The following is a 72,089-nucleotide window of genomic DNA, read 5'->3' on the forward strand; positions in this document are numbered from 1 at the left end:
TGCCATATGAAATCAATGATTGGAATGCAGCGGACCTGCTTTTGAGGTTGGTCCTTAAAGTCATATAAAAAACAATCTTCCTCTCTAGTCGTCATAGGGAGGTGAAATCTTGTAGCTGCTCTCTCCATGAGCAAATGGAAACCACCAATGTCAACTGGGGGAGAATCCAAAGGAGCGGGATCAGCGGGAGAAGGTGTTTGGATCTGATAGTTGTCCCAGTCAGAAAGGAGGGAAGCATCGTCCAGCTCACCCTCCTCCTTGTCAGCGTCATCATCCTGGTCCTCGACAACATCCTCAAGCGTGAAAAGAGGAACCCCAAGAGATTGTTCACGAGTCACTGGCGTCGGTGTGACTACTGGTTCCGTATGAAACACAGATTGTTGAGGTGTCTGTGGTGTTGGAGTGGTATGCCCAGACCGTGGAAAACGGCGATTGTAATCATCAAGCATATACTGCAAATTGGAAATCAGGTTTAAAGGCAATTGTGCCATGGAAGGTTGCGGAACCGGATGCGTGTCATAAGAGGAGAGATCCTCTTGTCGCAAATCCTCCTCATCATCATCATCAGTGTCCTGACATTTAATCAAGAGCTCGGAAGGACTGCGAGCAGGCCGAAAACTGTCATCCTCATATTCATCATTGTCAGATGAAAACAGCAGCTCAGGAGGTTGCACAGGTGGTTTGAGTGGCATGAGGGTCTCCAGAGACGATTGTCGACGTTGGAGTAGAGAGGTTGATGTGTCCAATGGTATTAAAGCCAGATTTGGAGCTGTAGCCATCGTTGCCGGTGCTGAAATTCGCCGTTGGGCTACCGCCGACGACGAAGCCACCGTCGACGACGAAGCCACCGTCGACGACGAAGCCGCCGTCGACGACGAAGCCGCCGTCGACGACGAAGCAGCCCTCGACGACGAAGCAGCCCTCGACGACGAAGCAGCCCTCGACGACGAAGCAGCCCTCGACGACGAAGCAGCCCTCGACGACGAAGCAGCTCTCGACGACGAAGCAGCTCTCGACGACGAAGCACCCTTCGACGACGGAGCACTCGTCGACGATGTCTGCTTTTTCTTATGCTTGATACTCGTCGACGACGAAGTTAAAGGCAACATCGACGAGATGGGTCTCACCTTCACAGATACCAGCGTCGACGGTGAAGACGCCGACGACATGATCATTGCCGTCTTCAGAGACATAGATGCCGAGGTAGTCGATGTAGGTGCGACGACAGCAGCTCTCGTCGACGGAGGAAGGCTTGATGAACTCGTCGACGAGAGAGGCAGTTTTTGAGGTAAAAACTGCGCAGCTGGAGTCTTAGACGCCTGAGAATCAGATCTCGGGGGCGTCAGGGAAACAGAGAGACTCCTGTGGGGGGAAATCATCCCTCTTGAAGTTGAAGGTTCTCCATGCTGTTTCTTCACCATTTTTGGACGAGGAGAAACTTTTTGAGAGTCAGAAGACCTCTTGAAAGAGGGAGCAGTTTGGATAGAAGACACACTCTCCACATCAGAAACAGGATTTTCTGAAGTCTTCAGCTTCTGTAGCCACAGAAGGAGACGCCCCTCTCTGTCCTTCAAAGTTTTCTGTGAGAAGGTTCTACAGATTTTACAGTCCTTAACCAAATGTTCAGGATACAAACAATAAATACATTTTTTGTGAGGATCTTCAGAATGAAGTCTCAGTTTACCACAGCTCCCACAAGGTCTGAAGAGGGATTTCTTGGTTGAAGACATCCTAGACTCAATCTCTGTGAAATATGAGATGAAAAAAAACTGAGCAAGCTCAGGGAGACTCCCTTCACACGACGTGCGGTAGAAAATCTGAGAGCCTGAGTCTCTGGGGAGAGGGTTCTAGAGGGTGCGGACGCCTGATTGGCTGGATTTGACCTAGAACATAAAGACAGTGATATGGTATAAAGGTGACAAGTTGTCTATCCATGAAAACTCTATGGTTTTTTCTTTCCTGTAGGCCTAATAGGCTTATGTTATTACTACAATTGCTTTGTTATGTACCGTGGGACTCCCACTTCGACGACGGGGAATATTCAAGCATGTGAATCTATGAAAGACACCCCAATACTGGAGAACAGAAAACACCCAGAGTAGGAACAGTTGTCCTCGAAAGTCAAAGAGCAGCAACATTCTAGAGCCCACAGTAATGTTCCTAGAGCTGAACGTCTTTCTCTCGAACAAAGTAGAACTTGCTTCTTGCTGCTCTTCTGACATGCATGGAACATGTGATTGAGGGAGAAGGAAAGACATATTTCTGTCTGCTAATCATGTGATAATATCTAACAACTACACACAGGCATCCATGCTGGGTAACCATGTACCTTCATTAATTAACCCTAATTAAGAAGTGTGGGCAGCTGTGGAACAGAAGACTCGCACACAGCAGTATCACGCTTGGGTTACAACTGTAACACCCAGGAAGGTAATGGTGGTATGCTTACATTTGTCTCAGCCACTCGCAGTCGCTTGGACTACATTCCAGCCATTGTTTTTCACTCACAGTGCCATTTTAGACTGAAATTCACCTTCTGCAAATAAGTCTTGGCCCTGCCCTAATTGGAAAAGTGCAGCCCACACAGCCAGGCCTGTCCCTTCTAGATGGGAACACAAACAACCTCATGTTGGTTTTGGTCTAATTAAATCTCTCCAGTGAGGTAGAGCCTCAGTCCGGAGGTACAGTGTCCACAAGACCCATGTCGGGGTATACCCGTCGCACTTAGGACATCACACCACTGGAAAAAAGTGATGAGCGGATCACTTGAATTGATGTCAGCCACTTACAATTACCAGTATACAATGTGGCAGTGTGTCCTGGAAATCATTTTGGAAATACTGGTAAGCCAGACCAATGAGTTAAGCACTCGCTGCTGACTTCCGCCATGATTTATAGGTCATCACTGCTTAAATTTGAGCTGGTGGTTTCCGGTATTCGACACCAGCACCTCATTGTCACCACCGGAACTTATGACAGCTGCCACATACTAGCGTGTTTGTGCTTTCAAAAGATGAACAGAACAGTTGTTTATCAATTCAATATACATTAAAAACAACTAATACCAGCCGCCCAAGCCTGTCTTATAGTTTTGGGGCCTCAAACAGTCTGAAATGTCGCACTTGTAGGAGTGTGATGGTTAGCAGTTGTGTAGGTACGGTCATTGGCAACGCTGGCAGTGGCAATGTGTGGTGCAAGCTGTGGTGGCCTCCTGATGAGGGCCCTGGCACTTATTTTTTTACAAACTTAGCGCCGTTAGTCCAACTAAACCTTGCATCTTTTTGAGGGTGCCAGATTCAGTAAGATTAAACTGGGTAAAACCCGCTTGTTATTCACAGCACTTGCAAATGGCAAAGGTGCCATATGCAATACTATATTATTAAGTTATTATTGTTATCATCACATCCATGTAACCCGTGCCTCATTTATCCCACAGTGGCAATAATCTCGATCTGTGCCCTAGTACTTATCAACACGTCCAGAACTATGAGTTTTGTCTTATTTGCTCCACAAATCACATCTTTTTACAAGTGTCAGTAACAAGGTAATGATATTATGTTCTCCGTGGCAACAATTGTGTGGTGTTAGTTTAAAGTTATGTTTATTGTACTGCAGTCCTGTTTCATATTATTACCATTTAAGAGCAGTGTGGGGCATTATTCATGAACGGTGTAAAAATCCAGTAGCTCATGCTTGTTGTTTGTGTCCTCTTTCAAGACCTTGCTGTGCACACTGCCCACAGAGGCTAAAAACTGTTCCAGTGTATATTTACAATAGCACCTTGTGGTCATAAAAGCAGGGTAGTCACTGCTGGCCACCCAACATTCCTCCACTGTGTTTATTGTGCGTCGAGCATCATACCTGTTACCTTTTCTCAAACTTGAGTGCACGCTAGCTTTGGGTGTATGACCAGAGACAGCTCACTTCTGGTGCTCGTATACATTGGTAGGCCACATCTCACATGGTCCTATAAGGCGTTCTGTGTGTGATTTCTGGTGTCTTAAGAGACTGTCACTTCGGTTGTAAGTTTTCCCACATTCGGCACAGATATATGGTTTTTCTTTACTGTGTGTGGCCTGATGTCGAGTCAGTTTCCACATATTGCGGAAGCGTTTATAACATTTAACACAAACATAGGGTCTGTCCACGCTGAGAGTTCTCTCCAAGGCAATCTGACTTTCCAACTGATCGAAGGTTTTGTTGTAGACCGCGCACTGATTAGACAATGAACTAACATTCCCTATTCCTGATCCCGAGTCCATCTTTTCAAGGTCTTCCACATGGCTGATGTTTTGCTCACAATTTGAACTTGTGAATTTCCTTCCATCTTGAGGGTACATAACAAGTGCTGTGTCGTGTGCCTCTCTCTCACATTCATTATATCTTTCCAGTGTCACTTCTTTAACCATTCCTGGATATAAATTAGTATATGTGTCTTTCACAAACACGCTGCCACAGGGAGCACTTTTCTCTTCTGCCAGTTCCTGATTACTTCCATGAAACATCTTTGCTACCATGCCTGTTTCTTTCTGAGAGCACTGGAACCCCTTTCTTTTTACTTTTCCCATTAATAATGCTTTTTTTGTACATTTGTCGGACTCCTTAAAGTTCATTTTCCTTTTAAAAACCCGATCATCTGCGGGAGTAATGAGAGACCAAAAATTAGCTTTCCTTGTGGAATAAAACTGCAGACGTAAAACATATTATACTTTATGCTCATAAGTTGCAATATTAACAGAAGTTTCAAAATGGTGCCCTCCAGTTATTGTGGCAAGCAACGCACAGAAGCCCTAGTGAGGTGTGTGGCATGACTTTTATTAGGTGCTTATGTGATACATCCTAAGGTACAGGCTTTCGTATAAGTTAACAAGGCTATTTTTTGTTTATGCTTAGAATGTAGCGGGGCACGGCAGTAGTGTAAGACTTGAAATTCAAGCCTGTTTAATTCTAATACGAGACATTCAGCTTTAGACAAATCGTATAAACTGAGTGTGCTGCTTTAGACAAATCGTATAAACTGAGTGTGCTTCAGTTGTCACATGTTGTCTATGCATTACCCACGTTAATGAGCGAGAGAATAGATTTTTCAACCCCGCAGCAGTTTTCTTTCATTGTAACTGCAGATTTGCTCTGGTTCTGTAGCAGAGGACCTACAAGATTCAATAGTTGTAGCTTCTGTATAGTTCCTGAAATTGGAGCTAAAGTATTGTTTACCGATCAGCATAAAAAAAAAATACAAGAGCCGACTATGAGCATACCACTCCTCGTCTCTTAAGGCTATCATGAATGACAAAGGTAGAAAAAACACCAGTATTTGGAGCAAGACAGATGGACCGGTTGTTAAAAGGATCCTGAAAAAAATCTCTAACTTCAGGCCTGATGACAAAGTTAAGTGGGGTATTACATGAGAAAGGACATGTTCAATTCAACCATTCAGAACCCTGCCAAACCCTAGTTCTTTTAGGATTCCTTACCCAAAAGGATTGCACCCTCTTATTAACTGTGCCACAGTCGCTGCACCCCTTACCCACACCCTCTTTCGCTACCTTCATCGGTTCAGTATTTCAGTACAGATTATGCCCATGACAATATTTCTACCTCATGTATTATAGACGAAAGCAAGGTATGTGACTTGACAAAACTTGCAAGTAATCCCAATTAAGCAAATGAAGATATTTGAAGCTCGGTTGTAACTGGCCAGTAAAAAATGAAAATCATAGAGGGTGGAGGATGGAAACCCTTTTTGAAGGCCAGCAATTAAGCTACCCGGCTGTACACTAAACCCCATTGGGGTATGTAAACTCATCCTCTGAAAGATTATGACTGTAGCTATATACATATGTACCTGAGGTGTTTGACAATTGCAGATTGCTGTTGTCAAGTGCAGAAAAGGATTAATTTAATAGTGGGGCAAGAAATACAGATGATCGAAAAACTGATAATTTTCAACGACTTATCAGATATTATCAAAGAGCAACTGAACAGATGTGGATTTATAAAGCTGTAGCGGCCAGGAACATTTTTAGGAAATTAAAAAGTGTAATGTCTACAGATGTGAAACACCAGGTCATAGAAATGTCTAAACCAGCCAAAAAGTAAAGAAACCTTTGAAGGGATCTCAAAACATTCTTGGAAGTTTGGAAGTTGTATTCTTGAATTATCTTCATTGAGGATTTAAAGTTTAGAATGTATGTTCTACTACCTTGTGCACCGCTATCGAAGTAAGTAGATATAGAAATATGTAAACAGGTTTAATATAAGCTGGTATTGAAAAATGTAATCCAAAAACATTACACCTGGCTGATTCTGTATTGCAACTGTATAAAATCCAGAAAAAACATCTTTGGAAAAACAGTGTTGTTTCTGTGCCCACTTCTGTGTACATGAAGTAACCATCAGGTGACATTCTGAAATATATCTCACCTCCGAATGAACTGGCATATTAGCAACAAAAGGTTAATAGACAAATTATGTGACAAATGGTAAAGTGTAACACACCAACAACGAGAAAAATAATGGGCTCAGTGATTCTTATCATGTTTTATAAATATGTGAATCCTCAGCAACCCCCTCCCCCCCCCCACACTTAACATATTGATTTTTCAGAAGCACATTCTTCAGTACAGCTGTAATACACAGGAAGACATCGGTCTTCAGAATTTCTAAAAAGGCAAACTACCTCTACTTACTTGTTGGAGCATAAATGCTGCCTCTTGTGCCGGAGTCCTTGTGTTCCATTGAATGAGCTGTTCCATCTTCTTTGATGATACATGGCACGATTTGGGTGATAGCCTCATGCTCTATACGAAAAATAAACTTTAGGTATACGTATGTCTTGAAAGAGGTGCTATCCTGAGGCACACCACCAAAAATGTGGTAACAAGTACTATTACCAGAAACCCTCACTTTGTGTAAGACTAAGAACATCTTAACTGTCAACACCACCATCCCAAGTCCGATCACTACCTCAACCATATGCGCCACAATCACCACCACTATCACACCAACCACCACCACTATAAGCAGTAGCTCAAGCACCATAACCTCCACTGCCAACCGCACTACCTGAAATAACACGACCACAACTGGCATAAGCTCCACCTCAAGTCACCGTAGCAGTCACCATAACCTCAAACTCTACAAGCACCACCTTGATCATACCAAAACCACCATAAGTCTACCTCAATTACTATAACAACCAATGCCAAAAGGACTACCTCAATCACACAACCACCACCAGCATAAGCACTACCTCGGTCACCATAAATTCCACCTCCACAAGCAATACCTCAATCACACCAACCCCCACCGGCACAGTAAGCAGTACCTCAGGGCCAATTACCTCAACAGAAACAAGCACTAGCTCAATCACGATAACCTGCACCGCCAAAAGCAGTACCTCATTCACACAACCAACACTGACATAAGCACAACCTCAGTCACCATGACCTTCCCAAGCACCGTAGTTATCACCACAACCATCACCAAATCCACCTGCGTAACTACTGGCTCGGATCTTCACAGTTAGGCGTAGTGCAGTGTCCACCTTTTTCATAATATGTGCAAAAGCTCTATCGGAACATTGAACAGCCATTTACACAATATCAACAAATTGTGGGCGTAATGGGACATGTATTTTATATAAGAAAATTGCACAGGTTCTCTTGATCTATACCTCGCGTTATCCTTGGCTACGGCTACCAGCATGATTGTGGTAAAGCTAAAGCTGCTCTGTAAGCAGGCCCACTGCCCAATCCGTATTTGTATTTTTTTAATGATATCAGTATGCTCCTGCATGCCCTTTTTGTTGTCCTCTTCTCTTGCTCTTCATTTAAAGACGGATGTAACATGCTTTACTAAAGCTCTTTTGTATGTGATGACATGGCTTTGCCATATAGCAGGTTCTGGCCACTATGCATATTGTACATTATAACAAACAGCGACTTCTCCTCCAACAAGACTAATCTGCTCCACAGCGCGCACATCCCTCTTTTTCATATGCGCTATTGGAATGCAAAATTGTTACCCATCTAGTTAGCTGTCGCCAAGGGTCTGTTGTCCTAGTTAGATTTGATTGTATATACATGTCAATGCTTTTAAAAAAGTCCATATTACACAAGCATTGGACAAGGACTGGGAGAGGATGTGGACTAATGGCTAGAGCGGTCAACCTAGAAGCTGGGGAACCGGGTTTGAGTCTCCGCAGAGACGCACAACTTCCTGTGATTCTGGGAAAATCACTTAATCTCCCGTGCCTAACAAAATTAATGTCATTAACAACAACAGGGGCGGCCTTGTACACCTGAACCAGGGGCAATCAATATTTAGTCCAAACAACGGTTCAAGGTATTGTAAGAATTTCAATTTCACATACAAACAATAGCAATACTCAATTATTTAAGAAAAAAACAATTATGCACACATAAGAAAGTAAAATTGGAGAAATAAGAGAAAAGCCCATATAAGAAATATTTGGAAAAATATACAAAATGTATTCAATATGTGGATAAAAGCAAGTTTATAACATTGAGCTCAGAAATATATACTGGTACACATAACATTTGTTATAAAATACAAAACCAGACAAGTGGCAAACAGAAGGGATTACATAGCGAGGGGAGTTTCAGAACACTGAAACAACGACAAACAAGACGATGCGTCCTTCATTAATTGCGGCCACAGTTGCGTCGACGGCGTTTCGACCTTTGTATGATTACATGGTCATCATGAGGACATAAATTTAACTGAGCATCCAAGAAAATTTCCCGTTACACGATGAATAATTGTAACATACACCGATTAGGTTGTACTTCACCAATGCCTAGTGGAAACTAAAAAAATCTAAGTGCAATGATGAAAAGTTGCAAATTTACACAACTTGTGTCGATACACTTGTTACCCCAGTGGCTGCATGAATAAATCTGGCAAAGCTGACCACGGGCAAGGAGAACAAATCTTCCATATGCTTCACTCAAATGTGATGGCGAAAGCGTCCCTTACGCAGACTTTTATGCTGCGTGAGGGACGCATTCGCCATCACGAGGCCGCGAGACAGGTGCACAGAGCACTATATAGAAGACAACATGACCCAAGAATTGGGCAAGGCCGCGAGACAGGTGCACAGAGCACTACATAGAAGTCTATATTACGCAAGCATTAGACAAGGCAGCGAGATAGGTGCACAGAGCACTACATAGAAATCTATATTATGCAAGCATTAGACAAGGCTGCGAGACAGGTGCACAGAGCACTACATAGAAGTCTGTATCGCCCAAGAATTGGACAAGGCTGCGAGACATGTGTACAGAGCACTACATAGAAGTCTGTCATATGACCCAAGTGCACAGAGCACTACCACAAAGTCTATATGACCCAAGCATTGGGCAAGAACGCCAGACAGGCGCACAGACCCCAACCCGAAGTCTATATGAACCAAGCATTGGGCAAGGCCGCGAAACAGGTGTATAGACCACTACCCGAAATCCATATGACCCAAGCATTAGGCAAGGCCGCGAGACAGGCGCAAAGACCACTACCCGAAGTCTATATGACCCAAGCATTAGGCAAGGCTGCAAGACCGGCGCACAGAGCACTACCTGGAAGTCTACAAGACCCAAGCACTGGGCAAGGCCGCGAGACAGGCGCACTGAGCACTACCTGCAAGTCTATATGCCCCAAGCATAGGGAAAGAACATGGGACAGGCCCACAGAGCACTACCCGGAAGTCTATATGACCTAAGCATTGTGCAAGGGCGCGAGACAGGCACACAGAGCACTACCGCAAGTCTGTATGACCCAAGCATTGGGGAAGGCCGCAAAACAGGCACACAGAGCACTACCGGAAGTCTATATGACCCAAGCATTGGGCAAGGCCGCGAGACAAGTGCACAGAGCACTACATAGAAGTCTATATTACGCAAGCTTTGGACAAGGCAGTGAGATGGGTGCACATAGCACTACACAGAAGTAGATACTACGCAAGCATTAGACAAGGCAGCGAGTTAGGTGCACAGAGCACTACATAGAAGTCTATATTACCCAAGCATTGGACAAGGCTGCGAGACAGGTGCACAGAGCACTACATAGAAGTCTATGTTACGCAAGCATTTGACAAGGCAGCAAGACAGGTGCACAGAGCAGTACATAGAAGTCTGTTATATGACCCAAGCGCACAGAAAGTCTATATGACCCAAGCATTGGGCAAGGGTGCAAGACAGGCGCACAGACCACTACCCGGATGTCTATGTGACCCAAGCATTCGGCAAGGCCGCGAGACAGGCCCAAAGACCACTACCCCGAAGTCTATATGAACCAAGCATTGGGCAAGGCCGCGACACGGGCGCATAGACCATTACCCAAAGTCTATATGACCCAAGCATTAGGCAAGGCCGCGAGACAGGCGCAAAGACCACTACCCGGAAGTCTATATGACCCAAGCATTAGGCAAGGCTGCAAGACCGGTGCACAGAGCACTACCTGGAGGTCTACAAGACCCAAGCACTGGGTAAGGCCACGAGACAGGCGCACTGAGCACTACCTAGAAGTCTATATGGCCCAAGCATTGGGCAAGGCCGCGAGACAGGCGCCCAGAGCACTACTGAGAAGTCTATGTGACCCAAGCATTGGGCAAGGGCGCGAGACAGGTGCACAGACCACTACCTGGAAGTCTATTTGACCCAAGCATTGGGCAAGGGTGCAAGACAGATGCACAGACCACTACCCAGAAGCCTATGTGACTCAAGCAATGGGCAAGGGCGCCAGACAGACACACAGACCACTACCTGCAAGGTTACATGACCCAAGCATTGGGCAAGGCCGTGAGACACGCCCACAGAGCACTGCTGGGAAGTCTGTTATATGACCCAAGCATTAGGCAAGGGCGCGAGACAAGCGCACAGAGTGCTACCTAGAAGTCTATATGACGCAAGCATTGGGTAAGGGCGCGAGACAGGCGTACAAGCCACTACCTGGAAGTCTATATGACCCAAGCGTTGGGTTAGGGCGCGAGACAGGCGCACAGAGCACTACCGGAAGTCTATATGACCCAAGCATTGGGCAAGGGTGCGAGACAGGCACACAGAGCACTCCCTGGAAGAGTATCTGACCCAAGCATTGGGTAAGGGTGCAAGACAGGCGCACGGACCACTACCGGGAAGTCTATATGACCCAAGCGTTGGGCAAGGGCGCGAGACAGGCGGACAGACCACTATCGGAAGTCTATGTGACCCAAGTATTGGGCAAGGGTGTAAGGCAGACACCCAGACAACTACCCAAAGGTCTATATGACCCAAGCATTGGGCAAGGGCACGAGACAGGAGCACAGACCACTACCCGGAAGTCAATATGACCCAAGCATTGGGCAAGGGTGCGAGACAGGCGCACAGAGCAGTACCCGGAAGTCTATATGGCCCAAGCATTGGGAAAGAACATGGGACAGGCCCACAGAGCACAACCAGGAAGTCTATATGACCCAAGCATTAGGCAAGGGCACGGGACAGGCCACAGAGCACTACCCAGAAGTCTATATGACCCAAGCATTGGGCAAGGGCACGAGACAGGAGCACAGACCACTACCCGGAAGTCAATATGACCCAACCATTGGGCAAGGGTGCGAGACAGGCGCACAGAGCACTACCCGGAAGTCTATATGACCCAAGCATTGGGCGTGGGCGTGAGACAGGCGCACAGACCACTACCCGGATGTCTATGTGACCCAAGCATTGGGCAAGGCCGCGAGACAGGCACACAGACCACTACCCCGCAGTCTATATGAACCAAGCATTGGGCAAGGCTGCGAGACGGGCGTACAGACCACTACCCAGTCTATATGACCTAAGCATTAGGCAAGGCCGCGAGACAGGTGCACAGAGCACTACATAGAAGAGTCAATGTGCCAAACTAGCTATAAAATGGCACCACACAGTGGGGTAATGAGGGAACCAAGCATTGGGCAAGGGCGCGAGACAGGTGCACAGAGCACTACCTGGAAGTCTATATGACCCAAGCATTGGGCAAGAACACGAGACAGGCGCACAGAGCACAACCCGGAAGTCTATATGACCCAAGCATTGGGCAAGGGCACAAGACAGGCACACAGACCACTACCAGGATGTCTATGTGACCCAAGCATTCGGCAAGGCCGCGAGACAGGCCCAAAGACCACTACCCCGAAGTCTATATGTACCAACCATTGGGCAAGGACGCGAAACAGGCGCATAGACCACTACCCAAAGTCTATATGAACCAAGCATTAGGCAAGGCCGCGAGACAGGCGCCAAGACCACTACCCGGAAGTCTATATGACTCAATCATTAGGCAAGGCTGCGAGACCGGCGCACAGAGCACTACCTGGATGTCTACAAGACCCAAGCACTGGGCAAGGCCGCGAGACTGGCGCACTGAGCACTACCTGGAAGTCTATATGGCCCAAGCATTTGGAAAGAACATGGGACAGGCCCACAGAGCACCACGCGGAAGTCTATATGACCCAAGCATTGAGCAAGGGCGCGAGACAGGCACAAAGAGGACTACCGGAAGTCTATATGACCCAAGCATTGGGCAAGGGCGCGAGACAGGCGCACAGAGCACTACCTGGAAGTCTACATGACCCAAGCTTCGGGCAAGGGCGAAACAGGAACACACAGCACTACCTGGAAGTCTATATGACCCAAGCATTGTGCAAGGGCGCGAGACAGGCACACAGAGCACTACCGGAAGTTTGTATGACCCCAAGCATTGGGAAAGGGCGCAAAACAGGCACACAGAGCACTACCAGAAGTCTATATGACCCAAGCATTGGGCAAGGGCACGTGACAGGAGCACAGAGCACTACCTGGAAGTCTAAATGACCCAAGCATTGGGCAAGGGTGCGAGACAGGCGCACAGACCACTACCCGGATATATATATGACCCAAGCATGGGGCAAGGGCGAGAGACAGGCGCACAGAACACTACCTGGAAGTCTAAATGAGCAAAGCTTCGGGCAAGGGCGAGAAAGGAACACACAGCCCTACCCGGTAGTCTATATGACGCAAGCATTGGGCAAGGGAGCAAGACAGGCGCACAGACCACTACCCAGAAGTCTATATGACCCAAGCATTGGCCAAGGGCACGAGACAGGCACACAGACCACTACCCAGATGTATATATGACCCAAGCATTGGGCAAGGGCGCGAGGCAGGTGCACAGACAAGTACCCGGATGTCTATGTGACCCAAGCATTGTGCGAGGCCGCCAGACAGGTGCACAGACCACTACCCAGAAGTCTATGTGACCCAAGCATTGAGCAAGGCCGCGAGACAGGCGCCTGGACCACTACCCAGAAGTCTATGTGACCCAAGCATTGGGCAAGGCCGTGAGACAGGCGTACATACCACTACCAGAAGTCTATATGACCCAAGCATTAGGCAAGGCCGCGAGACAGGCGCAAAGACCACTACCCGGAAGTCTATATGACCCAAGCATTAGGCAAGGCCGCGAGACAGGAGTACAGACCACTACCCGAACTTCATATGACCCAAGCATTAGGCAATGCCGCGAAACAGGCGCAAAGACCAGTACTCAGAAGTCTATGTGACCCAAGCACTGGGCAAGGGCACGAGACAGGTGCACAGAGCACTACCTGGAAGTCTAAATGACCCAAGTATCGGGCAAGGGCGAGTCAGGAACACAGAGCATTACCCGGAAGTCTATATGACCCAAGCATTGGGCAAGGGCGTGAGACAGGCGCACAGACCACTACTCGGGAGTCTATATGACCCAAGCATTGGGCAAGGGTGCGATACAGGCGCACAGACCACTATCCGGAAGTCTATATGACCCAAGCATTGGGCAAGGGCGCGAGACAGGCGCACAGAGCACTACCCAGAAGTCTATATGACCCAAGCATTGGGCAAGGGCACGAGACAGGCGCACAGAGGACTACCCGGAAGTCTATATGACCCAAGCATTGGGCAAGGGCGAGACAGGAACACACAGCACTACCTGGAAGTCTATATGACCCAAGCATTGTGCAAGGGCGCGAGACAGGCACACAGAGCACTACCGGAAGTTTGTATGACCCCAAGCATTGGGAAAGGGCGCAAAACAGGCACACAGAGCACTACCAGAAGTCTATATGACCCAAGCATTGGGCAAGGGCACGTGACAGGAGCACAGAGCACTACCTGGAAGTCTAAATGACCCAAGCATTGGGCAAGGGTGCGAGACAGGCGCACAGACCACTACCCGGATATATATATGACCCAAGCATGGGGCAAGGGCGAGAGACAGGCGCACAGAACACTACCTGGAAGTCTAAATGAGCAAAGCTTCGGGCAAGGGCGAGAAAGGAACACACAGCCCTACCCGGTAGTCTATATGACGCAAGCATTGGGCAAGGGAGCAAGACAGGCGCACAGACCACTACCCAGAAGTCTATATGACCCAAGCATTGGCCAAGGGCACGAGACAGGCACACAGACCACTACCCAGATGTATATATGACCCAAGCATTGGGCAAGGGCGCGAGGCAGGTGCACAGACAAGTACCCGGATGTCTATGTGACCCAAGCATTGTGCGAGGCCGCCAGACAGGTGCACAGACCACTACCCAGAAGTCTATGTGACCCAAGCATTGAGCAAGGCCGCGAGACAGGCGCCTGGACCACTACCCAGAAGTCTATGTGACCCAAGCATTGGGCAAGGCCGTGAGACAGGCGTACATACCACTACCAGAAGTCTATATGACCCAAGCATTAGGCAAGGCCGCGAGACAGGCGCAAAGACCACTACCCGGAAGTCTATATGACCCAAGCATTAGGCAAGGCCGCGAGACAGGAGTACAGACCACTACCCGAACTTCATATGACCCAAGCATTAGGCAATGCCGCGAAACAGGCGCAAAGACCAGTACCCAGAAGTCTATGTGACCCAAGCACTGGGCAAGGGCACGAGACAGGTGCACAGAGCACTACCTGGAAGTCTAAATGACCCAAGTATCGGGCAAGGGCGAGTCAGGAACACAGAGCATTACCCGGAAGTCTATATGACCCAAGCATTGGGCAAGGGCGTGAGACAGGCGCACAGACCACTACTCGGGAGTCTATATGACCCAAGCATTGGGCAAGGGTGCGATACAGGCGCACAGACCACTATCCGGAAGTCTATATGACCCAAGCATTGGGCAAGGGCGCGAGACAGGCGCACAGAGCACTACCCAGAAGTCTATATGACCCAAGCATTGGGCAAGGGCACGAGACAGGCGCACAGAGGACTACCCGGAAGTCTATATGACCCAAGCATTGGGCAAGGGCGCGAGACAGGCACACTGACCACTACCCCGAAGTCTATATGACCCAAGCATTGGGCAAGGGTGCGAGACAGGCGCATAGAGCACTAGCCAGAAGTCTAAATGACCTAAGCATTGGGCAAGGGCGCGAGACAGGCACACAGAGCACTACCCAGAAGTCTATATGACCCAAGCATTGGGCAAGGGCACGAGACAGGCGCACAGAGGACTACCCGGAAGTCTATATGACCGAAGCATTGGGCAAGGCCGCGAGACAGGCGCACAGACCACTACCCCGAAGTCTATAAGAACCAACCATTGGGCAAGGCTGCGAGACAGGCGCACAGACCACTACCCAGAAGTCTATATGACCCAAGCATTGGGAAAGGCTGCAAGACAGGCGCACAGAGCACTACATAGAAGAGTCAAGGTGCCAAACTAGCTATAAAATGGCACCACCCAGTGGGGTAATGAGGGACCCAAGCATCAGGCAAGGGCGCGAGACAGGCGCACTGAGCAATACCTGGAAGTCTATGAGGCCCAAGCATTGGGAAAGAACATGGGACAGGCACACAGAGCACTACCCGGAAGTCTATATGACCCAAGAATTGGGCATGGGCACGAGACCGGCACACAGAGCACTACCGCAAGTCTGTATGACCCAAGCATTGGACAAGGGCGTGAGACAGGCGTACAGACCACTACCCGAAGTCTATATGACCCAAGCATTAGGCAAGGCCGCGAGACAGGCGCAAAGACCACTACCCGGAAGTCTATATGACCCAAGCATTAGGCAAGGCCGCGAGACAGGAGTATAGACCACTACCCGAAGTTCATATGACCCAAGCATTAGGCAATGCCGCGAAACAGGCGCAAAGCCCAGTACCCAGAAGTCTATGTGACCCAAGCACTGGGCAAGGGCACGAGACAGGTGCACAGAGCACTACCTGGAAGTCTAAATAACCCAAGTATTGGGCAAGGGTGAGACAGGAACACAGAGCATTACCGGAAGTCTATATGACCCAAGCATTGGGCAAGGGTGTAAAACAGACACACAGAGCACTACCGGAAGTCTACATGAACCAAACATTGGGCAAGGGCGTGAGACAGGGGCACAGAGCACTACCGAGAAGTCTATATGGCCCAAGCGTTGGGAAAGAACACAGGACATTCCCACAGAGCACTATCCAGAAGTCTATATGACCCAAGCATTGGGCAAGGGCGCGATACAGGCGCACAGACCACTATCCGGAAGTCTATATGACCCAAGCATTGGGCAAGGGCGCGAGATAGGCGCACAGAGCACTACCCAGAAGTCTATATGACCCAAGCACTGGGCAAGGGCACGAGACAGGCGCACAGAGGACTACCCGGAAGTCTATATGACCCAAGCATTGGGCAAGGGCGCGAGACAGGCGCACAGACCACTACCTCGAAGTCTATATGGCCCAAGCATTGGGCAAGGGTGCGAGACAGGCGCATAGAGCACTACCAGAAGTCTAAATGACCCAAGCATTGGGCAAGGGCGCGAGACAGACACACAGACCACTACCCGGATATATATATATATATATGACCCAAGCATAGGGCAAATGTGCAAGACAGGATCACAGAACACTACCTGGAAGTCTAAATGACCCAAGCTTCGGGCAAGGGCGAGACAGGAACACACAGCACTACCTGGAAGTCTGTATGACCCAAGCATTGGGCAAGGGCGCGAAACAGGCACACAGACCACTACCCAGAAGTCTATGTGACCCAAGCATTGGGCAAGGCCGCGAGACAGGCGCCTGGACCACTACCCTGAAGTCTATGTGACCCAAGCATTGGGCAAGGCCGTGAGACAGGCGTACAGACCACTACCCGAAGTCTATATGACCCAAGCATTTGGCAAGGCCGCGAGACAGGCGCAAAGACCACTAGCCGGAAGTCTATATGACCCAAGCATTGGGCAAGGGCGTGAGACAGGAGCACAGACCACTACCCGAAGTTCATATGACCCAAGCATTAGGCAATGCCGTGAAACAGACGCAAAGACCAGTATCCAGAAGTCTATGTGACCCAAGCATTGGGCAAGGGCGCGAGACAGGTGCACAGAGCACTACCTGGAAGTCTAAACGACCCAAGTATTGGGCAAGGGCGAGACAGGAACACAGAGCATTACCCAGAAGTCTATATGACCCAAGCATTGGGCAAGGGCGTGAGACAGGCGCACAGACCACTACCCGGGAGTCTATATGACCCAAGCATTGGGCAAGGGCGCGTGACAGACGCACAGACCACTATCCAGAAGTCTATATGACCCAAGCATTGGTCAAGGGAGCGAGACAGGTGCACAGACCACTACCTGGATTTATATATGACCGAAGCATTGGGCAAGGGCGTGAGACAGGTGCACAGACCACTACCCGGATGTCTATGTGACCCAAGCATTGGGCAAGGGCGCAAGACAGGTGCACAGACCACTACCCGGATGTCTATGTGACCCAAGCATTGGGCAAGGCCGCGAGACAGGCGCAGAGACCACTACCCAGAAGTCTATGTGACCCAAGCATTGGGCAAGGGCGCAAGACAGGTGCCTGGACCACTACCCCTAAGTCTATGTGACCCAAGCATTGGGCAAGGCCGTGAGACAGGCCCACCGACCACTACCCCGAAGTCTTTATGAACCAAGCATTGGACAAGGCCGCGAGACTGGCGCACAGACCACTACATGAAGTCTATATAACCCAAGCATTGGGCAAGGCCGCGAGTCAGGCCCAAAGACCACTACCCCGAAGTCTATATGAACCAAGCATTGGGCAAGGCCGCGAGACAGGCGTACAGACCAGCAGCTAACGGAGAGGAAGTCCTCTCCTGAGTGTCCTCACGCCGGAGGAAAGAGGAAGGAGAGACTGGTAACATCTACAAGATCTCCAAACCCACCAGAAGCAAAGATCCTGCAATCGGAATGTTTGCGGTTCTCACTGAATTCATCATCGCTTCCTCTAATCTTTAGTGAGCCGAGAAACGAGCTGAAACGCTCCCCAGTGTCCATGAACCAAGATGGCACTTGGAGGATACAGAGAATGAGCCCGGAGACTGTTGGAAAACCACTCTCACACTAGAAAGGGTGGTGGTGGTCTTCCGGACACACTGTGGTAGCTTGGCTCGAGTGGTCAGGAAACAGGCGCAGTGCTAAGCATACAATATACCCATACAAGAACCATGCGTGCATCCGTTCCAAAAACGACTCTACACCGTAAAAATTATGAAAATATTCTTTCTTTATCTTTTTCTCTTAGTTGCTGATTGGAAAAATAAATAAGACAATCACAATATACAAGTTTCAATTAGTGCAGGTCAAATAAATATTGGCTGTTTGATGAAATAAATAGGGGTGATCATAAATAACAGGGCATAAATACAAGTGCAATATATACAGACAATTAAATACTTTGAGGCAATAAATACTGTACCAATAAATATTGTACACCATCAAGTCCTGTGGACCTATAAATATAGTGCAGCAATAAATAGGTAAAAATTCAATAAATACAGTACCCCCAATAAATAATTAAAAGTATACAGCAACACTCATGTAATCAGATAACACTTCAATTCTTAAGGGCAGATTTGGCCCAGGCACAGCTTGTAGGGTTGTGGAAGGCTTGAGGGGGGCTACTCCCTGGCTGGGACAAGGCTGAGGCCTAAGCTGAGGTAGATCAAAGGGGGGAATACCAGTGCCCTGGCTTTCTCTCTCCACACAACCTCTCTAGGTTAGTCCCAGTTCACCCCTTGCACAGTCAGGTTGGTTTCAGCACCTCCCTAGCCCCTTAGAGCAGTCTCTCAGGTCTCCACAGGGCCTTAGGCGCCCTCTACTCCACTTACTGCCCTTTTTCTGATGTTCCGACGCCGCTGGAGTCGTGTCGACGCCGTGAGGCGGTTCCGGTTCGGTCTCGGCGGCCTCGGCACAATGTCAGTTCTTTGACGACGCCGGTAGGCGGTTCCGGTCCGATGTCGGTGGCCTCGGTTCGATCTCGACCTCCGATTCGACGGCGTCGGGCAGTCTCTTCACGATGTCGACTTCGGGCGGCTCCGGTCCGATGGCGCCCTCGGCTCCGATGACGTCGGCCGGCCTGGCCTCGATGTCGACTTCCGGCGACTCCGGGGTGCGATCCTCACCCCCGACCTCCGGTGCTCCTCTACCTCGGTCTCCGACGACTCCGGAGGGCGGACTTCACTCCTCCGATGACGCCGCTCGCTCGACCTCGGTTCACTTCCTCCTCGACCTCTGGTATTCCTCACGACCTCTGTCGGCGCCCTCTCACGACCTCAGGCGGCTCCGGGTACGACGTCTGCTACTTCAGTCAGCGCCGCTTCTCCACCTCGGGCTCCAGGTCTTCAGGCTACTCGACGCCGGACTCCAGGGAAACCAGTTCTCAGGTCAGAATCTTGCTGTTTTCTTGGTTCTAAGGCCTGTTCCTGCTGTCCAGGTCCTTAGGATAAGTTTCTTCTGTCTTCTTCCCACACAGGGCTATAGGCTGGGATCCATCAGTAGGGACAAGTATCAAGGGTGGGTTTATGGACCCCACTCCAGGCACAAGTTTCCACCCCTGCTGCTTCACTCCTTCCTCCTTCACTGTTGTGCTCCTCTCCCTTCACCAGTCAGGTGCCAACTGCCAGCTCCAACTGCCAACTCTCTCTCTTAACCTCCCAACATTCTAAACGGTTTCCAACTGTCACGGAGTTCTGGAACCTCCTGGAATGTTCTGGAAGGTGCTGGTAGGTTCCAGTGGATGCTGGTGATGTCACAGGTGGCCACCATCTTGTGCTCCAGGCCCTCAGACAGAAGTTTCAGGGGTAGCTAAAATGGCTCCCTGAATCTGCAGCAACACTAAAAAGTCTGGTGGTTCCCAAAAAGGAAAAAATTCAAACAGGGTTTGAGGCAAAAGTGGGACAAAATAAATAATGATGAGGAGGGACCACCCAAAGGGCTGACAGGTCTAACAGAGACCGTAGGATTAGATTCGCATTACCACTTGACCCAACTGTGATCTGCGTTGCAGGATGCTCCGGTCCACTGCTGCACTTGTTGGAAGCACCGAGGTGAGCCCCCACGCACCATTAAACCACGGTTGAGGTATGGTATGGCGCCCCTTGCCAAAGCACTCCCACGCCCATTGTTGGGGAAGGATCCAGTAGGTAGGCCTTGGAGTCTCAGAGACCCCTCTGAGAGAGTCAACTGCATAAAGGGAGCCTCGCGCAGCGGAGATGTGGGAATGATACCACTTCCCCTGGGATCACAGCTTACCGGACCTTGGACGCGGCCTTTACTCGTCTACCGGTTTGTGCCCCCTTCACCCTCCCCCTCCTCTTTCATGCTGTCTCACCCTCCCCCACCGCTTTCCCTCTTTCATTCTTTGTCTACTTCCTCTGCTACTATCCCCTCTCCCCTGATTCTCTCCCCTTGCCTACTACGCCGCCTAGCACCCTGTCCCTTGTGCCCTTTTACTAAGCACTCCTTCTCCCCTTGTTGGGGAAAGATCCAATATTTATACTCTGGAGTCCCCATGATCCCTCTGAGAGAGTCCACAGCGCCAAGGGAGCCACTCACAGTTGAGGTATGGTATGGCCCCCTTGCCAAAGCACTCCCTCTCCCCTTTTTGGGGAAGGATCCAGTAGATAGGCCTTGGAGTCTCAAAGACCCATCTGAGAGAGTTCACTGCATAAAGGGAGCCTCTCGCAACGGAGATGGGGAATGATACCACTTCCCCTGGGATCACAGCCTACTGGACTTTGGACGCAGCTATTACTCGTCTACCGGTTTGTGCCCCCGTCACCCTCCCCCTCCTCTTTCATGCTATGTCTCACCCTCCCCCTCCTCTTTCCCTCCTTCATTCTCTGTCTACTTTCCCTGCTCCTACCCCGTCTCCCCAGAATCTCTCCTCTTGCCTGCTTTTTCACTTACGTATATGTCCTTATTGTTTGTCTCGACTTAACATGTAACTATGTAGCTATGCTCTAAAACTGTGTAACCTTTGTAATGATGTAACCTGCAACTATGGTCTGATACTCATGTAAAGCGCTCTGATGCCACCAGGGCTACTACCCGAAGTCTATATGACCCAAGCATCAGGCAAGGCCGTGAGACACGCGCAAAGACCACTACCCGGAAGTCTATATGACCCAAGCATTAGGCAAGGAATTGCACCTATTGTAGTGAACATGAGAGATTTTTAAAATTTGGATCTTAAACACTGAGGATTATATACACTTTAAGGTAAATGAAGGTGGATAATGCGGCAAAATACCTTTAGTCAATTCCATATATACAACGCACACCGGAGGTAATTGTCAGTTTCTTTATTGTAGTTTTTGTGAAACACTCACTTCAAGTATGGGATTAATTGAAGAATTCTTCTCATGTAACTTTGGGAATTGAAGAAGGATTGCCGTATGAGTGCGAAGGTATTGCTGAATTATTTTCTATCATGATAAGTTGGTGTTTTTGTTCATGGAAATAAGGTCATATCATTGATATGATATGTGTATTATAACTTATATATTCTGTTAGTGAATCAAGTAGTGATCGTGGTACGTCAGTGACCTGAACAAGATTGGACTATTACTATTATTGGTGAGGCTTTAGCGTGGTCTTGTCTTCATTTGGGATTTATGGATTTAAACCGTAGTTTGTCTGTACGTTAACTTCATCAGGCATTGTGCAGGTGTGGTGAGATGCTTTTAAACGTTTGAGTCTATCAAGAACCCCTTTTGGAAATTAATCTTCTTTTGCTCTTGGTTTAAACATCGGGCTTTTCCTGAAATCTCTTGAGAATTCACTTGGTGGTTTTAATTTCTTTTTCTCCCTCTTTAAAAAATCTTTTTTCTCATTTGGGCCTTTTTTGGTTTATCTTTCTTTCTGCTGTTATCAACAGTAGAATTTGACCTATTATTGTTTGACAATAATGAGATGATAATTAATCCTTGTTTGGTAACCTTGTTTAAATATGTATTTCACATGGTATTATTAGATATTCTTTGATGTATTTATGTTGCCTTTTACAGCCCTGAGGAAGCCCTATGCGGGCGAAACGCGTTGGCTGTATTTCTGCTGCTGTGCATGATCATCTTGCGACATTAAAAGAACATATTATATATCAATGAAAAATTTGGACTGAATCACTTACTGTGTAGTCTATGCATTCTTTAGTGTTGCCTCTCTGTGTGTTCTTTAAATGTGTTAGATGTGTATGGTCCCAAGGCAGTAGACCACAGAGGTGGGCAACCTGAATCTACAAATTTACTTACATTCTGTGTATAGTAGGGTAGTGCAGCTGTTTTTTCCCTAACTGCCTATTTTGCTGTGTATGCAATGTATACACCTGGGATGCCCCCTCTCCCTCGAGCAAATTTGTCCCCTGATCAGTGTGCTTATTGTAAAGAGACTGGGCATTGGCGTTCTGAGTGCCCTCTTTTGCGAGGTCAGCAGTACCAACGGGGAAGGGGAAGTATGAGAGGACGCCCAGGGAATTCAGGAAGCAGGGGGGGTACAGGAGCTCGCCCCAGATTTGAAGCAGTTGAGCAAGGACCAAATTACTCTAATACTTTTGATAGACGAAATCAATATCAAATGTCTGATTATTCTGCTGATGCCCTTGCAGATTCCGATTATGCATAGGGATGCCTAGGATGGGGTAAGGAACCGGTTGAGGTGCCAGTAGATCAGATGGGTCCCTATGTTGACGCAAGCGTCTTGGGATCTACTGATCGGTTTCTGGTTGATACAGGGGCTACCCGTAGTGCTCTGTCTAAAAAATTGGTTCCTAGGGCTCCCCTGTCCGGCACAATGATAACATAGATAGGATTTGATGGGACACCCACACACCTAGCCCACTTTCACAGCCACTTGAATTCAGACTTGATCAATTCACTGCAGCATGTCCATTTTTGCTTTCCCCTACCACACCGGACAACATTGTGGGTATCGATATGCTTAAATATTTTCGTGCCACAATACGTTGTTCTCCGGCATGACAATTATCCAATGGTTGAGAGATCTTGTCTTATCAATGAGGATGTCTCTCTGGCATCCTTACCCAGTACTTTGTGGGCTAAATCAGATACTGATGTGGGTCAAATGGTTATTCCACCTGTATATATTCAAGTAAAGGAGGGTGTCTCTTTGCCTCGACTGCCCCAATACAAAATATCCTGAAGGTGAAGAAGCATTAGCACACATTATTCAAGATTTGATTAAAGTGGGGGTAGTGGAAGAAGTACTCTGTAATACTTGCAATAGCCCTATCCTTCCTATTTTGAAAAAAAGACACTGACACTAAAATCTACAGATTCATTATTGATTTGCGAGAAGTTAATAGACTTGTAGTGCCTCAATATCCAGTAGTTTCTGATATTACTACACTTCTCACTATGGTCCCTCCTACTGCCACTACATTTTCGGTGATCGATTTAAAGAATGCTTTCTTCTCGATACCATTCACCCTGACAGCCGTTATTCTTCGGGTTCACCCTGAAAAATAGATCATTTTGGTTCTGTAGAGCTCAACAGGGCTATAAAGAGAGTCCTAGCATTTACAGTCAGGCATTAAAAAGGCAGCTTGATTCTTTTCCTGTACCTAAAGAGGTGGCCCTTATCCAATATGTCGACGATATCTTGTTGGCTGCAGATACCCCTGATCAGTGTGAAGGAACACTGTTATTGTTATCATTTCTTGCCTCTCACAATCACAAAGTCTCGCGAAAGAAATTGCAATTTTGTAGACAGCAGTTTACCTATTTAGGTCACCTCCTGTCTAAGTAGGGACGTGCACTTACACCATACTGCATTCAGACTATTTTAGATACTCCTGTGCCCCGTACTCAGAAGGATGTCCATGCACTGATTGGCATCACTTCTTTCTGTAGGCAGTGGATCTCCAGTTTTTCGCACATTATTAAACCTTTATTGGCCCTTTTAACTAAAGACAAACTGATGCCCCTCCCATGGACTACTGAATGTCAGAATGCCTTCCAACAGTTACGCCAAGCTCTTTGCTCTGCACCAGTATTAGGAACTACAGACTACACTAAGACTTTCACACTCTATGTACACGAGAGGGAAGGTTGTGCCCTCTCAGTTTTAACACAGACACACGGTGATAAGCAACGTCCTTGTGCATATTTCTCAGCTGTCCTTGACCCAGTCGCCAGAGCGCTGCCTGGATGTTTCCGAGCAGTGGCAGCAACGGCTGTATCAATACGTCAGAGTGAAGGAATAGTTTTGTCACATAAACTGCCTGTGTTAGTACCCCATTCTGTGATGCTTTGCTAAATCAAACGAAAACACAGCATTTGACTGGTGCTCGCTTGACAGGATATGAATTGACACTTTTGGCCCCTCATATTATGCTGAAAAGATGTCTGACTCTAAACCCTGCTACACTATTGCCATTTACAGCTACTCAGTCTCAGTCACAAGAGTTGGATGATTGTATATTCCTTACTGAAGAGCAAACAAAGTGCCGCGTTGACCTACAAGATACACCTCTCCCTAGTGTTGATGGGGAGCTATGGGCTGACGGCTTGTGTCTAAAATTGCCTGATGGCACTACATCTGCTGCCTATGCGATTACAACACTTCAGACAGTAGTTGAAACAGCTCGCATCCCACAGAAGTCAGCCCAAGCGGCCAAATTGATTGCACTAACGAAAGCATGTGAGCTTAGTACAGATTTGCTTGTCAACATTTTTACCGACAGCCAGTACGCTTTCGGGGTGGCACACAATTTTGGTCGTTTGTGGAAAGAAAGGGGCTTTCTGACCTCACATGGGACACAGATAGTGCATGGAGAATTAGTACATAATCTCCTTACTGCTCTAACCTATCCTAAGAAAGTGGCAATTGTTAAGTGTAGTGCACACAAGAAAGTGACTGATAAAATAGGAGCAGGTAGTGCCTTTGCAGATCACACAGCCAGTGAAACTGCAATGCAGCGAAGTACAGCATCTATGTATGTAGTGAAGTCACATGCTGAACGCTGGGATGATCCCAGGCAAGAGGTGCTGGACATGCAACAATCTGCCTCCACTGATGAACTAGACCAATGGTCTAAGGAGGGAGCACTGGATGATGAGGGCTGTTGGAGGAATAAGGATATGACCAAATGGAAGTTACCCACAGCCTAATTATACCCCATGATTCACATGGTACATGAGCCAGCATATGTTGGTGCATCCTCAATGGCAAAACAACTTATGCAAGTTTGGGATCATCCTGATATTGCCGGCACTGCTAAAAAGATAGTCCAGTCTTGTTTGGTCTGTCTTCAATATAACCCTGGAACATACATAACATGTGTATTTGTAAAGTGCACGTTCACCCAGCGGTCTCTTGGCGCTGAATAACAGATGTTCATTGTTACCCAACTCAATGGTACTCATTTTATCGACCTCAGATGGATGAAAGGCTGAGTGGACCCACCGGGAATTGAACCTGTGACCAGGAGGTCGAACACAGGCCCCTTCAATGGACGCATTAGTACACTGAGCCACCAGACCCAGCTGGAAAGGGAACGCAAACTCCAACAGGAGGGTTTGCCACACCAACTGCACCTTTTGAGGTCCTGCAAATGGACTACATTAAGTTTGAGCGCTGTAATAACTTAGAATATGACTTGGCAGTGGTTTGTGCCTTCAGTAAATGGGTGGAGGCGTATGCTACGAAGGATAATACAGCTCTCACGAAAGCGAACGTTCTCCTAAAAGAGTTCTTCCCTCGATTCGGCATTTGTCGGGTCTTATGGAGTGACAACGGACCTCATTTCATTGGGCAAGTTGTCGAATATGTCATGAAAGGGTTAGGGATTAAGCAGAAATATCATGCCGCTTTTCACCCACAATCAACAGGCTTGGTGGAGCATTACAACTCCACCCTGAAATTGAAATGATCTAAAATACAGGTTTCCACGTCTTTGAAATGGCCCCTAGCACTACTTTCTATCAGATCAATACCACATACACGATCTGGCCTTACGCCATATGAGGTTGTGTTTGGCAGGCCCATTAATATTTGGGGAATCCCTAAGCCTCGCCCTATACATGATGTACCCCATGTGTTGATGAGTGACTATTTGTCCCAGTTAACTGACAGCTTGTCTTCTATTTATCAGCAGGTGCGGGAAGCCCTTCCAGACAGGTTGCAGGGTGATGGCCATGATCTGCGGCCTGGAGATTTTGTCTTGACAAAGTCCTTCCAGCGGACCAGTACCTTGGCACCTCGTTGGCGCGGACCGGAACAAGTCCTCCTGGCTACCAGAACTGCAGTGCGAGTGACCAACCAGAAGAGTTGGGTGCATGCCACCCATTGTCAAAAGTTCCTGCATGCCCTTGTGAGCCCAGCTGCATTGACAGATCACAGCAACATCCTGGTAGCCAAGAAAGGACAGGCTGTGTCACCTGAAAGACCTGAGGAAGTCTTCCCGGACCACACAATCCCTGGTGCATCTAGATATCTGCTTCGATCCAGGAAGAAAGACATTTCATTGAGACTGTTTGAGCCACTGTCCTGGGTGCTTTAAGACTGACTACAAAGGGGGGTAGCCTATTAGTGACTACTCGTCTCAACGTTAGTGAAGAAACCAACACCTGCCCAGGACCTTAGGGCACCATCTGTCTTGTTGTTTACCGATGAAATGAACATGCCGGAGGAGAATAAATCGAACGCTGCAAAAGTCTGTAGTAAAAATATGATGTTCGCTATTGGACTAACTTTGACTGATGTCATCATTGCTGTAATAATGTGGGTTGTGGAGGAAGTAACTCCGGCTCGAAACTAACAGACTGCTACTACTCCTGTCCCCACTGAAAATTATTATTTCACTCTTCCCTATCATGAGAAGAAGCACCGAATGTCGTATCTCAATAACACTTTCATACAAATGTTGCATCATACTCATAATGCTACGAACACTACCAACTGCTGGGTATATGGAATGATGCCAGCTCATCAGAAGAAGGGAGGAACGCCTTTCATTCCCTTGCCATTCTCGCATAATGGCTCCCGTAGAGCCTGGTTCGCACTGTTGTGGGCCTCTGAAATTGCTAATATTACTCTAGCTGTTGTAGGAGGACTTAATGCAAAACTTAATAAAATGTGTTATCCCGATGAGGAAGGGGACCCACAAGCCAAAGGAACTGTATGGGAAATGGAGGAGTATCGCAGAGGAAATTCCTCCACACGTTATGTTTTCCCCAACACTCGAACGGCCAAGGGTAATGGGCCTTTTGTTATCACCGTTACTAGAGATCGAGCAAATCTTTATGGGAGCAGTTTTGGTAGTATCCCAGTGGGAAAAAGTGACTGTACCACAGTGTTGAACATTACTGGAACGAACAATAGCAGTTTTCTATCCTCACACAACACTTATTTCATTTCTGGGAGTAAAGGCTACTATCATCTACCGATCGGATGGTCTAAAACATGTTATGTGTCCTTCTTGCTTCCTCCTGTGTTCCTAGCACCTGCATCTTAACATAAAGATCAAAAACTGTTTAATGACATTTCCTCGAATTGATTCAAAAGAACTATAAATAATGATGAAGTGGATCAAACTGACACTACATTACAGCAATATGTTGACTTTAATTTGGGACTCTTTTTCTTTGTTGGTGCGGCTTTAAATAGTAGGAAGGTTAGACGCTTAGCCCGTGTTGTAGAGGCTGTGACTAATCAGACAGCAATGGCGCTTGGAAATATTACAGAAGAACTCCAAATTATGAGAATTGTCACTTTACAAAACAGAATGGTGGTAGACGTTATTCTAGCTGATCGTGGTGGAGCATGTTGCATTATCGGTAGTAGTTGTTGTGTATTTATCCCTGACCATGCCCCTTCTGTTTATGATGCCATTTCCAAAAAGCATAAAATAGCTACTGAGATACATCAAGGTTCAGGAACATGGACTTGGGCTGGATGGTTCTGGAGCGTATTTTCTGTATGGGGTTGGAAAATATTATCGGCCTTGTTCATAATTATTGCAATTCTCTTCTCTTGTTGTTAATGTATCCAATGCGGGCCAATGCTTTGTTCCCTCTGTATTTCCACTTGTCTACCATCTAAAACGAATGTCCAAAATGTAAATGCCCATTTAGCATTAGATCGAGAAGTCAGCGATATGATATTGATATACATGATATTTATTGTACCCCTTTTGAAGCATAAGAACATGTCTTAGCTTATGCTAAAAAGGTTACATAATACAAAACAGCAAAAAGAAGATCAGGGCACTAGAAGACCTGCACCAATCAAGCTAGTATAATAATGTGAATAAACAAAAATGTGGTGCAAAGAGCCAGGGACGTGACCTTCATGCGCCCCTAGTATTTGGTGTGACCCAAAAAATGCAAAAAACAGAAATAGCTCAGCACACAACTCAAGTTCATGTATTATGGACAGAAGTATATGTCAAAATCAATAAACAAACAGGTATGTGATATATCCCAAAAGATTCACGATAAACTTCAGTATCTTGATGGTGAATTTTTCTTTATTTTGTTGTTCAAGTTTTTCCGATTTAAAAGTACAGCATACAATTCATAGCCGACGCGGCGCGTTTCGTCCCAACGGGACTTCTTCAAGGCTCACAAATAATGCTTATAAAATCCAACGCAAGTTGAATTTTTCTCTTTTTCTTACATGCTGAGCGCGGACCCTGTGGCGTTTGACCATTCCATACGATCAAGGCTATTGCACCTTGAATCTTCTACCTCTACATCACACAAATATATAGGCTTTTGTCAATATGGAGACCTTAGACCTTTGAATATCCAATTACAGAAAGAAAAAGAGAAAAATTCAACTCGCGTTGGATTTTATAAGCATTATTTGTGAGCCTTGAAGAAGTCCCGTTGGGACGAAATGCGCCGCGTCGGCTATGAATTGTATGCTGTACTTTTAAATCGGAAAAACTTGAACAACAAAATAAAGAAAAATTCATCATCAAGATACTGAAGTTTATCGTGAATCTTTTGGGATATATCACATACCTGTTTGTTTATTGATTTTGACATATACTTCTGTCCATAATACATGAACTTGAGTTGTGTGTTGAGCTATTTCTGTTTTATGCTAAAAAGGTTGTCTGTGGAAATGTGTAATATTTTACTTAGCATAAGCGACAGCCATTTTGGCTGTGGTGTCCATTTCGTTTTCTTCGTAATTCTCCTGGTTTGTAGCTGCCAGTGCACCTGGTCTCAGATGTTAACTGTCGACCATTTACTGCTGCCATAAGCATTCCTGCTCCCCCTCCCACTTTGCTGACCATGTAGTTATTCATCTGCCCTCGTTTGCTGATGACTATTTCTAAAACTTGTTCTTCCTATTTCTGTTCACATGTTTACATTGCAGAAAACTGGTATAAAAGGGACATGGTTTGTGAATTCAGTGTACTACCTCCTGCAGCACTTGAGAGCTCATGCTGCAGAGAAATCTGTTGCGAGGACAAATGGTTTCCAATATTGAACGTGCAATCCAGGAGAGTGGGGCTATTTTAACCTCCCTGAACCTATTATTAATATTATTATTATGGTTATAAATAACTTTCTGTTGGTCTAGAAATGATTGTTAGTATGGGCTTAAAACAGGCTGCTTCTGTGCCCACTGAGACTGCAGTTATTCCACATTTGCCTTTTTGGCCTTTTTTGGGGGGCTTTTCAAGACAGATCTAAGGGAGACTTCTAACTCCCTGCAGTAGTAGTGAGATAGGAACCTCCAGTAATACTCTGGACGCAGGGCTCACAACGTTGTAAAATGTAACTTTTTTCCCTCTTTCAATAGAATTTAGTCTTTTGGGATAGAATTACTACCTAGCCGAGTATAAAAGGAGATATAGTATATTTGGGAACCTTTGCAAGTTGAATATTTACTACTTATAAACAACAATACAGTATTTCCAAACCCTCATTTATATAGAGCAGGATGCACACATTAATAAAGCCGTCATTTCCATAATCTATTTAGGAAAACACAGGGGGCAAAAAAGTAAGGCAAACACAGCAGAGCAAGAGCTGCTGCTGGAACTGGTATAATGAGGAGCCTGTGAATTTCAGGCTTAGCAACGATCAAGCTTTGGCAGCTTATGGAAGACCAGAACTAGGTTTATTGTGGCATGCGTGTATGGAAAGTGATTCTCTGACTTCTCATTAAGGCCTTTCGCTCACCTGTGTTCATATAGAGGTCTTCTCTCCGCTCTGCTTCGTGCAGGTCTCTGGAGTACGTCTCTTCCTCTTTTATGATAACTTGAATGTCTGCTGTGTTGACGAGGGAGAGGTTTTTAGTTAGACAAACAGGACCATTTCTTAAAAAGCAAAATAAGACATGTTCTTCTGCGCAATCATTTTAAAAGGCGTTATGAACCTGGTAAGTGAGCAAGCAGACAGCATGCAGAGTTGTTGGTTTATGAAGTATGTACAAAAAGTCAGAAGTAGAATACCACAGACAAATGGACCCCAGGAGCAAGATGTTAGTTGATGCTTAGCCCAGGTCTTCATACTCCTGCTGCCACCCTGGGAACCACAGAGTGCATCTGATTCCATGAACCTCACACGAAACCCAAGAGCATCACATTCCATGATTTCACAGGGATACCCAGAAAGTCTTGCATTCTATGACCTGATAGGAACCCCAGAGAGCATCAGAATCCATGACCTCACAAGGAACCCCGCCAGTGGCGTAACGAAAAGTGACGACCCCCCTGCAGAGTACAAGGAGGGGCCCCCCTCCAAACTCAATAAGGAGCTCTCGGGCCAAGGCACATGGAGCTCGCCCCCCGCACTGAAGGGGCCTTTGTTATGCCACTGAACCCCGCAGGGCATCACATTCCTTAATTTTACACGGAAGCCCAGAGGGTCATATGCCACCACCTCTTACAGAACCCCCAGAGGATCACATTCCATGACCTCACACAGAACCCCTTGAGGGTCACATTCCATGATGTCACAGGAGACTCAAGAGAACATCACATTACATGAAGTCATGGGGGCCCAGAAAACATCACATTACATGACATCAAGGGGACCAAGAGAACGTAACATTACATCAAGGGGACCCAGAGAACATCACATTATATGACATCACAGGGACCAAGAGAACATAACATTACATGACTTCACAGGGACCCATAGAACATCACATTACATGATTCCACGGGGGCCCAGAGAACATCACATTACGTGACTTCACGGGGGACCCAGAGAACATCACATCACATGACTTCCCGTGGAATCCAAAGAACATCACATTACGTGACTTCATGGGAGACCCACAGAACATCACATTACGTGACTTCTCGGGGACCCAGTGAACATCACATTACGTGACTTCACGGGGGACCCAGAGAACATCACATTACGTGACTTCCCGTGGAACCCAAAGAACATCACATTACATGACTTCACGGAGACCCAGAGAACATCACATTACATGACTTCATGGGGACTCAGAGAACATCACATTACATGACATCAAAGGGGACCCAGAGAACATCACATTACATGACTTCACGGGCATCCAGAGAACATCACATTACGTGACTTTACAAGGAACCACAGAAAGCATCACATCCTGTGACCTTCCAAGGGACCCCAGTCAGCAAGCCCAGAAGAATACCACACTAATGTGTATAACTGGGTGTTTTGCATCTGGAACACAGAGGATTCTTCCTCACTCTGCAATGAGAACAGACGCTGCAAAGGCATAAAATAACCCTCTCCTTCAAAGGAAATTCCCCTTCGCTAAAAACAGGAAAGAAGAAAGCACATCAATTTTCAAGTGTTGCTGAAGCCACCATTCAGAGTTGTTACCTTAAAGTAAAGCTGAGTGGTCGGCTTACTGTCCTGAGTGACTCACAAATATTCCAATTGGGAACCTTCTCTCTGCGAGGAAGATGCATCTACAGGTGGGCAGAAGGAAGATTCTTATGTGTGTACCAGGATTTCTGCAAATTGTCCCAAGGTTAAGCAGATGAAGCTGGAAAGGAGTCTGGCTGGGTACTGTGTCGACACACCTTCTATTTTTCTAAACCCCATGTAGTGCACCACATATTTGGATTATTTAGAATTTACAAAACTTTTGTTCCTCTGTTGTTTGAACTGTTGCACTTATGGAGTTTTGAGTAATGTCCACTCTGTTTTGCCAACACAGAACACATGTATCAGGCATAGGATTAGATAAGATATTAATGCGCTTGTGAAGGAACAGTGGAATTTGAGCCCCTGATTTGATTGTGGTCTGCTGATTTTGGCCACCTGCGATGGGTGCGCAGGCTTTCCACCATCTCATTTAGCAAGAATACTTTCCATTGTTCGTTTGTGTGATTTGTGAGTCTGCTACTGATGGTCATTTGCTTCAGGTGGGTGTTCGGATTAGTGTGAGAGTCAGGATTGGAGTTTAAAGGGTGACTACATTCAGTCTTTTCTCTTCCCACCAGATTGGTAACAATACGTAATAATATTGTGCTGGAGAGGTGCACGTCCACCAGAGGTGTGTCGCTGTGGCCCTGTTTAGATGGTGCAACTGTAAAAAGGATTCTGAAGATATTTAATGATTATTCCCTCTCTGCTGCTGAAGAACATATCCATATACGCTCCTGAAGATGGATTTTCAGGGTCCAAGGCAAAATTACACTTTGTTATTTGGGCATTCCCCCTTCTCCTCACAGAAACAACATAATGCTAGACCAAATCTTGCATTCTAGCACCCTATTGGATTACTTGTGGTGATGACAAAAGCAGGCGCCTGCAGTGGTCTTAATAAACCACCAGACAGTTTTTTGTTCCATCGGCGGGTAAGACAAGGGGTTTCCAGAATATGAATATGTGTATCCTTCTCATCTTATCAATGACTAATATGAACCGGGTAAGCTAAATTACTGTCGCTTTTGCTGCATCTTGCTCTGCCATGAAATGCTTACAGGCTCCTACTCAGTCCTTACTGGGATGTTGATGCAACAATGATTGTTAAAGTGTTTTTTCTGAAAGGTCTACAGCTTGTTTAGCAATTCAGGGGCTCAAAGAATTCTGAAAACTGTCTGAAGGTCAACAGATTGAGTAAGTAACTAACAGTGGTAGAGCCATGAGTTCTTAACACAAATGGCGACAGATGCAGTGCACGAGAATAAGACAACCCCGCTGGATGCATGGCAGTGAGCCCTGTCGGCTAATGCATGTGAATTAGCTGAATAGGAAGTACACAGATGCCAGATTGGGCGCCCTGTTGATGGCCGTGATGTTTCCTACAGGACCCTGGGCTCCAATGGTCAAGTACTGACACCAGGGACATGGGAATTCGGAGTTGATTTCTGGCCATTAGACAGCCCCTGATCAGTTGCCTTCCTGGCCATCCCTCAAATTGATAAATATTTGTAACTGGTCATAGTGTTACAATGGGATGTAAATGGCCACAGACAAAGTGATGATTTACATCCAATATTTTGTACACTTGGACTAGTGGCCCCTTGTATTTTTTTTAGCTCTTCTAATATTGAAAGCAGATATCGCTATGCTCTGCTCGTCATCCACTCCCCACTCCGCCCAACACCAATTTCCTATTCCCACTGCCTGCAATTGATCCCGGACTTTATGTTTTTAGACTACATGAGCAGCCATCATCATCAAAAGGGGTAGGTTAGTTTATTTATGAGCTTGGAATGAAAGACCAACACTGAGTAAACACAGAACAACTTTTACTCTTACTTCCTACAGCCGTCACGCTGCGGTAAGACAATCTAAGTCGAGCAGATGGTGGAATCGGGCATGGTGCTCAGCAGTGATTGTTGCTTACTTTGATACTACCTAATAGGGGATATTTTCAGGCAGCGTCGGCTCATCCACAGGTATCAGATCAGTCCTGGTCTGAAAGACTGATGATCATGCAGGGCAGCATTGGGCAGTCATGCCACTTTCTAGTCAGTCTGAGACTGATCAGCTGTGTTTGTGACTCTCTTAGAGGACCTGTGCATGTTTATACTTATACAGCATCGTTTTTACTTGACTGCAGTTCTTCTCAATTGATCACTAAACGTCTCCCTTCCAGCATTCTCTTCTGAAGCTGTTCTCCACAAACTGAATCCGCCCTGTAGTTTATTTATCATTTTTTTAAATGTTCTTTTAGTGGACACATAGTATCCACAATACAATTGGATGTTTATCATTAGATTAGTCGCGGTGTCTGTAGAAGTCTTGCATGGTACAAACAAGAAATATTCGGTTCAGCAGCAGTATCTCAGAAACAAAGGAAAACCTTGACAATAACACAACTTTCCAGGAGGACAGGGAACAGTATTGGGTACCAGACAGCCAACATCTCCAGCCTCTGTAAGGGAGCAGCCGCGAAGCCTCCGCTATTGTTGATACTATCTGATGCAACTATGTCTACTTTCATTGCTACCTTTATCTTTGCCAATGACAAATAGATTATCTTTCACTTTAATGGAGACTGAGTGAAATTATCATCTACATTTAGGAGTGTCTTAGTGCTCTCGGTGATTGGATGCAGGTTAGGGACTTAAATGGAGAGCTTGACGATAGTGATGGTCTCCGGAACACCGATTTCTGCTCACTGTCTTTGGCTACTCTTTCACGCGATGAGCAATCCCAAGTCACCTGTCAGTTGGCATGCATATAAAGAGGTGCAACTAGTGTTGATCAAAGTGGTCAGCAGGACAAGCTCACATCTCAATGATTGACTCGTCCTTATACATTGATGCATCTGCTTCTAGGAAGGTGGGTTTGTCACAGTGGCATTTATATCGGTCCTTTTCCAATATGACAAACATCTATATCTTTCATCACATGCTATGCAATCTTTGAACAGTTGACTTCTTGATGTCCGAGGCCTCAAGAGATGTAGGCAAACAGGACCAACAGCTTCTCGCTTCTGAAGCAACTATAGGTTCAACAGCTCCAAGTGGTCACTCGTGGTGAAATAACACTCTACAAGAATTCAACATAGAAATTATAGCTCCGACTTGAGCACTAGTGTTCCTTTTAGCAACCATGTTGCTTCTGGATCGTGAGATCCTTTATTACAGCGCTACGTTACTGGATTTCTGTTCCCGCATGGGTAATACTTTCCTTGTGTAATCTTAGTAGCTATGTCATGTCAGTGGTTGTTGTTTCTTTGTTGGGTACATGGTGCTTCCCTAAACAACTCTGGTTCTTTACTCCAGCCATTCCCAGAGTCAGCTAAGCATTAAGTATTTATTTTCGATCCTAACTGCGCTTGGGCTGTTTTTGTTGGTTTCTCAAACCCGGTGTGCACAGCTTGTGGTTTGTATGATTTGGGTACTGCCTGGTGATAACGTTTACAATATCCTCCGGCTCTTCCAGCTGTTTGATTTTTGCGATTTCACAACAGCCTCGGGTTCTGGGATGAGAAGATTTCATTACAATGGACCTACTTTCGACACTTGCTCCCTATTAGCCTCCTTCTCCTTACATCCTGCCCAGTTAGACTTTTCTCTTTCAAGCTGTCCCACTTCAGAAAAAAACTCTTTATCTATTGTATAATTCATGCTCTGTGCATACTTTTTTGTTTGTATAATTTTCCTATACACCTTTCTAGGCCCTAGAATTTGAAATTATGAAGAACCCATGGCCCGCTGGGTATTGTCTTTGTGCAAGAATAGCACCTTGTGTTGTTGTGGTATAAACTGTACAGAGGCCACCTGAGCAGTGTTTTGCTCTTGAACACATGGTGAAGTGCTTTCCACTTGAGTCTTTCTTTAATTCTCGTTCCCAGGGCATTTCAGTTTAATGGTCTCTCCAACACATATTTTGTTCTTCAGCCCATGGCCTGTTTTCACCAATAAACCAGTCGTGTTTACCATATTCTGCACAGCCTGGTAGCTCTAACGTGCATTGCCAGTTCCAGCTCATATATTCGTTCAGACAGAGTCCCAAAACAAGAAGAAAGGGAACCGGACATTACAGTTTGGAAAGCGACACTGTTAATGACGAAGGCTTCCGCACTGAAACTGATGTTTGCGGAAGGTAGATTCATATTATATTAAGCTATGAATGTTTCTGCACAGAGTTGTGGGTCTACTCTACGAGGAAGCAAGCAAGCATCTTTGTTTACAGTGTTCCAGGACTTTCAAGGAGGGGGAGTAGGATCTGCTACTGGTTGTCTTAGAATATGGAGAAACAACACAGCAGAAGCAACTGTAAAGCTGGAAACCATTTGGGGTAAACGTGCATGAACAAGTGTGAGAAATGTCAAGACTACATGACCGTGATGTCTTATTTGTAGTCATATTTAATGTAGCTACCTATGTGTTGAAGAAATATGTACATACTTTCAAAGTAATTTGGGAAACTATGGGTTTTCATCCTGCCAGCAAAAACTCTCATGCCCGTCTCAGAAGGCTGTTATCATCCCATATCAGAGAGTGGGCAGAGGAAAACATTCCTGTGAGAAATACATGCCCCCCTCCCCCAGTCTATTACATTATCAGGTCAGTGGTATGTTTTTGGAGACACTTATATTTCTCCAACCACTACCAGGCTTGTTTATACACTGGAGTTTTGCAGGATAGATCCTGTCAGTGAACAGTAGACAGAAGTATGCACTTCTGGCCTGAAAACACATTTCATTAGGTCTTTGGAAGGTAGAATACCTTTCTGTTGAAGGCAGGTTTAATTTACGGGCCTGTACATCTCTATTCTCATCAATCGCTTTTATCACTTCTGTTGTTTGAAGTCAGATGTGCACTGCCAATTGTCCTCTGTTTGCAGAATGCAGAACCTTCCAGGTTTGACTGAAAAACAAAGCTTTCTCCCACATGGTAGCTAAAGTATTGAATCAGCTGTTGGCAGAAATGTGCAGTTAAGACACACCTAAGTTTTAGGAAACACCTAAAAGCATTTTAGTTTTCAGGAGAGTAAGACTCTTGTCCACCACTAAAGGGATGAATTTCCTCACAGCAACAAGAAGCCACCAGCTAGACAAAAGCTATTAAATAATGTAACACAATAGCACTTCAGGGTTGCTCATTGAGCTGAACACTTGCTGATAAAAAAAATGCAGTGTGGTGGAATTCTTAAGTTTGAAGCCGGTCAAAGGAGACTCACACTTCAAGCCTATTGAGTTTGGTAAATTGAAAAACATAAATTGGGTAACAGTAACATCTGTTATTATGATTATCATCATTTTTTTTACGGAGTTTTATATAGCGCGAACTTGACCCGAAGGTATCGGGTATCAAAGCGCTTTACATAGCACCAGTTGCGTTACATGAGGACACATTCATTTTTGTTAGACACGGGGAGATTGAGTGATTTGCTTAAAATCCCAGTATGTTCAGTGTCATTGCCGAGACTCGAACCCGGTTCCCCAGATTCGAGGTCGACCGCCCTAGCCGTTAGGCCAACTCCTCTCCCCTTATTATAACATAGCATGACATATGCCTCCCAGTTGAACACAGTCTATGGAACTTCTCCTCTCAAATGGAGATGCGAACCACTAGTAGATGATAAAACACAGGAATTAACTGGTAAGGGGATGTTCTAGGTGAGTGGGTAAGATGGCTAACTGATGGCAGAGTATTGCAATATTTCATTGATGTTTAGCCTTAGTGAAAGAAGCATGGCTTACTTTCTTGGTGACATGAGTCACATACACACTCCAGAAGCACATTTTACCTGCACTCGAGCCAATGCTGCGATTTCTTACTTCTGTAGCACGATTGTCTTTCAGATTGGACTCAAGCGCTTGTTCCTCCCTCAAAGCAATGTCTGAATTTGGAAACGGAAATCCTGTTAAAGACCAATCAATGTTACCAGTTACATGTCATACCTTATTGTTAGATGTGGAAGAGTGAAAGATAAATCATTGGGTTAAGCAGATTGAACAAAGTGACATACAGTGACAAATTACTTGTGAATATCAGTAAGTATTTTATTCAGAACGGCAAACATTCCCCAGTGGTTCTGACCTTCATTGGGATAATATTGATTTCCCCACTGGTCCAAGTCCTCTGTTTCCTTCATTTCTAACTTTCCCGTTCTCTGATTCCTGAATGACACATCAGAATTGGTAATCGTATCACCAGCTAAAAAAAAAAAAAGCTTTAGACACTTACCACCGGACCACTGAAACAGTATCAAACCCATCATTCAAGGTATGGAAATATGGAATTTCACAGGTATAGCAGATGGAAAATACAAGCTCATATCATCATTGGGCAATGGCCCTCCTTCCACGGAAAGTGTCTACTTATGTTATATCATTATATCACTTATGCTAGATCATCCTATAAAAAACACATCTTCAGGGAAAAGGCCTCCTTTTTCCGAAAACAACTTTATCGAGCTAAAAACAGACCCAGAGAACTATTCAACATTGTTCACAAACAAACAATCATAGCCCCCCCCCCCAAACTTACTTCCTCGATAATTAGATGTGAGGAAATTGCCAACTTCTTCTCGGATAAAATCGCTAAAATCGATCGCTCCTTCCATCTAACTGAGATCCCACGAGCTCCCCTCTCGTCGCTGTCAATACACTAAACGATCCACCCGTCCTGACTCTGTCTCCTTACCCCCCCACACCCTCCTCCTTTATACCCCTCCTGAACCCAACCTACCCACCCTACAATTAAAAAACCATGCATCTCGGACTCATTTTCACCTGTTACCGAACTCGAAGTCTCCAACATCATAACCAAACTCAAACCGTCCTCACACTCATACATACAGGATCTCAACCACATCATTGCCCCGTACTGGACCAACATCATCAACACCTCCTTTTCCACAGGTAGTGTCCCGGACTCACTTCAACTCGGTCAAATCACGTCTATCCCTAAAAATCCCTCCTCAGACCCAAATGACCTGAACAACCTCCGCCCTATCTCCAACCTACCTCTCCTTTCCCAAGCCCTGGAAAAATGTGCCCTGCTCCAACTAGATAAACACATTAACATCTTCAACCTCCTTGACCCCCTGCAATCTGGCTTTAGAAAAGGCTGCAGCATGGAAACCGCCATGCTAAACATAATCGATGACATTCACTCTTCCCTTGACAACGGTGAAGCCTGTCTACTCATTCTCCTTGACCTCTCGCTGCCTTTGATACAGTCAACCACAACTACCTTCTAAACTCACTCAAGTCCCGCTTTGGCCTTAACAGCCAGGTCCTTAAATGGTTCACCTCTTTTCTCCAACACAGAACACAAGTCAAACTGAACGACTGTCTATCTAACCCCTCTCCGGTCACCCTAGGTGTCCCCCAAGGCTCTAGTCTCTCCCCTTCACTCTTTAACCTCTTTATGGAACCTCTTGCGCTCATCCTGAAACAAGCTGGAATTAACTACCACCTCTATGCCGACAACAAACAACTTTACTACAAAATTAGGTCCTACGCTGATATACTTTATCTTCACCACACCTTAAACAAGATCCAACACTGGTTTCACACCAACCATCTCAAACTCAACCCCAAGAAAACTGAAATCATCCTCTTCTCCCCTAAAAACAATGGACTTCCCATCCAAAACTGGATCTCTGACCTCAATGCGCTCAACTGCTCGCTCTCTTTGTCCAACTCAGCGAAATCCCTTGGTTTCACGGTTGATAAAAATCTTACCCTCAACGAACACATAAAAACCTGGCTAAAGGAGCTCTCTTTACTCTCCGTCACCTGAAGAAAATCAAACCCCTCATCCCTCCCGGAGATTTCAAATGGGTTGTCCAATCCCTGGTACTCTCAAAAATTGACTATGGTAATGCTATCCTCACAGGAACCCCCAAAGTCCACCTAGCCCCACTCAGATCTGTGCTCCACCTAGCAGCCAGGCTTATCACTGGCTACAATCGTTTTGACCACATCTCCCCATCCCTGAAGGCTCTCAACTGGCTTCCAGCTGAAGTAGATCCTCCTTTAAGACAGCATGCATCACACACAAAGCCGTACACCAGAATGCCCCACTGTACCTCGCAAACAAACTTAAAAAAGCGGGCTGCGCCAGAACGATGAGGAGCACAAACTCCCTCCTCCTCATCCCCCCCTTATTTAAAAAGAAAACCACTCGATCTCGCTCCTTCTCTGGAAACGCGCCGATCATATGGAATGCCTTCGCAAAAAATGGCGCTGCAACCCCTCCTATAGTTCCTTCAAAAAAGACCTGAAGCTACGCCTTCTAGGCAAATACTGGGGTCCTTAATCAGTCCTCTGACCTTCTCCGACCTCACCCTCCTCTACTTCTCTCCCTCCCCGTCACCCATCCCCCTTCCCCGTTAATCTCCCTATCCTACTTCCTCCTCCCCTGAAGCCTGTTCCCCCCCATCTACCACTTTATACATATATCTACCAGCTTTTGTTATGTATGTATCCACTAGACCTCAATGAAACGGTTGTTGTTATTCTATCGTTTATAGCTCAGCCCTGAAACGTGTTCCCATCACCAGCCACTTTATATGCAAATGTATATGCTTTTGTAGTGACCATGTTATTCAGTCCTCACTGGAACGTCTGTTTTTGTTGTATTGTATATACTGAGTTTTTGATCAACTTTTGAATTCTTGTTTAGGCACCTGTGAAGCGCCCTGAAACCTCCGGGTCTAGCCAGCGCTATATAAAACCTGTCAAATAAATAAATAAATAAATGTTAGTACTCGGTTTCCTGTGATGTGTGGGACCGATCTGTGCTCTTGAATGCATGTGTGCAGTGTGTGGTGTTACCCTCTGACACCCCCCACTGCTGGAAGCACAAGTCACCTTCTTTAATATGCGGGAATGTCAGTAAGATCAGAGGGGCAGATTCTGGGTGAGGTATGACTGATGTGTGTAATTCTGATTGGACAAGACCACATTTAACCTCTTTGGATGCTCTACCATAGCACCACACCGCTGATTCCTACACTGTGGTACTATGCCCTGCTCTTGGCAGGATTCATAGTGGCTCCCTTCTGTTCAACCCTAGAGTGGTGTTTCTGTCTTGTTGTTGGGCACATTGAAGTATCTGAATCTCAAAGGGGTATAACCATGGTTGTCTTAAAACTTGTCGCTCGGACCATTTCCCTCACACAGAGTAACATTGGAACGTGAATTACTTTTAAAAAAACTCCTTCGGGAGACAGGGCATAGCCTCCGAAATTGGTTTTGTAGCCACCCGATAAATTAAGGTACAAGAATAGTTTTGGCTCGCGCTCCGTTGGGGTGCACCGGAGGTCCCTACCATGGCTGAATGGAAATCGAGGATGGATCTCTATATGGCTGCTGAATGAGTCATGTACAAAAGCAGGGGTTGCCCCTGTAAATTCTTCAAGGTTTGGGGAGGGTGGATCAAGCACTACAATGTGTGCCCTATTGGCGACGCACCAGCACCAGCACCATCTATGTGATCCTGCTTCCTGGTGTAGACTGTGATGTCGTTGTCAGTGTATAGTGTGGCTTATTCATCCCGACACTTACTCTGGTTGCCAGCTGCTTGCTTTATGTGGAAGATGCAACATGTGAGCTTATTTCCTCTGTTTATTTTCATTTCCTTTGAGTGTGGGCTTTCACCCTTTAATTGTTGTTTATTGCCATTTAAATCTAAATAAATTTTTTTTTTTAAAGAATAGTTCTGGCTCCCCAAAGACATAGTATTTCTCCTCGACTTTAATAGATGGGATCCTGGGGTGTTTTGGAACAGATTCCCATCCTCACTCTCTAAACAAGATGCTGCTCCTAAAATGAAAAACCACAAGCAAAGCTAGGAAGAGCTCCGATTACAAACCTACAAGCGAGGACACATCAGGAAGAGCCTGTGCTTACAATACAGGCATAGAGAGCCAACCTTTAAGAACCTGTGTATACAACACAGTCAGTAAAGGCCAATCAGAAAAGGTCTGTGTTCAAAGCATGGACGCAGGGGGCCATGCCAGGAAGAAGCTTCAGATCTCCTCCCTCGATACATCAGCAGTGTTAGCTCTGCTGCAATGTGACTGCTCCAGATCATCAGGCCCAAGCTGCTGTTCAGCTAAGCTGCATGCGAAGCTCTAAATTCAAAACTACTTAGGAAAGCTAGGGAAATGCTGCTTTTCAAAGAGGATTCTGATTGTGGTTTTCCAGTGAGTAATTTGATAGGGAAGGAGTCCTCGCACTCAGTGGAACCAGAAAACAGCACATTTAAAACTCCAGCACTTTACTAAAGAAGCTACACTTTCTGAGAGTTATTCATTAGTGCAGGTTAGTGTTGGACAGTTGTTAACCCTTTGCAAAAACTAAATATTTTACCACCATTCTAAAGTCCACAAATATTTATAGAAGGACACGTGAAAAAGTAAAGCTTAAAACATTTAATACATTTGAAGTTTAATTTAAAAAAAATAAGTGTTAAAAACCCCAGTGGTAAAGAGAAACAATAAACATGATGTCTACACTACTTTGAGTGGCACAGGAAGACATTAATTAACGACAGCAATTTATCTACCTTTTAGTTTTTGCCAGTCCTCCTCCTTACCACATTTCCTCCCTCCCTTCTGTTTTCTGCTACCATTTAGTCAGTGCTTAATTTGTACACTAATAAGTGCCAGGACCCTCTTCAAGTGGCCACTGCAGCTTTCACCATTTATTGCCCTGTCGGCGCTGCCAATGACAGTATGGACGCAACTACTATTACACTCTAAATCTGTGACAATTCAGACTATTCCAGGCCCCTCTCAACTAAAAGAATTGTGCAGGCAGCAGGAATAAGTCATTTTTCATGTATATTGAATAATTAAACAACTGTTGTTGTGTTCATCTCTATATTAGACAAACAACGCCACTATGTGGCAAATTGTCCGAAGTGCAGGTGTTGACAATTAAGTGCCGGCACCGAGCACCGGAAACCACCAACTCAAATTAAGCACTGCATTTAGTCAGCCTTCAAAACTGACTATTGGACCACAGCCATGTCTGGTTCTAAATAAGCAAATACGTATCTTAATAAAACATTGAGATGGATGCTGCATGGTGACATGAGAGCGTGGCATGGAGGACCAACTTGCCACAGAATTTGAAAAAGAAAATGAGAACATGATGAGAAATAAACACAGAAAGAAGATAAAACTGCATTGTCAAAATCTGTAATTTATAGACAAAACATGAAATAATTTTTCAGTGAAATTCACACCTTTAAGAACTAATCTTGAAGTTGATAAGAACTGGATTACTAGTCGGGTTATGTGCCTAAGAACACACGAATATTTGAGACAAACTATGAATGGTTGAATGTCAGTTTCAAGCGTGCATTCTGAACCCCGTCCTCAAGGCAATCCAGGCAAAGGGTCTTCGCAAGCCTCACATCCAAGCACTCCCCTTACCTCCTTTTAGTGCATCTATCGGAGCAACAGATGTGAGCAGGGACTCGCCTCTAGGGATAAAGTGGGTTCATCTTTGAAGCAACAGTGACCTCTCCTTTCCAGTGACATTCAAGATACATTTATGGGTACAACCCCTCTGCTACACTACTTTTATACACAACAGTGGACGCCGAGGCCTCTCACCCTGAACACCCCCGTCAACTGTTCACATACGACATGTAAGCCTTGGGAAGCCCTTTCCAATAAGTGATGTGTTTAATAATGGCCCTGATCAACTGCGGCATAGAGTGAAAGCCTCATCAATATTTTCCATTTGACTCATGAATTTTGTGGGTAAGGTGAACAGAGGCCAGGGTGACTACTGAGCAAACATTTCAAATCAGGCCCAACAGACAGAGACACCGGAACCAATAAGATTATTTGCCTTCTATTCCAAATGCTTACAAATAAATGTAAGTGCCAAGGAGCACTGTACCTCATTTTTGCTTCTAGGCTGTGAGGCTGACTCATAATCCCCATATTTTCAATATGACCTTAGAGATCTCAAATCAAGGGAGGAGAGTTAGAGCAGGTAGGAGATCATGCACTTTATCTGAAGGTGCTGAGCAGTTCTGTGAGGTCTGTCTAAGGGGAAAGGTGATGTATGTGGGACTTTAAACATGTTTGCATCAGTGCATGTTTGTGTTAGTGTCAGCTGAACTTAGGGAATAAAAGCCTGATTATTATCTTCGTATATCACAAGAACAGGTTACACGCCTACTCACTCGAGTGACATCTGCTCTCGTCTCTTGTCCTGGAATCTTCTCGGTCCAGGTTTAACACTTCTTCCGTGTCTTTGGGTCTCAATGAAAACACAGCAGTGGCAATAAGAGGGCCTGTTTAAAAAAAGTATGAGACAAATTAAATTACACCTTTCTGTAATAAACAAATACATAGGAGAGTTACTCACAAACTAAAGTCTAAGTTGATCCCAGCTGAGTTGCTAGGGCCCTGAACAAAACACCAGGAGTGTGAATTGGATATAAATGTGGAATTAAAAAGAGCAATGATGGAGAAACACTGGGCCCACGACATCAGAGTTTAGCATGGAGAAGCTTTTCACACACCAACAGGAGGCAGGATGGAGGTGTCTCTGGGGTGGGTTGCCAGCCTCAGGCTCTATATACAAACTATATGTAGAGAAACTGTCAAACTAATGCACATCTGATCAATTGAATGTCATCAGAAGTCATTTTATATGAAAGTTAGAAACAACCTGCTCCTCAAAATTATAGAAAGCAATAAAGGGATCACATACCCTGTATATCAATTTTTACATACAATCAATGCTTTCATGTTAACATTTCACAATAATTTTTGGTTGTTATTTCAAAATGACAATTTTGATGACAGTGGTGGAAAGAAAAGGGCGCAGTCCTGAGTAGGGACCGTGGACTCAAATTTGGGACCTAGATTTTTCATCAGGGTCACATCTCATCTGGAGATAGTATCAACCCACCTAATGTTGTTTATTGTAGATTAGGTAATATAGAACAAGCCACGTATAGTTAAACTACAACATCCACTACTAGTTATGTGCAATAATAACAATACAATATGATCACCTTTGGCGTGCCTGAAATGTATTTGGATAACATGCTGAACGTAGCATAGCTGACGGATTGCAAAGTGAGGCTGGCTGGGTGTAGTGTGAGTGAGCGAGCAAGTGCAGGTGAGGGCTTCAATCATACTTTATTCCAGTGTCAATCACTCAACTCATAGAGTGAAGTATTGCTGCAGTTCATGTACCGTATGCTCAGAAACTAATGTATTTTGTAATTAAGCATTATTGTTCGTATTTATAGACCTGAGACAAATATGATGGGCCATAATGTGGAGAGGGCAATTAAAAGCTATTACTGCCTGACGGTAAGGGCAATGAGGCTATTAACACTGCCAGGGACCCGCCTCACTGGGAGTTTGGCCCATATTACAGTATGGAGAAAGCTGTCCTTGCCTCCTAAGCACAGTATGCCTTAACCACCCTTTCAAACAGCAGGAAAGCAAAGGAACTCCGAGTGCAGTGAGACCGCTAGGCACACCATGTTCTCTGAGTGGCTATAATTGAGCATTCTGCTTTGTTTTCCTGCTCTCAACAGTCAATACACAGTGTTATGGTTATCACGAGACCTAGGCTTAAACACAGGAACCGGGTTTGAATCGACTAACGTCACAATTTGCAGATCAGACAATACAAGAATATGTCAGTTTAGGTGTGCTGCAGTTTATCATTTAAATTAGAGCCCTGTGATGTTGGGAGCTCCTTATAAACAAATGGAACTGAAGAGGCCCAATACTGGCGGGTATAGACCATCGACTCACTCGTTCCATTATCTATCTTTCTGTTCTCCATGCTAATGTGGAATATTGTACCTTGAATAGTTGGAATGTTGCAATAGTATTGAATCTCTCCTGCCGCCTCAGGCTATACCAGTTGCTAAAGGCACTTTCCCTGGTTATAGTTACAGATATACACGACCAGAAGGCTATTAACCTGTTAGCCCTTGGCAGTGTGCTATAATACATGAAATATTCTGACCTGTAACAATGCAAATTCGAAGTCACCAGAAACGTACAAGCTTGATGAACACAATAGTCAGCATGTTTGTAAAGTGCCTAAAAATGCAACCAAAACTTGAAATGACTTGCTATGCTCGGTGGAATGCTAAGTAAACCACTTGACATCCAACACGTGTCCATAAAGACTTGAGTTCCGTCAGGCCCCACAAATAATATTTCAATTACTATCACAATGTACAGTTTTTTTTGTAAAACTGAATATTAAATAGTTTCTTTGAGCTAGTGAACCAGAACCATGGATTTCCGTTATCATAAGAGCATTCAGAGTAACTTTACCAAGAGTCGTCAAGGCAAGGTGAATCTCCTTTATCACGGTCTCATAAAGTTCAGTCTGCCATTCATGTAGAAGCTTCCAGTCCTCTTTAGAGAAATAAGCAGCAACATCCTGGAATGAAACTCGTGGCTGGAAAAGCAAGTTTGACATCACGGATTCATCAAATGTGTTCAGCAGTATACAATGAGCATTTCTTGTCACTTTGGATGGCTGAAATGCCACAAAAGTGGCGGCAAATTGGGCACCTAATGCTATGACTTACTGGAGCTAAATGGGGGCATTCACCAAAGTATGTTATGGCCTGTTTATTTAGTAATTATCAAGCATGCTTATGTACATAGGCCCTTATTAAACCTTGGAGTAGGAAGGCAGTTGCCACACTTTAAAAAGGTCCTGGCATCTGCCACCTGGCCACCACTTCTAAAACAGTAGTAGCAATGGGGACAGCAAGAACCAGATTGCAAGTTTTCTGCCTCCACAAAAGCAAGTGGTCTGCCAAACTTCCATCATGCCAGGATTGGATGGTGGCCTCCACCACTACATTCAGCCATGACCTGGCAGGACAGAAGCATGTGCTGTTGTGGAAGTGGGGCTTGGCAGCTCATAGCTGGCAGGAGTTCCTTGATCCCCCCCCCCCTTCTTCTGCTGGGTTGCCCAGGAAATCCCCAAGGGTTCTGCCATTGGGCCACCCTGGAGAGTGGGACATGGCTCCCAGTAACCTCAAGGATTACCTTGCAGGGGTGTCCGGGCACCCTGGCACAAGGACAATCTTTTGTTGACACTGCTGCATGCTCAGGCGAAGTTGAATCCCTCTATTACACACTTAGATTTAAACAGCCTAGTGTATTGTCTATTAACAAATTACATGGCATTGTGGCCGACTAGATCCTGATGCAAGTTTGTGTCGAGCATTACATGGATGGACAAGTAATACTGAAGGATATTGCTATTTCTTTCATTTTGCCAGTGTGTATGGTTGCCATTATTTGGCTTTGTGAATGTGTGTGGTAAATTTAAGTTAACTTCTTCAGGATATTATATATGTGAATTGGTGAGCTGATAAAGATGTGTCTTTTAGGAGACAAATGCTTAGCTAACTCTATGGCTTGGAACTGTGTTCTCCGCGCAACGAGGAGCCTGATATGTACCCAAACCTAAGTTCAAGATACTGCACCTCACCTCTTTCAAGACTGAGATCCCAAACCTGGGACTAATTAATTCCTTGCTCCTCTTAGGTGCTTCTTTCACACAAAAAACTGGCAACCTGGCATCACAGTCACCTTTGTTGCCATCATTTGTACCACAAGTCTGTGCTGTCACAAAATGCACTATGTACCACTTGCAGGTTCTGAGGAATATGTATTCCTTCCACTACTCATCCTATAGCTCAAGTCTCTGTTGGCCCACAGGGCTTGAATATCCTTGCTTGACTACTATAACAGTGTACATGTGCGATTCCCTATAAAAAACAGTTTGGTAACACCAGATAGCACAGTTTTGTATTTCACCTAATCACTGGATTAAAATGTTCTACCCACATGCATGGAAATATCTGTTTGATTTCAGTGAGGGAACCGATTTCAAATATTTGTTATTGTAACAAAAAATTCTCAATGGCATAATTGCGGAGTCGGCCCATCCTCTCAGCATACAAAATGCTTATGGTCCGTCTTCCTAAACTTGCTGTTTCTAATTCAAATTAAATACGAGTTATAAGGGTATCACATGCATTGATAGGGACCCACAATCTAGAAGTGCCTTGTCTGTCTAGAAGTAGATTTCAGGACGTTTAGGAGAGTTTTGGAAGAGAGCCTGTTTCACTGCACCATGGGCTTCATTGATCCTGGATTAATGACTATGTGATCTGGGCCACAGCCCTCATTGACAATCTAGGACCCAGCTCCACCTAACTTCAAAGCACTGAGGGGGCGTGGTGGGGGATCAAAAGGGGTAGGAAGGGTGGAACATATATAGAAATACCAAAATAATTCCCCACCAAAATAAGCACATTTTAATTTAAAGGGCCTATGGTGGAAACTAATAAGAACTTCTCGCCTATCTAACTTTTACTTTAATAATGATGAGCTATGCATTTTAAGAATAACGTTGGACAAAGGTGTATTACACTATTAATGCTTTCTTGTATCCAACTATATTACGGATGGTGGAGCAGTACTCAGGTCTCACATGATCAACCTTAACAATACAATGCAGCCCAATTAAGTCTGTAGCAGAACTTGAGCCTCGAGCTGAATTTGCAGAAGGTATTCTGACTCTTGTACAATAAGAGCCTCAGCCCTTGGCCTCAACTCACTGGTGTGAAATCAGGCTTTAATCTGGGATTTTCCGGAGATGTCGTCTGGCCCATCTTAAACCTTCTGGTTCAGGTGTTGTACACTTTTGCTTGTTTATTTTAACTGTTTTAAACACTGCTTTTAATTCCATTTTTCCCAACGCCATATCAGTTAAAAAAAACACACAGAACTTCAATCCTTTGTGGTAAGCTTTCATTTTGCTTTTCTACAATAGTAGCCTGGGACTCTGTTGTGTTTATTCTTGAAGGTGAAATGTTCACTCGTGTGCAAAGAGATCCTGCCCGAAGGATAAGTTCACAGATGTCCAGAGGGCCAGGTGTCCAACAGAGGGAAGGGCACCCGGGGGATAAGGGGTAGTGTATGAGTAGACAACACCAGAGGCAGAGGGGGAGGGGGAGCTCAGCGCCTGGGGCCACAGCATGGGACTGGAGGGCTGCATTCAAGGGTTAGAAGTAGAACGAACAGAACTCGATTATTATTGTTCTAAACCCTGTCAACCTTCCATTCAGGCGGGAGTGGCGCCTCCTGATACCGTTATTTGTGACCTGCAGAAGGGCCGAGGCCTCCGCTCGTGCCAGCCTTCTCACGTCCTGACTTACCTTCCGTGACACCTGCCTGGAGGGCCCTGCCGTGCTGTCCATGTTGGTTTCCAGGGGAGGCTTGGTGCCAGGCCGGCCAGAGGGCAGAGACGGCGGCTCGGAGGGGTGCAGGCCCTCCCAGGAGCGGTTCCGTGTGACGCCCCGTGGACAGCTGCTCGGTGCAGACCACTGATGAGCTGTACTCGCTGGGCTTCTGCTCGGGGTGAGAGCGCAGGCTCAGTGGAGACGCACTGCTCTTCCGCGCATGCGCGGCACGACCCGCGACTAGCGCGCCCTCAGCAGAGCTCAACGGAATAAACTGCCTACCTGCGCATGCGTAGCCTGACCCGTGACTACCACGCAGAGCTCGGAGAGAGCAGTACGACCCGCAACTGCCCCACACACGCAATAGAGCCAAACTGCTTATCTGCGCACGCGCACTCAGTAGAGCTCAACGGAGAGAACCTGCTCATCCGCACATTCGGAGTCTGGGTCGTGACGTCTGCGCCCACCTAAGATCTCAATGAAGAGACACAGCTCGCCCGCGCATGCGTAGTCCAACATATTACTTACGTACATGCAAGTTAGTGGACAAGTGTGGCGACGAAAATGTTGAGTTTAATTTTTTTATATAAGCACCGTGATTTTAGAGTCGAGCATGCACACGTCACATACAGACCCATGCAGCATGGAAGGCTACGAGATCGTTTGGTCATGGCTAAAAGGAGGGATCACTACATGTGAATAATTCGGCCATTTGCACTGTCTACCACCCAGTTGAGGTACTGATGGTACTTTGAAAATTCGATTTAACTGTCCTCCACGAGTATGAGCTGTAACTTTAAATGCATTTGAAGCCATTGCGTGTCTATACTATAAGGCTTTTATTGAGGTGGAATAATAAAGTTATTGTACTAGTAGTATTTGTAAAGTAGCTTACAAGAGGGGCCTACTGGGCTTCGGAGGAGTCGTTAAAGACACAACACGCTCTCTTCTTTCAGATTAAGGTGAGGTCATGAGCAACCTTCTGCCCGGATTGAAGTGGCTACATTAGGTGGAAATCCTGACACACCCACCTGATGATGAGGGCCTCACGTACCATCTAGGCATAGTGGGTCTATGTAGGTGATAATGCCTGACTCGCATAGGCCACTGGCATGGCATGCAGTCACCTCTTACATCTTCCTGTCGGAGGATTGCTCCGAGTCCTACCGAGCTGGCATCAACCACTAGCTCAGTCCTGCATTGAGAGTGAAAGTAGGCCATATTGGCCTGATCTGGCAGCGCCTCTTTTATACTGCGAAAGGAGCTCTCGTCCTTGGGGCCCCACTGCGACGGCACGCTAAGGTTGCCAGGCGCGGTATAAATCTCCCGCAGTATGTTGCCATCCCCTGGAAACTGCGTACTTTCGTTGGGTTTTGTGGTATCGGTGCCTTGCGGATCGCCTCTGCTTTCCTCGGGTCTACTTTGAGTCGTCTCGGGAGAAGACAAACACGAAAAAGTCAACTGAGTTCCGGTAGAAATAAAAAAAAATTTGTGTAAGGTAAGGCCGCAGTCCGACAAACGGTGGGGGTCCGCAGTCAGAGGTGGCGTCCTTCCTGGCTTTGGGAGTAGATAAGGATACAGTCACTCAAGTTAATCATGCTTATCAGCCCCAAGAGTGTTTCTTTGATGGCATTCTGAAACACCTCTGCGCAGAAGAGACGCCAAAGCTCAGCCGTGTGTACTGCCGGAGACCCACGTGAATGGAAAAAGTCATGATGTATTGACTTCCCGGTGTTAACTCCAACTGATGGTATCCTGACTTTAGGTCAAACTTCGAAAACCATTGGGCTCCATTCAGGTCTGCGATTTTGTCATCTATAGTTGGAGTTATGTGCCTTTCTCTCCGGATGGCCTGATTTGTCAGTCTTATGTCTACACATAGTCTTATGGTGCCAGGCTGCTTAGGTTTTGACGCAATGACAAGTGGGAATACCCATGGAGTGGGTCTGGACACCTTCTCAATGACATCTTGTCTCTCCCGTTCCTTCTCCGCTAGCGGTCTGAGATGAAATGGAGCTCTTTGATGTCAAAGCGCCGTAGGCTTCATGGACTTCTCATTGTGCAGGGTGACTTGGTGATCCTTGAGTTTTCCCAGGCCTTGGAAGAGTTGGGGAAAGTCCTTCAAGATCTCGTCCGCATGAGTCGTTGACCTGTTTCGCTGAGAACACCAGTTCAAAGTCCTCAGCAGTGTGGCATCCGAGCAGGGTACCCTTTTGCCCTTGAGTAACGTGGAACTTGGTCCAGAGGGTACGGTTGGAACTGGTGACATCCACTTCGATGGTGCCTTACAGAGGCAACGGTTCAGTACACCCATAAGTGTAGATTTTAGCTTGGCTATGAGTGAGCGACGGATGAGGTATCAACTTTTCATATTATGTGGAGTCCACCACATTGAGTAACTCTCCAGTGTATCAATGTTAATACCGGGATGTTCTTCATGTGTTCTGTGCACATGGGTGGGGGAAGTCTCTTCCGTCCAGAGCGTCTGGCGAAGGAGATGACAAAGATGTCGTCGTCATCATCCTCGAAATAGGCGGTGGCACCATGAGAGGAGGTCAGTTTTGCCTTGGAAGGCTCCTTCAGTGTCAGGTGTCACAGGGTCGGCGTGGGTACCCTGGAGACTCCTCCTCTCGGTCGCCATCTTCCACCTCGACAAACGCTCACATAATGATTGAGCCTCCCATCTTTGGAGCATGTCTGTCCTTTTGCTGGGCATGGCTCAGATGGTTTGTGATCAAAACCGCAGTAGCCTCTCTTCTCATGCTGTTTCCCAGGGGCTCTTTGTGGCTGTGGTGGGCATGGGTGCCTTTGTACTGCATCTACCGTCTCCTCCTTGAAGCAGGGTGTCTGCAATGTCGAAGGAATGGGGTGGTACGAACCAGAGCAGCTTCCATTTCTTCTGCTCGGCTGTTCGAAAGTTCAGGTGATTGTGCAAGGATCAGGATCTCATCCAGGGATATCCCAGGCTGGCGGAGTATGAGGCACCGAAGTGCAACAGATTTTCACCCTTGGATGATTGGCACACGTATCTCCTTGCGTTGGTCAATGGCTATGCACGTGCATGCAAGTTTACGTAACCCGACGTAAAACATGTTCACAGAGTTTGCTTGTTTCGCTTGGAGCAGTTTGTAGCGCTCATAGTCAGGATTCATCTGAGGGTCGAAGTGCCTGTTGAGGGCAGCTATTGCGGCATCATAGTTGTCGTCTTCGTCTGTGTTTGGCAAGGTCTCAAAAAGCTCATAGAGTTCATTGCCCCCAAAGTGCATCAGCAGTGACCGTATCATGGCCCCATCGATCTCTCTCGTGCCTCGAAAATAATGGTTCAAACATCCAAGCCACAGCCTCCACCGAGGAGCAGCTGTTGCAGGACCAGCCATCTGCTGAAAGGGGCAGCGGGGTGACTGAGGCATGCATGTAAGGCGCAGGGGCCACCAGGACCTGTGATGGTGGTTGTGGTGGTTTCCCATTGATGCGGTGTGAGTATGTGCTGATCACACCTGAATGTATTGTCTTTGTTTTATTTTTTTATTTAGTTTTGTTTTCTGCACTCTTTCTTTTCCTTGACTCTTCTTGTTCCAGGCATACGGATCAGCTACACCCTACACCCTCTATAGGCAAAATAGGCAGTCCATTGACTAAGGTGGGAGGGGGATTCCCGAGGGAGTCAGGCCTGAGCCACAATAGTCTGTGAGGAGGAAATCCCCAGCACTCACAATGTCCTGCTGAAGTCAGACCCCTGGCTTGCAGGGTTCTCGGAGCATCTATCTGGGCCAGCTGGGTGGAGCAGCAGACCGGTGCTGGCAGCAGGCAGAACAGCTGTGCGACCGAGCCTGTGCGGAAACAGAAGATGCCTGATGTGCCGGGAGCACCAACAAAAACCTTCGAGGCAGCTCCAGGTGAAAGCCACTGGTGGAACGTGAGGGCGGTGTGGCCTGGAAGCAGGGCCGCGACTGTGAGAGGCCGCTCACCCACAGGAACACTCTAAATGGTGTGCCTGAGCAGGGTGCAGGCATCCGGGTAGCAGAGGGGGTACCAGGAAACACACAGGCAACGAGGTGCCTCAGCCGCGAAGAGAAGGTGAGTCCAGCGAGGGAGCTGGCAGCAGGAGCTGCGGCGGCAGCATTGTCAGTTGCACTAGGTATGCAGCCAGTGTAAAGTGGGTTGCGTGAGGGGCCTACTGGGCCTTGGAGGACCCATCAAAGACACAGCACACACACTGCTTTCAGATTAAGGGTGAAGTCACGAGCAACCTACCACCCGATTATTTATACCCTGAGGCCAAGCCCGGCCCGAGGGTTGAAGTGGCTACATTAGGAGTGTAGAGACCGGGTGGCTCTCTACAGTATTGTGCATACATTCTAAATAGTACAGCTTGAATACTTTCCAACATCATGTGACCAGTAAGAGGTAGGATTTTTTAGGGTTCAAAAGTAGAAAATAGCATTATATTGACTTCAGAAGAAATACATCATGACCTTTGACTTTTTGTGACACTGCAGGAAATTGCATTATGTTACCCACAACAATCTGGAAAATTAGAGGATACAGCTAGGAATAGCATACATTTTTTGAGGGTAAAAAGCCTGCTGTATAAAAGCCTCAGCCATGTTCTGGGTTCCATTTCAAATGAAGCAATCTACAGCTGGAACCTGCAGGGGTGAAAATGGCACACATTATAGAAATACAAGTATTAAAGTAAGATCAAAATGTTTACCATGCGTCAGCCATGTTGGCTGCTGTACACAGGCTCTAACTCTGCGATAATGACAACTTGAAGCTTTTAATAAAAATCGAACCATTTTTCTACTGTGATTTTCCCTGCTTTTTGCAGAGCACCCCTTTATTTACTAAGTTTCAGCATGAACATATCGTTTTTCATAGCTTGATTGTTGCTAATAACTTTTACCTCAGATCCTGGACTTTCTCTGCCATAAATTATTTCACAGGTTGCCTTAATAATGTATTTGAAGAACCCAGTGGGGTATGGAACCTACCCTGGGTCACATGTGCCCATGATATCTTGGCTCTATTGAGTTATGGCCAACATTCGGTACAGCCCTTCATTACTCACCTCTTCTATTGTGAATCAGGATAAACTTGGTGTTTTTTCTTGGACTTGCATCTTAAAATTGAAACTGCAGTTTTTTTGTACTGTTCCTATCTTCTTATCTGTAAGGCCCTTTTGGTTATTCCTAATTTTTCTCTGCCCTCATCTCCTCCATGGACGACATCCTGATGATCATGGAGCAAGATGAAACTGAGGTCTTCATCCTACGGGATCTTTCTGCAGCCTTCGAAACTGGATCCCACCACATCCTTATCCAACGACTTTGCTGGAGTGTCTCCTTATTAACAGGCCGCACTCAGTAGGTCAACTTGTCCCATTTCACCTCAGACGCCGTCAACCTGTTCTACAGAGTTCCACAAGCATCCTCACTTAGGCATCCTCTGATCAACACCTGTATGATCCCACGCACAAGCATCATCCATGCCCACAGAATCAACATCATGGGGCATATGTGTGAATCCCATTTCTCGTTCGCAAATGGGCCGATTGCCAGAATCAGCCCGTTTGCAAGCGGGAAAAAGCCTTTTGGGATGTATCATCCCAAAAGGCCCTGGCAAAATAGGGAATAGCAAAATATGCGATTCCTTATTTTGCAAAAGCATTTAAGGAATCGCAAATTGTGATTCCTTAAATGTGATGCAAAAAGCACCCAAGTTGTGCGATTTCTCCTTAAGAAATCGCAATTTACCACCAACTTCAAGTTGGTGGTAATTTGCGATTTCTTTGAAAAATTCACTTTTTTGCATTTTTCAAAGTGCCATGTGGCGCACATACATGCCCTTAGGGCATGTATGTGTGCCACATGTGCACACATGCACATTTCAGGGGTGCAACAGGGTGTCGTTTTGACACCCTGGCACCCTTGAAATTGCATTCTCAATTTGCGATTCTCTAATTGAGAATCACAAATTGAGAATGTCTACCCATTCATTCCTATGGGCCTCTAGGCCCATAGGAATGAATGGGGAGGTATTCCTTAATTGCGAATCGCAATTTGCGATTCGGAATTAAGGAATATGTAGGATTCGCAAAATTATTTGCAAATCCTACATTCATAGCGTTTTGCGATTCTCAAATAGTGATTTTCTAAAAATCGCTATTTGAGAATCGCAAATGTATCCCTTGATACATATGCCCCCATATCCTATGCCGATGAGACCCATCTCATAAGCTCTCTCTCTGATATGACACCAAACAGCCGAACCAATTTCTCTGCCTGCATGACTGAAGTCGCCAGTTGCCTCAAACTTAACATAGACAAGACAGCAGTAGTAATCTTCTTCATAGACCCCTCACTCGGGACTCCACCTGGTCCTTCAAACTCAGACCCTCACCTCTCCCAGCAACCTATGCACAGAACCTCGGAATAGTAATCGACAACAAATTCACCATGACTGACCAAGTGAACGCAGTCTCTGTCTCCTGCTTCCACACACTCAAGATGCTCAAAAAGTTCTTCAAATGACTCTGGATCAACTCTCGCAGAACCATCTCTCAAGTCCTCATAACCAGCAAGCTGAACTATGGCAGTGCACTCTATGCTGTAATCAACGCTCAACTGACCAGAAGACTCCAGACCATACAAAACGCAACAGCCAGGGTCTCCCTGAACCTCCTAACACCGCACTCACATCACTCCACACCTAAAGCACTAATCAAACTCCTCACACACACATACAACGCCTTACATAACAATGGCTCAACGTACCTAAACAACCACGTAAACTTCTACAAACCTATCAGACACCTCCTACTCGCTCACCTCCCCTGCATATGCTGACCCAGACCCAGCAGTTGTGCCTTCATCTACCCTGATAATGACAACCGCAAATGACCTGCCCCTGCACATCAGAGCCTCCTCCTTAGTTCTTGGATTCTGCAAGAATATGAAGGCCTGACTCTTCACCTAACCCCGATCAAGTCTTGGCCCATACATCTCCTGCTTCAGCAACAGGATCCCTGTCCCAGTTGAGCTGGGCGCTATACAAATACACATAACATATGGGTATATGACTTAATCATTTAGCTCGACTGACTACTACTGAATTTTATAAGACGTATGCAGTATCAAGATAACTGTTAAATGTTTAAATATCCCCTTCCTTTGACTGCTCTTAACCGTATCATATTAGACATAGTTCTATTCTTTATTTATTTATGCATTCTTATGAAATGTACTAGACCCCGTTAACAATGCCCTCTACATGAAACAGCAATGATGCTGCACCACGCAAAGTAGCATACAGCCAGAAGATCTTTACAAACAGTTCTAAAACTAGTAGTACATGTGAAACTGGAGGCAAAACTTTGGAATGGTTCAAGCACTTAGTCAACAGGGGGAACACAAAAGCCAGGCAGAAAAGATGTATTGTCATTGTGTATGTGCCAAAAAATATACAATTCTCAAACTAACAGTAAGTAAAAAACAGATGTAGGCAAGTACAGTTAACTACACTAAACACTTAAAAGAATGTGGAGTATATAAACAAGAGGTGGGTGGGGTGAGCAGAAAGAGGTCCGAAGATTTTAAATAAAGGATGCACAAGTTGTAGAGTGAAGTGTGAGAGAACAGGGATACTCAGGGTGAGAAGGTGCTGCTGTACAAGGAGGATTTGGTAGGATGAAAAGAAACACAAGGTCGAATTGACAGAGGAGCAGATGGGGTAAAGAGAAGGTAGCAAAAGATTAAGTAAAGTGAACTGAATTACAACATAAGAGACGGAAGGACAGAAATTAAGCATGAGAAGTTTATTTAATTGTGAGTTCGGTATATGGTTCAACAGGAACAGTGTTCAGCTTTTTTCAAAAAGTTAACAGGGAGTTAGATTGTCTTATTTCGATTGGAGAGAATTCCAAATTGTTGCTGCGGCATTGGAGAAGGCTGGAGTGGCAGTTTTTCTGCTTTTGAATATCTTGTACTCCATGCGAGCTGTTAGATTTCTTAGATTTTTGTTTTCTCCGGATGGTTTGATGGATGATTCAGGTTTCTTCAGAACTGATGTCTTCTGGGAATACAGGCAAAGGAAGCCAATCTAAGTCTTCGATCAGCTGGGTGAGGTGATTGATTTTTTCTTTTTCTGTTGAGGCACTGAGTGAATCACTGCTTTGATGGAGTTAAAATAGAAAAATGGAACACCAGCTTCAACTGCATTTCTGTAATCAATTTGGGTACAATTAGAGCTTTGAAGATGGTTTCGAATAAAGTAAGAGACAAAAAAAAGGTTTCAGTTTCATGATAGCGGACAAGGTGGTTTGGGCTTCAGAATCCATTTGATCATTGTGGTAGGCCATGGGGAGATCAGAATCAAGTTAGGTGACCAATAATGTTACCTTATTTTGTATAGTAAGAGAGAGTTTTCAGATGTGAGTGCAGAGAGCCATACTTCATTCTCTCTTGCATCTCGTAGGTGCTCGATTGGGAAGTATTCTATTTTTGTGGATTCAGTTAAAGCCAATTGGTTGACATCTAATTCTGAATCTTGTGTAGACCTACCGTGGGTTCTCAAAGATCATGCTATCACTACCGAATTAGGCGGAGACTCACATGTGTTAAGCTTAACAGAATCTAATTTTAGCTTTTTCCCTCTTGAATCTTCCTCCAGTCCAATGAAAGCTAACAAAAAAAATTCTATGTCAGAACCGGAGGCTTCATTATGCTTCTCTTTCTTTACTGATAAAATACAGCAGGCAATTAAAACAGTGACAGCTTTAGGTTTAAATCTTTTTATTTGCATTTCGTAACCAAAGGCCAGCGATGTGATACATATATATTCTCTGACGCAAATCAGATTTACCATCAATAAAATGCTAATAGTAGAGAGAGCCAACAGTGTTACATGTTCAAATGGCCCAAAAAGGAAACTTATTCTACCCTCCCACCCCATCACCCCACCCCGACCTTCGTCCACCGACTAAAAGGCTAATAAAAGACAGGCCTACTCCTCTTCTTTCAACTGGGCATCCTAGGACTCTCCCCCGGGGGGGCTGAAAGGCGCAGCAAGCGGAGGTATTTTGGGCAGGTGAGCTCCCTAAACTCAGAGCCTAGCAGAGTGAGAAATGGCTGCCAGAGGTCTACAAATGTTGAACCCTTCCCAGCTAGCGTGAGAGTCATCTTTTCCATCCCCAAGACCTGTCACAAATGCTGCAGCCAGCCAGTAAATGTGGGGGTGCGAGTAGTCCGCCAGTGGAGCAGGATGTTTTGCGTGGCCGAGCCCAGAGCAATTGCCATCTGGCAGCCCTGTTGTGATCGGAGCGGGTATGTGAGAGGATTCAGGAGGCCCAGTAGGACATAGCTTGGAAAGTGTGGCAGCTGAGTGTCGAAGTGTTTGTCTATTTCATCGATGACCGGCGTTCAATAAGTGTGCAGCTGTTCACAGTCCCACAGAAGATGCACCAGTGTGCCTCGTTTCTCACAGCCCCGCCAACAGTCTGCACTTTGTTGAGGGTCCATCATGTGTAGGCGGTCGTGTGTGTAATACCAGTATGTGGTCACCTTGGTCAAGGTCTCAGTCAGTCCCATGTTGCGTGCTGAGTGACGGGCTCTAAAATATACCCCCTCCCATTCTTTGTGACTGAGGGCCCAACCTAGGTCCCGCTCCCAACGCGTTCGCCCAGCGTTGTAAATATGTGTATGTCTAGCAAGCATCATCTTGTACAAGTCTGCAATTAGCTTTTTATCGGATGTGCGCATAAGTATCCATTTTTGGTAGGATGTGAGGAAACGCTGTGCCTGCGGTTTTACGAGTGGGTGGAGAGCCCAGTGCCGGAGCTGGAAGTAGTGGAATCGTTCAGATTCCGGAATCCCATAAAGTGAACGAACCTGAGGGAAGGTAAGAATCCCGTCAAAGTCAAACAAATGCCCCAGGGATCGACAACCCGTAGTACGCCAACTCGTAAAGGAGGTCTCACTCATCCCTGGTTGAAAATCAGGATTATCAAAGAACGGGGTGAAGAGAGATGGGAAGGTAGTCAAGATGCATTTCTGACAGGTCTGGTCCGAGGCCTCCAGAATCGTTCTGGTAATGTGAGAGGCATAAAGATTGTCAGGCCTTTGGGCGTTACGCAGGAAGGGGATCCTCTGTAGTGTTGTGGCCGCCACTGCTTGGTCTTGGAACAGCCCATGTTTCTCAGATTCGGACCTGCTCCATTCGACTAAATGTCGAATCTGTGCCGCCTGAATATAGCGCTGGAGGTCCGTAACCCCCAGGCCACCCTCCTCGGGAGGTAGCATCGTAATGGCTCCCTTCATGCGGGGTCGGTGGCCCCGCCAGATGAACTGTGACAGCTCCGATTGGAGAGCGGGAAATATTTCCACCGCCTTAACTCCGCCCGGATCTGCGTCTGCAGCTTAGCGTAGTTAGCGGTGGCCACCTCTGGCAGTGTAGGTGCCTGCTGGATGCCTAGGTAAGGAACAGTTCCCTCTGCCCATTGGAGGGGTTGTGCGGAATGTAAGTGCGCCAAGGTAGAGGGCGACATCGAAAGGTTGAGGGCGACCTATTTTTCTACATTAACTTTAAATCCCGACTTCCGAGCGAAGCGCTCTATTTCTGCCATAAAAGCACCCAAGGCCGGGGCGGGATCAGAAAGAGATACCAGGATATCATCGGCGTAAATGCTAATGGTGTGGGTATCACCCCCGAATTTAATCCCGGTGATAAGGGGGTTGCGCCGAACACTTTGGGCGAGAGGCTCCATATATAGCGCAAAGAGCAGGGGAGAAAGAGGGCACCCCTGTCTTGTGTCCCTGGTAATAGGGAGGCTGGCTGAGATGTGTTGGTTAACTCGGACAGAGGCCGTGGGGCTCCAGAAACAATTGAAAATTAGAGTTCGAAACATCTCCCCCATCCCTGTATGGATCAGTACCTGCTCTAGGAATAGCCAGTGGACCCTATCAAAGGCCTTCTCTGCGTCTATGGTAAGAAGCATGTATTCCCCGGACACCCGGGAGGCCTTCTTGATCAGATGGAGCACCCGTTTAGTGTTGTCACTCGTCTGTTGTTGGGGGATAAACCCTGCCTGATCCGGGTCAATGAGTCCTGGCATGTAGGGCACCAATCAGGAAGCTAAAATCCGTGTGACGAGTTTGAGGTCTATATTGAGGAGGGTTATAGTCCTCTGGGATTGCCCCCATAAGCGCGAAGGAATTAAAGAGGCAAGTTAGAAGGGGTGCTATTGTTGGACCAAAGGTTTTTTAAAAGGCGGCCGTGTAGCCGTCGGGTCTTGGAGACTTACCAGTTTAAGGCGAGAGATCACCGCTATGACTTCCTCTACTCGTATCTCTCTCTCCAAGTGGTCAGTCTGTGCCTGCGTGAGGGAGGGGAGTTGCGTCACCGCAATGTACGCTTCACTGAGCGAGCTATCCAATGCTTGCACCTCGTACAGTTGGGCATAAAAGTCACGGAAGGTGTTTGCGATGTCCTTGTCTTCTGTCACCACTTGTCCCATGTCGTCGCGTAGTTCCTGAACCCCCTGTTGCTGTCTGGTCTCGCGCAGTTTGCGAGCAAGTAAACGGCCACACCTGTCCCCCCATGTAAAATGCCTGGTGCAGGCAGAGGGCTGCGTATTCCGCTCTGTCATTATCAGTGGCCGCCAGCTGGGCCCTTACTGCGTGCAATTGTCTCCAGATCCTAGGCGCCCCGGTACGCTGGTACATCTGTTCCAACTCCCTAGTTTGCTGCATAAAATTGTAGAACCAAGAAAAGCCCACCTCATGGAGGAGTGGGGGCTTGGCGGTGCAGGAATCACCCGAGTCTACTCTTACCCTCCTTATATAATAAAGTGGACCCGGAAACCTTCGTCTGCAGAGAGAACCACCTTTATTACAATAGCCCGGGCTATGGAACAGAGTCCCAAGCTAGTCAGAGACAAAACCCAGGAGGCTGCTGCTTTACTCCACAGCGAACAAGCCTTATATACATTTTTACTCCACTCTTTTGGCATTCAGTCCATTGTTCAATCAGGGCGGTGTTTGCAGTTGATAACCTGACCAAGGCGGTGTTTGTAGTTGATGACCTGATCAAGGCTCGGCATTCAGACCATTGTTCAATCAGCTTGATCAAGGCTCGGCATTCAGACCATTGTTCAATCAGCTTGATCAAGGCTCGGTATTCAGACCATTGTTCAATCACCTTGATCAAGGCTCGGCATTCAGATCATTGTTCAATCAGCTTGATCAAGGCTCTGTCAGTCAGACCATTGTCCAGATAACCTGATCAAGGTGTCAAGGATGTTTACCAAGCAGGAAGCAGAAGATGAAAAACAAGCTTGTTTACACAGGGTGTAGGTGTCTCATGGCTTTCTGTTGTTGAATTGTCTAACTGCAAAGAACAGGGGGACTTGGGTATGCGATAGTTTTGAGTGTCAGCAGAAATGGAGGCTGTAGGCAGGGTTTTGTCACGAGGTGGCAAGGAATGGAGGAATGTAAGGAAATTAATAGAACCTAGTGAAAACTCATTTTCTTCCGACCCTCCTTTTGCCATTGAGTGGCAAAACATGTTTCTTAGGAAATGTCTATCTGCATTAGGTCGCCAATCTCTTGTTGAAGCATTATCCTTACATTGGTGTCACGTGTACTGACCGGGGAACTTTTAAGGGCCTGTGTACACATAGCACAAAGCATAGGCAAGCACTGGATACACATGCATCATGAGATGATGACTGCTATTCCCGAGGCAAGAAAAATGAGGAACCCCCATCCCCATCTGGAAATGAGGCCCCAAATCCAGCCCATGAGGGACCAGTCGTCTTGTTGTTGATGAATCTCAGAGGAAAGTTTATGCAGACGTTGGATAACTTGATAGACTGATGGAGCGCTATCACGTATGTAAATGCAGCAGCTGGAGCCGATCAGTTTACATACACCACCACGGTCAGCAAGGATGATGTCAAGTACCATTCGATGTTGTAGTGTCATCAAGCGGTCCGCCTGAAGCTCCGCGGTGATGGTGCCCAATGCCCCTGCTGTTTCATTAATGGTTGCCTCCACCACTCGGGTAAGGTGTCGTATGTTGCGGCTGTTGACCATAGGACCCAAGAACGGCAGGAAACCTTTGAAGAAGTCCCCCGCCTCCTGTCCTGTAGTGTCATCGGCTTCAATTACTCCCCTAGGCATACGATGGCGGAGGTGGGGATTGGTCAGGTGATGCGTCCCAACAGCAGTAAAGGTAAGGGGGAGTAGAAAGGCCAAATAAAACACACCTGACCAATTTCCAGGAAGCCAGGTATAAGTAGACTGTCCACAAACAAAATATGTATTTGGAGAAGCGATTAGGAGTGGTGGTGAGGTAATATTCAGTGTACTGACTATTGCGCAGTCACTGACTCCTACCTCCCAGGTCTCCAATCCTTTCAGGCACACCTGGCCATGCGTGCTGATCACATTGAAAGCCTGCAATTTGGTGGGAACTTTGCGTCTAGACTGGAAGCGAGAAAGATGATTCTACTCGAGGTGTTGAACACAACCATCTCATTGCGTTCAGCATGAGAAATGTTCAAGATGTCAGATGTCAGATGTCGTAGTAGGGCAGAAAGGATTACTGACATTGCCTGTTCTGTTTCGGGTGAAAGTGTCATAAAAATCGTAAATGATATTGATCGTATATGCATCGGTGACGAGCATCCTCCAAGCCAGACGGGACCCAAAAACAGAAAATGGATAGACGAAATAGGGGACAGTGTGTGTCATAGAGTGTGGCATGAGCCCACATACCCAACAGTTCGAAGTATTAATCACAAGCTGATGCTGGTGCAATAATTGTACAAAAGTATTGTTCATGAATTCCAGGCGTCGTGGTAGTTCATGGGGTGACAAGGTGGCGTGGAGATGTTCTGCAGGTGTCGATGTCGTAACCAGAGGAGCTGGGGGAGAGGTCAGTAACAGAAGCCATCCCACAACCAACAGGATGAGGAGAGCAAAAAGTACAACTATCGTGGAAAGGAAACATTTATTGTTCAGAAGTTTGACATATTTCTTGTGCGCTTCAGATCCTCGGACTGCTGCCATTGTGCTCCGCCTGTTGTCACTAGCGGCTGTCTGTGATTGGTGGTTTCTTCACTGGATGTGGATACCAAGAGTCCTATGGACATCCCCTTGGTCCAGCATACCAGCACCGGTCTCAGCCGGGATATCACAGCCCTACAGCCTATAGACACCAAACAGAGTCAAGGGCCAGCCCCTTTTCTTGGTCTAAAGTTGTAGCGAGTGGAAGAGGGTATGGAGTGGTCTGGAAAGAGAGCTTCTTGTTCCTTCCCCTGATCCTGCAGAGGAGGGACGACTGGACCCCCCAAGATTCGATCAGTTTCGGCTTCCGTAGTGGTGTAATGAAGTCAAGCATCACTGAAAGGGACAACGGTCGGTACTACTTCTGTGTCGCAATCCAGCAGTCCTTCTTTCACCCATTGGTCGTACGGAAGGGGGAGAGGCACCCTCTTGCAGTGGGTAGCATGAATCCAGTTCTTTCTTCCTTCGACTTTTACAGCACTGCGGATGGCCAGAAGAACCTGTCGGGGGTGCGACCAGCAGGGCTCCAGACACTTGGTACGCTGGAAATTTCAGATTACCACCCAGTCACCTGGCTGGATGGTGTGACCCGGGCCTTCGCTCTTGTCGGGGATAGCAGCGTGTACCTGATGATAAAGAGTGCGAAAGGAATCAGTTAACTGGTATAGGTAATCAGTCAATACTGGGAACTCAACATCAGACAATTTCTTTGGCCTTGGTACGCCCCATACATTAGCTGGTCTACCGAATACCAATTCGTAGGGAGATAATCCTATCCTTGAGTGGGCAGTCGTCCTTACTGACAAGAGAGCAAGGGGTAGGGCATCTACCCAGGTGACACATGTTTCCGCCACTATTTTGGCCAATTTAAATTTAAGTACCCCATTGTATTTCTCCACCAACCCGGCTGACTGGGGGTGATTAGCAGCATGAAACTTTTGGCTGACACCAAGCCCGGAACACACAAACTGGGCCACATTGGCTGTAAAATGTTGGCCATTGTCACCCCAAATCAAACGGGGCAACCCAAATCTGGGAAAGTATTCTTTCACCAAACTTTAGCCGTTGTAATAGCTGTGCAATCCTTGGTGGGCTAGGCCTCCACCCATCTGCTGAAGGCACAGACCACTACAAGGACATATTTCAAATTCGCACACCTGTTCATGTGGATATAATCCATCTGGATGGCCTCAAAAGGAAACGTAGGAGGGGAGAAGCCACCAGCGGGGGTAACTGTACCTTTTCCTGGATTGTGCATAAGGCAGATCATACATGACTTAACCACTCGATCAGCATATAGGGGTATTTTTTCATTATACCATGTTGGCTCTAGTAACTTGCATATTCCTTTCGCACTGATATGGGCAGGACCATGGCCCATAGTGACAACCGGGGGGACATGACTGTCTGGTAACATCCATTGCTTCCCTTCGGATATACGCACCAAACATCCCTCTATCTCTTTCTCTGCCAGATGTTCCTCCCATGTGTGCAGTTCTTTTGCAGTGGCATGAGATTGAATCTCGACCACACTCTGACTAGTATTTTCCAACATTTCTCCTTCCACCACCCATCTGGCTGGTCCTGTCACAAACATTCCATCTGATTTACTTAGAGCAGTCTGTCTTGCTGTTTGGTCTGCAAGGGCATTGCCTTCCCCTACATCATCAGTCACTTTCTGGTGGGCTTTACATTTAATCACTGCAACTTTTCTAGGTAATGTCAAGGCATCTAGAAGTCTGTGTATCAGGGGACCATGTTGTATTCTAGTCCCATGTGAGGTGAGAAAATTTCTTTCTTTCCAGAGTCTGCCAAAATTGTGAGCCACCTCAAAGGCGTATTGACTGTCCGTATAGATATTAACAGTCATGTTTTTACTGATTTCACAAGCTCGTGTCAAGGCCATTAATTCAGCCACTTGGGCTGATGCCTGTGGAATTTGTACTGTCTCAACTACTGTAACAAGAGTGGTGAGGGCATATGCAGCAGATGTAGTTCCATCCGATCTTTTAAGACATGAACCATCTATGTATAGTGTTCCCTCAGCGTCTGTTAGGGGGGTGTCTTGTAAGTCCACACAACCCTTTGTCTCTTCTTCAGTCCGTAATATGCAGTCATGAGGGTCAGAATTTTTTCCTGTGTCTCAGTAGGGAGTAGTGTAGCTGGGTTTAGAATATTACATCTCCTAATGTCAATGTGACTGGTAAAAAGAGTGAGCTCATAACCTGTAAGTCGTGCACTGGTAAGGTGTTGTGTCTTGGTGTTGTTGAGCAAGGTATCTACTGCATGTGGGACCATTAAGGTCAAGGGTGAAGACATAACAATACCTGCGCTCTGGCGGACCATAAGTGCAGCAGCAGCAGTTACGCGTAAACATCCAGGGAGGGCTCGGGCTACTGGGTCAAGTGTAGCTGAGAAATAAGCACAAGGGCGATGTTTCTCTCCAAAAATCTGAGTTAAGACCGTGCAAGCGCAGCCATGTGTCTCATGGACAAAAAGAAAAAATTGTTTGCCATAGTCTGGGGTGCCTAACACTGTAGCTGTACATAAGGCATCTTTGAGTGTCTGAAAGGCAGCCACATGTTCAGTTGTCCATGGAAAACCTCTTTCTAGCATATCTTTGGTAGTGAGAGCTAAAAGAGGTTTGACAATGGCCGAGAAGTTAGGGACCCATTGTCTGCAATAGGAAGTGAGGCCTATAAAGGCACGTACTTGTTTCTGTGTCAAAGGGGGAGGCATGGAGGTAATAAGGGCCACTCGGTCAGCGGTAAGTTGTCTTCCCTCCTTCGAGAGGAGGTGGCCGAGGTAGGTCACTTTCTCTCGACAAAATTGCAATTTGTTCAAGGAAACCTTATGATTGTGGGAGGCAAGGTGGTGAAGCAGACATACTGTTGCTTGTTCACAAAGTGGAGCAGAAGTGGCTGCAATTAAGAGGTCATCTACATATTGCAACAGAGTGGCTCCTGCTGGGAGCGTCAGGGAGTCCAACTGATTCTTGAGAGCCTGACTATAGATGCTGGGGCTTGAAGTTAAACCTTGGGGGGCGCGGCAGAACCGGAAACTCCGCCCTCCAAGGGAGAAAACAAAAAGATGTATGGGAATGCTGAAAAACGCATTCTTTAGGTCAATAACAGAAAAATGAGTGGCGGTCGCTGGGACCATGGTCAAGAGGGCTGTGATATCAGGGACAACAGGATACTGTGAGACCGTAATTTTGTTGACAGCCCGCAGATCAATAACAAACCGATAGATTTTGGGGGCCGCGGGAGAGGGATCAATACATTTTTTAAGAACTGGAATAATTGGGCTGTTACACTGATTACCACGTGTCTCCTCAACTACTCCCGTCTTCACGAGATCTGATATTATAGATAATAGGGCAGCCTCACCTTCCTGGGGAAGGCGATACAGGCGAAGCCGGAACAGTTGGGCACCTTGCTGGATACGGACAGTATGCAGAGAAATGTCGAGAAGTCCTACATCAGTGTCAGAAGTGCCCCAAAGTGATGAGGGTAAGGCCTGCAGAACGGGAGGGAGGGGTCCAGAGAGGAACATAGTGGCAGAGGAATCTGGTGATATGGTAAGGGACACGCCATCAGGACTACAAGAAATGGTAGCATGTAAAGCCTTGAACAAATACATACCCAGCAACTTTTCACTACATCCAGTCGTGAGAATCAAAGGAGTATCCATGAGAGCTGGACCGAGATCCAGTGGGAGAGGCTTAGAGACGGGGTTGGTGACAGGGACCCCAGAAAAACCAACAGAGACATTGAGAGAGCCAGAAAGGGGTGCCTCCAGTATCAAGGTGTGCACAACACAGGATCTACTAGCCCCAGTGTCTAGGAGAAACTTCTTTTTATCCCCTGCAACTGACATCCAGACATAAGGACCTCGCTGATCCACAGGAATCGGCACTCTTACATTACCCCTTTCCTGGTTTTCCTATGGCTGGTAGAAACCTGTCTCATCGGTCTCATCATAATCATCGTTAAAGTAGGTCCTAGTGGCCTCATACCCGTTGTCAAATCTGTTAACTGTACCCTGGGGCGGACCCATACGGGGTTGAACATTAGGATCTGGTGCACGCCTCTGCCTAGGAGGTCCCATATTTCCTTCCCTTTGGGTTCGGGGCCTAGTTTTTCCTGACTGAATATTCTGGGCTAATACCGGGCATTCACTAACCCAGTGGCCATAAGCCTTACAGTAGGCACACTGGTCTTTATCAACGGGACCTGCCGAACTGATGGACTTCTGTAAAGGAGACTGAAGGGGGAGCTGGGGCAGCCTCTGGAACTGGTCCGAAGGCAGACCTTGGCCTCTAGCATTTTGTCCCCGGGGTGGATAAGCTTGTTGTAACAAAACCTTCGTTTTAAAGTCCTTGTTCTTCCTAACCTCTTTGTCTTTATCGTCATTCTCTCTATTCTCATGATATTGGGCCATGGCAAGGATGCCTGCCGTAGTCTGAGCTGACCACGTACTTTCAACCTTCTTAAGGCGGACCGAGAGATCTGGTAATAAATTAGATACAGGGGCTCTGGGATCCAATCCACTATGACCTTTGTACTCAGTTTCGAAGCGGGTGAAAAAACCAGCAACAGACTCATCCTTACATTGTTTACATGCATTTATCTTATCCCAATTAACAGCTATTTCGGGCAAAAGGGTCTTCATGAGTTGCAACAGATGGCCTGGGAGAGCCAGAATAGCCGGATCAGGCTTAGTCCCTCCCTCTCTGTCATTCCCCATCCTCTCAAAGTCGGTCCAGTCACCATGCAAAGCGGCATTATGGTTGGCATGGCGTAATTTTGTCCCATATGTCGGGTGGTACTACTGACCCGAACAAAAAGTCAATATTCTCTAAGGTAAGGACACCAGAGGAAACAATCTGACCTAATTCCTGATAGTAAAGGGCCGGATTCTTACGGGGGTCTGGTAATTGGGATTTCAATTGAAGAACATCCGCTCTTTTCCAGGGGACATGCACCCACATCCTACGCCAGTGGGCTGGGGTTGCTCCAATACCCTGGTTATTGGTGAGCACTGCAGGGATAAAGACGGGAGCTGTCTCTCTCGTAGGCATGGCTTTGTCATTCGGAGGTGACGGAAAAGCCGTTGTGTCTCTGAACGCAATCATGGTAACAAGGGCTTCATGCATATCATCTCCCTGAACATGACCCTTGGCAATAGTTAGTTTTAAATCAATCAATCCCCGGGGAGTATCTATGAACAATGCTTCGTTTCTTTTCATTATAAGTGTGCACATATACTCGGCCATGTCTGTTTGTTGTATGGCCGTCCATTGTCTAAACATCGACCAGATATTTTTAACGCCATAAATATTACCATCATTTACCCAAAATGCACATTGTTTTCACATAGCGTCCCTTTCACTACCCCCAGCGAGTTCAGCAGACCTCAAAGACTCCGTTCTAGGGGTACCGAAGAATCCAAACAGGGTATTGGGCATAAGAGAAGACCATCTTGTTCGGTCCGGAGTGGCATAAGGGTCACCAACAGGGGTACCAATAGACTGATTATCAAGCAGACGGGAATGTATGGTCGGGGTTGGGTCAATAGGTGGGGCGGTATGAACTGTTGGAGGGAGGGGTGCTGGCAGGATGACGGGAGTCAAAGGATCAGGCAGTGGTACAATGGGTGGGGCAGCCTGAAACACCACTGGTGGGGGTGGAGTGTTAGGAACATTTTGAGGAAGAGCGGGATACATAGGAGCCGGAGCATAGGCAGGAGGTGGACCTTCAAGAATAGCATTCAACAATGAGTCCCCCTCTTCTCCTTCAACCTCAAGGTCCCTGGGAGAACGAGCGGGGTAACATTTTGTCGCCTTAGCCCTATGATGCCTATCTGCCATTTCAACCCCTTCCTGAACCTTATTTTCTAAATGCGCTTTCGCATGAACAGCCATAGACATCCTCTCTTTCTTTTTATTCAACGCTTGCTTTTTTTTCATTCTTTGATCTATTTCTTTCCTCCACAACGCAGTGGCGTCAAACATGGCTTGACGAGACCGTTTGCGGAGCAGCTGCTCCTCCAGGCTCGAAAGGGCCTGGAAATCAAAGGAGCCAAACTGTGGCCACTGTAATTCAACATTGCTTCATTTCTTATATTTTACCCATAAGGAAGAAAACATGACAGCAGATGGCCCATATTTAACATACATCTCATAACTTGGAGTTCCTTCTGGAGGAAGCGGGCAGGCTGCCTCCAGAAGGGAGTCCTCTGTACATACGCAATAACATAACTTTCGGAACTTACTACTGACTGACATATTTTTACTTCAGGCAAACAACAGTGGGAGAAAAACACTCACATCACTGGCTTGGCTTTTGCCAAAGTCAATACAGACAGAAAACAGAGCACAAGTGGTGGATGATCAGTCCACCCTTACCCGAAAATGCTGTTCTCTTCTGCAGACGTAGGTACGAGTCCAGATCCAGACAGAGACTGCACTTAAGGGGACACCAGCGGGATGCAGTCAGGTGGCCCAGACCGGATGGGGAGATCGTGTGCAAGACTTCTGGTCTACCGGATTCAAAATGGTCCCTCGGGTAGGGTACCTCTGTCGGACTTCCACCACGGGCCCTCTCACGACCACCGGGCCAGACCTACGTCTCCGTGGTGTCCCTGTTCAGGTGCCATTAGTAGAACCAAAAAAAGCCCACCTCAAGGAGGAGTGGGGGCTTGGTGGTGCAGGAATCACCCCCCTTATATAATAAAGTGGACCTGGAAACCTTTGTCTGCAGAGAGAACCACCTTTATTACAATAGCCCGGGCTATGGAACAGAGTCCCAAGCTAGTCAGAGACAAAACCCAGGAGGCTGCTGCTTTACTCCACAGCGAACAAGCCTTATATACATTTTTACTCCACTCTTTTGGCATTCAGTCCATTGTTCAATCAGGGCGGTGTTTGCAGTTGATAACCTGATCAAGGCGGTGTTTGTAGTTGATGACCTGATCAAGGCTCGGCATTCAGACCATTGTTCAATCAGCTTGATCAAGGCTCGGCATTCAGACCATTGTTCAATCAGCTTGATCAAGGCTCGACATTCAGATCATTGTCCAGATAACCTGATCAAGGTGTCAAGGATGTTTACCAAGCAGGAAGCTGAAGATGAAAAACAAGCTTGTTTACACAGGGCGTAGGTGTCTCATGGCTTTCTGTTGATGAATTGGCTAACTGCAAAGAACAGGGGGACTTGGGTATGCGATAGTTTTGAGCGTCAGCAGAAATAGAGGCTGTAGGCAGGGTTACCTAGAACAGCGTTTTTCAACCACTGTTCCGCGGCACACTAGTGAGCCGCGAGATGTTGCCTGGTGTGCCGTGGGAAAACGTGGGAAAATGGAAGCAATCGAAAGATTTTTTTTTTAAAATGTCAAATTTTCCCCCACTAGGCCGGGCGGCGCCGGACTGTATCCTGGGTATGGGGGGGGGTGGGGTTTTTGATTGGCGCTCCTCCACCTTTCTGATGTCCGGGCTGTGATTGGTCCAGACTCCAGCCTGGACCTATCACAGAGCAGTATCTCCCGCCCGAGCGCAGTGTGCGCAGCAGCGGAGAGAAGAAGACGTCGCGACTCGAGTCACCAGGACTCCCAGGAGGACCGGAGCAGGAGCAGGAGGAGACGGACGGAGACCAGGACTCAGCACTGCAGACTCAGAGAGACCGCATCCGGATCCAGACCAGGCCGCAGGTGCAGCGCGAGGTGAGTCTCACTCATTTGCACCCTCATTGAATGTACGCGCGCCTGGGAGGTGGCCGCACGCAGCGCTCCGATGATCTGGAAGTCTTATTTTTTGTTTCTAATTTCAACAGAATGAAAGATTTTTGCCAGTAGAGTAGACAACACGAGTATCAAGTGCTCCCCAAGTTCCCATTTATCACCCTTGGCTATCTGCATCTGTGTATTTAATTGCTGACGACTGATTCTTGGTGATAAATCACTTTATATCGAGGAGGGAGTTGCGAGCCCTTCTATGAAAATGAGGGCATGATACCGTCAGCTGATAGGCATTGATGTGAATCGCATAACTGTGCAACAAAAGCCTGCCCGGATGTGCTCGCTGCACAAACAGCCCGTTGTTTCCAACAGTGCCAGTTGTCTCTATTAATGTCAAGAGGAATGCAATTTTATTAGTATGTGAGAAAGGCGTACTCAGTCTCTGACGTAGGACTCTTGTAAACTTCTTTCATCCGCTCTCTTAGCAATCCTTCTTACCATCCCCGAGCCCCTGCTGTACATAGGTGCAATCAGTCGCTACGGATGTTAAACGTATATTTAATTTAAACACATATTAAACACTGCAACAGTCTAATAATATTACAGAGGGGCTGCGTAAGAGGTACAGAGTTAAATTTTCTAACATTTTCTAACATTTTCTAATGGTGGTGTGCCTCGTGATTTTTTTCATGAAACAAGTGTGCCTTGGCTGAAAAAGGTTGAAAAACACTGACCTAGAACCTAGTGAAAACTCATTTTCTTCAAGATCTTCTCTTTTACGCCTGCGGTCGGCGTTGTCTGCCGTCGCAATAGCGATGATGTCTCCCCTTAGCACTGCCTTAAGCGCTGCCCATTGTG

General features: G+C 46.4%; 1 protein-coding gene across 6 annotated transcripts; it reads right to left on the reverse strand.

The window, feature by feature from the left end:
• Nucleotides 1-3,577: 3,577 nt before the first annotated feature.
• LOC146813485 (uncharacterized) lies at nt 3,578-49,608 on the reverse strand. 6 transcript variants are annotated; one of them, XM_085620269.1, is made up of 8 exons: nt 49,405-49,608; nt 46,493-46,619; nt 44,362-44,472; nt 38,242-38,358; nt 37,949-38,062; nt 30,470-30,559; nt 6,690-6,800; nt 3,578-4,636 (listed from the first exon to the last, which is right to left on the reverse strand). In XM_085620269.1, the coding sequence occupies exons 1-8, from the start codon at nt 49,444-49,446 to the stop codon at nt 3,921-3,923; spliced, it is 1,428 nt and encodes a 475-aa protein (XP_085476395.1). In that variant the 5' UTR covers nt 49,447-49,608; the 3' UTR covers nt 3,578-3,920. The 6 variants fall into 6 exon arrangements, with proteins under 6 accessions (XP_085476395.1, XP_085476397.1, XP_085476398.1 ...); XM_085620271.1 differs by having other exon boundaries at nt 3,579-4,636; nt 37,949-38,041; XM_085620272.1 differs by having other exon boundaries at nt 3,585-4,636; nt 30,470-30,556; nt 37,949-38,041; nt 49,405-49,587.
• Between the last annotated feature and the right edge of the window lie 22,481 nt (nt 49,609-72,089).

The sequence above is a fragment of the Triturus cristatus genome, chromosome 7, assembly GCF_964204655.1.
Source record: "Triturus cristatus chromosome 7, aTriCri1.1, whole genome shotgun sequence".
Taxonomy (NCBI): Eukaryota; Metazoa; Chordata; class Amphibia; order Caudata; family Salamandridae; genus Triturus; species Triturus cristatus.

Bases quoted from the DNA above. Each gene is read 5' to 3' on its own strand.
- LOC146813485 (XM_085620269.1), bottom strand. From the start codon at position 49,446: ATGGACAGCACGGCAGGGCCCTCCAGGCAGGTGTCACGGAAG. The intron at 46,620-49,404 runs GTAAGTCAGGAC...TTGCTTTTCCAG, and splicing joins CCAGGCAGGTGTCACGGAAG to CCACGAGTTTCATTCCAGGA. The intron at 4,637-6,689 runs GTAAGTAGAGGT...TTACTCCCGCAG, and splicing joins CAGCATTTATGCTCCAACAA to ATGATCGGGTTTTTAAAAGG.